Below are 72,089 nucleotides of genomic sequence, written 5' to 3'. Positions count from 1 at the left end.
TGGGCCAGGATCCCATGGGTGGTACTCCTGAGGTGGTCTTTGCTCCCCCCTTCTATTTGGTGGGGTATCTGGTCTCCTACTAGGGAAACTCTTTGGCACGTCTCCTCTGACTATGTCAGCGTAGGTCTTTTTCTGGGTTTCAACATGTACTGATTTAGGAGATACATGAATTTCATTCACAAATTTATTTGAGGGCTCAGGCCCCCCTTTGTTTTCATCAGTCTGTTGGAAAGAATACAAATTGTTACTCTCTTTTACCAACAACTCCGGTGAACACCCCCCTTTGTAATCTTTTGCTAAACTCACTTTTATGTAGTTAGGTAGGGCCTTGAAAGATGTGGATTTAAACTCATGGTGGTTGTGATCGGGCTCCTTTTCTGCTACGTGGGAAGCACTTTTGAGCACAGCCAGATTTTCGAGGCCTAAAACTGATAGGGTATTTTCATAGGTCTCGATGTGGTAAATAACGCACATGGATCCCTCTTCCTTAAAGTCTGGGACAGCATAATTTACAAATTTTATTATTTCTGAGGTGTCTTGTTTAGGGGTGTCTGGTTTTTTCTCTGATCCCAAAGAAAATTGATTAGATCCCCTTTCATGTGGTGGTTCACTTTTTACCCCCGTTTGCTCCACAGATGGCTTGGAGTAGGATATTGGTTCTTTTTCTGATTTCTCCCCATTGTCTGACTCCCAACTTTCATATTCAGATTCAGAGTCAGATTTTGAAGTACTGTCAGACTCGTCACTAAAGACTGGGACAGCATCATTTACAAATTTTATTATTTCTGAGGTATCTTGTTTATGGGGTGTCTAGCTTTTTCTTTGATCCCAAAGAAAATTGATTAGACCCCCTTTCATGTGGTGGTTCAATTTTTACCGTTTGCTCCACAGGTGGCTTGGAGTAGGATATTGGTTCTTTTTCTGATTTCTCCCCATTGTCTGACTCCCAACCTTCATATTCAGAATCAGATTCAGAGTCAGATTCTGAAGTACTGTCAGACTCGTCACTAAAGACTGGGACAGCATCATTTACAAATCTTATTATTTCTGAGGTATCTTGTTTAGGGGTGTCTGGCTTTTTCTCTGATCCCAAAGAAAATTGATTAGATCCCCTTTCATGTGGTACTTCACTTTTTATTCCCCTTTGCTCTACAGATGGCTTGGGGTAAGATATTGGTTCTTTTTCTGATTTCTCCCCATTGTCTGACTCCCAACCTTCATATTCAGAATCAGATTCAGAGTGAGATTCTGAAGTACTATCAAACTCGTCCCTTTCAGGGATGCGTATCTGAGTATTACCCTGGGGCATAAACTTCATTTGTTCTATTAATTTTTCTAATTGCTTAATTAGGGGTTCATGCCAACTTCCTGAATTTCCACTGCCTATTACTCGGCAACTTCCTAAATTTCCACTGCCTATTACTCGGCAATTTTCGTCAGGAGACTCGTTTTCCTGCAGAAAACTCTCCCTCTCCTCTATTAATTGTTCCCACTCTTTACTTATTTGGTGGAGTCCGTCCATAATTGTTTTAGCATCCCTTTTTGCTTGTTCAATTTTATCTAGAAAATCTGAGATATCATCTTTCTGTTGGGTACTTTGATATTTGAACTCAATCTGAAGATACAGCAGGATAATACTTAATTCCAAAAGAAGGTGATCAAGCCTTTTTATTCCCTTTGTTTTAGAGAAACTGTCTGTGAGTTCATCACTTTGACCTTCCGCGTTCCACATGTCTTTCATTAACTGACTGGCGCGGCTTTTACGGTCTTTAATGTATGCTTCTAGACCAGTCTCATTAGACAAACTTTTTCTGACATGATCCGTCATTTCAATTTTAGAAATTATTTCCAACATTTCCTGTACTTGTACCAATTTTCTCTGAGTACTCATACTAATACTAAGGGATGACTCTTGATCATCCCCCCCAACATGAAATTCACTTTGACCAGACATTTTTGGCATAAAAATAAAAATTTTCCAAAAATTAATAATTAAAATTTCATGCAAAGTATTATGTATGTCACCACCATAACTATGATTGATCTTGTACAAAACATCGACGTTATCTCAGCTCAGTGCCTCCATTATGTCGTGAATTTTCAGTCAGAATAAGTTGTGCCTTTTTAAGGACAGGTTTCCCGCACAATAATTATCCTTGAGTAATTTTTAACGAAGATATTTTTAAGATACAAAATCAATCTATGTGACACAGTCTATACTTGTGAAACTTATTCACGGAGACGTGTGGTCACACAAAATAGAAATTTTATTGGTAAACAAACACAAATAATCACATGAAATTAAGATACCGATTGCGTTACATGAACGTCTTGAAAATCAATAAAAACACTTGCAAAAATGGGCGTACCGTCCCTTTGACATAATACCACCATGATAACTTCTCGGGAGAATCAATAACCTTGTGAACTTGACAATTAAACATAACATCTGTATTTCACACGTACAACCGTTACTTTGCTGCAGGTAAGTAAGTGGTTAAAATTGTGAAATAAATTAGATGTTTGCTTCGTCAATAAATGTGGCAACTATGCAAAAAGAAAAATATAGTGAAAAATCTGAATCTTTAGAGAAAAATCTACAAGGCGGTTATTGATTCGGGAGAATGATTATCAACTGTATAATATTCAATACATCAATATTTGTGAGAACATATCAATATTTGAGAGAACATACAAAATAAAATCAACATGATATAATTACCCATTCCAGGATGGCTGCAGTTCCTATGGGCTAGTTACCAGAGTTAAGATGGCTGCCGTAGTTTCAAAATGGATACTCCTAAAGAGGATTTACTTCTTGTGACCTCCGAGTTCTAAGTATTAGGTGTTGAGGAATTTTCATGAATGTAAAGATATGTATTCATGCATGGTGCATGAGTGTCAGTCTGGGAGTGTGTGTGTCCCCCAGTGTCCCCCCTCAGGGTGGATCCCTGAGCTCTCCCCCTGAGCTCTCTCCTCCTTCCCTTCGTTCGTTCGTTGGATCCCTCCTGTCTCCCATCTTCCTTGCCTCTAAATACCATTTCAGATAATAAGACCATAAAAATTATAATGGCCCTGCCCAAAAGGAGGTGGCTCACTTCCCATTGGGTTAGGAGACTTATTAATTATTTTCCTCTGGAAACTTAGTGAGTTCAAATAATACCACCTTCAACCACCAGGTGTCTCACACATGTTTTGAGTCCATCCTTTTAAATTAATACGTCCTATTTTCATAAAGGTGTATAATGGTAAGGATAGGTATAAACTTTTAAATATTCTGGTACTCGGTCTAATGTAAAATACACTCAGTATAAGTTTGATTAATCATCATTGCATAACTTGGTTATATAACTGTATCTCTATAAATGTATATCTGTAAACCGCTCTATCTAGGAACACACACATTGTTATATATTTCATCAATACCACATAAAATGATTAACTATATGGATACCTGTATAACTTCTGGTATCTCCACTGAACATTTGTTTATCTTAAGTGTAGGCTACAACCTTATATGATTATAATTATGATTATATGTTTTTCCTAATACTAATTCGTTACCTAAAACTTCTACTTATAAAATCACACTTTCATATACATTTTCTTCATAGCAAAGTTGTTGGGTCCGCCGACGCCAACATTATAATGTCTCTGTGACCTACAATGTCAGAGATAGTTTAAAATGACTTATGATAACCTTATTGATACCTTATATTATTTTGACTAGCACAATATTCAACTTTCACTAATGTGTTGAGAGGGACCTTGAACATTCTCGCTGGGTGTTTAGAACTGACTTGTTTGTATAAACCATCCTAAAAAGTTCATACAATGGGTTCTCTTTGCCAAGGTGTTAGCTATTTAAACAGCTCTCCATTCGAACACAATGTGAGTCTATCTCTATGCTATAAAAATCTATGTCTCCTTGTGTCCTGTGGCCGTGTTTGTTTATTCACAATACCATGTAAGTATCTCCCTGTTTTGTGACAGGAATAGTCTTTGTTCCAACAGCTTCCTTTACAATACATGCTTGTAAAAGTCTTCAATATTTAAAGAAGTAGTAAAACTTGGAAAACATGAGAGCGTCTAATTTGTCCTTAAAGGTCGATGAAAGGGCAACAGTTCATCTGGTTTTTGAGGGCTAAGCATCTCTCATGTTTCTGCCAGGAAATATAAAATATATTTCTTCATGAATTCACAACAACTTACTCTTGACCCCTGCACTCTGCATTACTTACTACTGACCTCTGCAATACTACTGACCTCTGAACTCTGTATTACTTACTATTGACCTCTGCATTCTGCAATACTTACTACTGACCCCTGTACTTTGCATTACTTACTACTGACCTCTGAACTCTGTATTACTTACTCCTGACCCCTGCACTCTGCATTACTTACTACTGAACTCTGCATTACTTACTACTGACCTCTGAACTCTGCATTACTTACTACTGACCTCTGAACTCTGCATTAATTACTACTTATTCCTGCACTTTGCAATACTTACTACTGAATTCTAAACCCTGCATTACTTACTCCTGACCCTGCACTCTGCATTACTTACTACTGAACTCTGCATTACTTACTACTGACCCCTGCACTCTGCATTACTTACTAATGACCCCTGCATTCTGATTATATTACTACTGACCTCTGAACTCTGCAATATTTACTATTGAACTCTAAACCCTGCATTACTTTCTCCTGACCCCTTTACTCTGCATTACTTACTACTGACCTCTTCACTCTTCATTTCTTACTACTGAACTCTGAACTCTGCATTACTTACTACTGACCTCTGAACTCTGCATTACCTACTACTGACCTCTGGATTCTGAAATACTTACTACTGACCTCTGAATGCTGCACTACTTACTCCTGACCCCTGCACTCTGCATTACTTACTACTGAACTCTGCATTACTTACTACTGACCCCTGCACTCTGCATTACTTACTAATGACCCCTGCATTCTGAAATATTACTACTGACCTCTGAACTCTGCAATACTTACTATTGAACTCTAAACCCTGCATTACTTTCTCCTGACCCCTTCACTCTGCATTACTTACTACTGACCTCTTCCCTCTGCATTTCTTACTACTGACCTCTGAACTCTGCATTACTTACTACTGACCTCTGAACTCTGCATTACTTACTACTGACTCCTGCACTCTGCATTACCTACTATTGACCTCTGGATTCTATAATACTTACTACTGATCTCTGAACGCTGCACTACTTACTCTTGACCCTTGCACTCTGCATTACTTACTACTGACCGCTGCACTATGCATTACTTACTTACTAATGGGCCCTGTACTCTGCATTACCTACTACTGACCTCTGCACTCTGCATTACTTACTAATGACCTCTAAACTCTGCACTACTTACTCCTGACCCCTGCACTCTGCATTACTTACTACTGACCTCTGAACTCTGCATTACTTACTACTCACCGCTGCACTCTGCTTAATAAATGCAGTAAAGCTTTACTTTGCAAAGAATACCCAATCATGTGCAAAGAAAATTTTCGTTTGCACATGATTGGATGATGGAAGGCAGCAGAGCTTCTGCTCATTTACTAAGCTCTGGAGCAACTGCACTTTGCAAAGTGCAAAGTCTATTTGTGTTTAGTAAATCCATTCCAAAGACTAAAACTAAATCTAAATTTGATGTCAAAATGAACACTGGTCAATGAAAATGTCACATGGGTTTTATGAATTTGCCTCAAGGCTTCCAACTATCCACACCTCCAGAAATGTATCCCCATTTATTGAATTGCCCCCAGATTTCCCTCTGCTGCACTCTTCAGAGAGATCTCTGCAGGACATGGAAGGCTCCACCCTGCAGCCCACATTTTATGAATGGCATTTGGAATACCATTGCGGTGTACAGTGAGAGAGGACGGCGGTATCCGTTCCATGCTATAAATATCCCCATTAGTGAGAAATTCCATTCTCGTATTTCTTGTGGTTTATCATGCCGTCATTCAGAACAAAACACCGCAGACCGCAGATAAGAGTCTTTAATTTAATGTTTCCTGATAAAACCGTGTTTATTATGATGCCTCGGAACAAATGGTAAGACGAGATAAATATAATCAAGAGGCATGCATGCTTTGTATCAGCAAGATTCACAGAACTTTGTATTAGTATGAATAGGTTCACAGCACGGGAATATCAAACAATTTCATGAACCACTTCAGTCCCAGAGCTGACCCCCTTTATTTCTGACCTCAAAGCTTCAGTGGCGTAGTGTGGGTTGTCAGTGCCCCTAACCTGTGGACTTTTAGCACTCCCTGAGTCCCTTCCCTGTCTACAATAGTACTGACCAGCCTGATTCCTACACTGACCACTACACTGACCTACCTGGCCACTACACTAACCTACCTGACCATTACACTAACCTACCTACCTGATTCCTACACTGACCTACCTGACCACTGCACTAACATACCTGATTCCTACACTGACCTACCTGACCACTACACTAACCTACCTGCTTCCTATACTGGCCACTACACTGACCTACCGGTCAACTATCCTGACCACTACACTACCTGATTCCTACACTGTCCACTACACTACCTTACCACTACACTACGCTGTCCACCACATTGCCCACTACACTGACCACTACATTACACTGACCACTACACTACACTGTCCACTACACTACACTGATCACTACGCTACACTGACCACTACACTACACTGACCACTACACTACACTAACCACTACACTACACTGTCCACTACACTACACTAACCACTACACTACACTGACCACTACAATACACTAACCACTACACTACACTGTCCACTACACTGCACTGACCACAAAACTACACTGACCACTGCACTGACCACTGTCCTCTCCTCTGGTCCCCGCTGTGCCAAGCCTAGCCAGTTAATGTGCCTACTAGTGCGATCTCATCTGTGCCCACCAGTGCCGTCTCATCTGTGCCCAGCAGTGCTATCTCATCTGTGCCTACTAGTGCCGTCTCATCTGTGCCCACCAGTGCCATCCCATCTGTGGCCACCAGTGCCATCTCATCTGTGCCCAGCAGTGCCATATCATCTGTGCCCACCAATGCCATCTCATCTGTGCCCAGCAGTGCCATCTCATCTGTGCCTACTAGTGCCGTCTCATCTGTGCCCACCAGTGCCATCTCATCTGTGCCCAGCAGTGCCATTTCATATACAGCTATATATACCCCAGGCACAGGCAGGCATCATGCATGCATTGGCATTTGGAACTAGGAACCCTTACCAAGGACAGTCAGGGAGTCAGCGTGTGGCTGTGCGGAATGGAGGGGCGGGCAGCAAGGTCTCATGGCATTGTCACTAGGAACCTAGGACAGGGAGTCACTGTCAGCGTGTGGCTGGCTGTACGTAACGGAGGGGCGGGCAGCAAGGTCTCAGAGGGACCAAGAGGAGAGAGTGTCTGGGGTCTGCAGCACCAGGCCAGCACTTACCTTCAATGGCGCCACTCGTCTGAATCCACCGCGTGCACACCATTCGACTCCATCCCCACTGTGGCCGGGAAACTGGAAGTGATGAGTGTCCTCTCCTCCGGTCCCAGTCGACTCCACCCCCACATGTCAGTGACGAAAAAAAACACCGCCAACTGTCCTCTCCTCCGGTCCCGGCTGCGCCAATCCTAGCCAGTTAATATGGCATACTAACAAATCACAGTAGAGTGGGGGTGTTTGCGGGCGCATTGCGTGTGACCCGACCACACCCTAAACATGGGCAAATCAGCTTCCCAGCCTGCAATCAGCTGATTGCAGGCTGGGAAGCTTCCCATAGACCACCGTATTGTTGTAATATGTTGGCCAATTTATGTATAATATTGTATTGGAGTGCCATGCTGACCAGAAATTCAGTTGCATTGTCCAACTGAATTTTAACATAGCAAGGGAACAAGCTGAAGACTCTTTGATTTGTTAATCATATGCAAGTCTATTTGAACATTTCAAAGGGTATTCAGGTGGTATGTTAATCTAATCTAATTACATATATCTAAAGGGGACTTGTTGATGTTGATATGCGGGAGTGCAAATTGGGATGGTTTATGACTACAGCTGTTCACGGCTGGGGGTTGTTGTCTGTTTGAAAGACTAAAGCTAAATTGAAAGGTCAATCAAATTGCTCAGCCATTCAATATTTAGTGAATATAACACGGCATTCAGTCTATAAGTTTTAAGAGTGAGGCTAGTCTGTGTGTAGGGGAGGCTTGTCTGTGCATGGCTGGGAAGACTGAATAATATGGGTCTCTGAATTATATTTCCTCTGTCGGATTTCTTTGTCATCTGTGGACTTTGGACTTTGTTCTGTGTTGGAAGTCAATAAAGTGCATCTCTCTGGAAGAATTGGGTTGCTGCGGAAGAGTACTTACATCATCATCATCATCATTATAATCACCCAATATACATTAATAATATATTCGATCACTACATTTGGTGCCGTGACCCGGATTCGAACCGGGGTTGCTGCGGTTACAATTGGGGAAGCTTTAATTGAGAAATCTAAACGTTGTGATGAATTATCAGAGGAAAATGAGAGATTAAAATTAAGAATTATGGAATTAGAGAAGAGATCTCAGGAATGCAGATATGCATCAAATCTTGGATTCAGCAATCTGCAGCAAACAGAACCTCATATTAAATCTGATAATTCATTACCAGCTGCCCCCACTGTGACTACCACAGTTTATAACAATAATAATAATACAGGTGAAGTTCAGCTTATAATGAAGCCTTTGGAATCAAAATTATTAGACGCAATTCTTAAAGAAATAGGAATGGTTCCATACCATGATTTAAACAGATTTTTAAAATGGTTTTGTGACGTGCAGCAAGTCAGAGATATGTACAATCTCAACCCATCTGACTTAGAAAGAGTTTTGCAACATTCTGTAGGAAGTGGTATTTGGATGAGAATTAAACAAATCTGTATTCAGCCTCTGAGGACAAGGGACATATTACTGGAATTATTATGTGTTTTGTATGGTGTACGTTCTGATGTTACTATTCATGGAAAGATCCAACAAATGCAAAATGAATCTCCCTATGAATTGTCACACAGGATAGCAACTATTATGGAATTATTGGTCGGTAATAATCTTGCATTTGAGCGTGGTGGCTTGATACATATGAGTATGTTTCTAGATGCGTTGCATGAAGATATCAAACAAAATATTTTATTAGTTACCCCAAATCCTCATGATTTAAAAGACATATTGTTGAGAGCAGACCATTTATGGAGAAAGTCAAATGAGCAGGCTGTCAAAATTGATTTAGCCACATTGTTTAGGACAAATACTGAGCATAAAGATCAGAAGATAATATCCTATGATAACACCCAGAGAGGACACTCCGGGTCAAACATAGGTGATATTAATATGAAAAACAGAGCTGACCAAAATAATAATAAGAAAAGGTCCAAGACTTGGATACCGTTTTCTCATTTAAAACAGAAATATGACCACCTGAAAATTGAGTATGACAAGATGAGAGAGGAGCGTGATAAATTATTACAGCAGTTGAAGGGGGTACAGGGTGTCATGAATGTACAAGATGTATATTCTCCAGATATGTTTTTGAATGCAGATGACACTTCTCTAGCAGTGGGGGTGAATTAGCTCCAAACTGTAAACGTGTAAATAGTGTTTTGTTTTAACTTCAAACAATGTTTAAGGACCTTGCTAATTAGTTTTGTTGGAGAGTTTTTTTGTCTTTCAGATATTGACATTTAAATGACGGTGAATAGCAGAAGTCTGAAATTGCTGGCTGGTGAGGGAGAATTATGGGAGAAATGCTGAAAAGACAACAAGGAATTATAAAGCATTCATGGACTCTCTCGAAATTCATCAAGCAATGGACTTTTTTTCTTTTTTTCTTCAACGCCCTAATTTTTTATTTTTCTCCCTTTTCCTGATATATTTTGCTTTTCATTTTTTTTTAATTTTCTTTATGTTTTATTTCCTGAACTTTATCTTAAAACCAAAGAGAAGCATTTTAACCTAAAATAATTTTCATAACATCTGTACATATTACATAATGCGTATTGATCAATATATTTGACATCTAAGGTGAGATGCTGCACAATGGCTTGGCATAGCATAAATTTTAGTATGTTGGGTGGTTTTCCTAAATTTATAAGAGGGGTGAGTGAAATTCATCACTCTAGTCATGATTTGAAAATTTGTTGATTCAGTTGTTTATAATATGCTAAAGGCTATGACATATATGGATGAAAAAGACCTTTCTACCTTTCATGGTGGAGATACTGGCAAGAATTTCCACTGCCGCTTTGTCTGGATAGAAGATCTGATAAACACTGATGACTCTATCTGAACCATTGTGGGGGTATATCTATATGTATATGTTGGTATACCATTCAAGTGTAATTGTGGACTAAATGATCCAAGTAACTGCTTTATTGAAGACAATGAGGGGTCGGCCTACAGCAAATTACAAAAGCAAATTGTGGCTGGCAATCAACAAAGATGGACTCATGAATGTCAAGTGCAAGGAAATAGTTTTACTGCCATATCCAAACCTTTTTGACCTTGAAAGTGAGTGCTGGTACATTGATAGTTCTTCTTACTATAAAGATGAAAGTAGAGTGTTTGCGTAAAAGCATCTTTAAAAATGAAAAGCTTGAGCCTGGAGATGAGAGAATCCTGGACATGTGGATTGGAGTTCCCAGAGCATACCAAGTTTACGTTCAGTGAGATGGTGAGAGATGTGAGAAAGTCAGACCGAAGAATGGACTGTGACATCAGCTCATCTTTGCGCAATATTCAAGATCTTGATGTGATATAATAAGGCCTAACAGCTATATGGGCTACTGACGTTTACCAAATCCTTTTCTAGTCATGGTCTAAAAGTTATATTATCTAATAACTGTTTCATGGGGTATTTTAGAGGCTGGCGAAGAGAGATGTAACCAGTTTCAACTTCATATTTTATATGAGCCATTGTAAAGCATCCAGTACCTTAAATCGTACTGATATTTTTTGTTGTTTGATTTATGGGTCAGTTCTAGTAGTTAGAACCGACCCAAGTGGGGGTATATGTTGTAATATGTTGGCCAATTTATGTATAATATTGTATTGGAGTGCCATGCTGACCAGAAATTCAGTTGCATTGTCCAACTGAATTTTAACATAGCAAGGGAACAAGCTGAAGACTCTTTGATGTGTTAATCATATGCAAGTCTATTTGAACATTTCAAAGGGTATTCAGGTGGTATGTTAATCTAATCTAATTACATATATCTAAAGGGGACTTGTTGATGTTGATATGCGGGAGTGCAAATTGGGATGGTTTATGACTACAGCTGTTCACGGCTGGGGGTTGTTGTCTGTTTGAAAGACTAAAGCTAAATTGAAAGGCCAATCAAATTGCTCAGCCATTCAATATTTAGTGAATATAACACGGCATTCAGTCTATAAGTTTTAAGAGTGAGGCTAGTCTGTGTGTAGGGGAGGCTTGTCTGTGCATGGCTGGGAAGACTGAATAATATGGGTCTCTGAATTATATTTCCTCTGTCGGATTTCTTTGTCATCTGTGGACTTTGGACTTTGTTCTGTGTTGGAAGTCAATAAAGTGCATCTCTCTGGAAGAATTGGGTTGCTGCGGAAGAGTACTTACATCATCATCATCATCATTATAATCACCCAATATACATTAATAATATATTCGATCACTACACGTATGTCCGGCGCCTGGTCACTCTTAAAGCGACAATTTTTTTTTCTTAACAGCTTGGGGGGTGCTGCCCCCGAACGCCCCCTATGGATGGGCCGCCACTGTTAGTATCAGTGTCAGTGTCGGTGTGTTTTAGGTAGGGCAAAAAGCTAAATGCACACTATTGTTTCTAGGCTGTGGTATATGTGGTATCACTATGATCATCAGGAGCTGGAGAATTTATTTTGGGTTGTTCTTTGGTGGTAGGTTATGGTAGTAACAAGAAATATACAGCTAAATAAAAAAATAAAATTTTTTTTTTTTACTGTTTTGGGGCAGTTTCCCTTTGATAATTAAAAAAAGAAATCAGGAGCTATCCATTACCATTTAACACCAAATCAAAGCCCAATTTTTCATGAAAAAACCAAGGTATAATCCACCTGGATGCACAAGGTAGTAGATGATATGTATGCATTATCTGTTTTAGCTTTAGCCGTGAAGGGGTTACAGTAAGAAACCTAATACCTTTGGAACCACTTTAAAGAGGAAGTAAACCCTGATGGGTTTTACTTCCTCTTTATTTCCCTGCAAAGGTACAGCATAATGGGCTAGTATGCATCGCATACTAGCCCATTATGTGTCACACACCTGAAAACGAAGCCTGCAATGTCACCGGCTGTTTCCGCTGGCTGAAAGCGTCCATCTTCACCCCTCTTCCTTCTGGGGCCGCGGGCTCCGGCTCTGGGACTGGCCGGAGTCACGTGACGTCACTCCCCTGCCAGTCACAGCATGATCCCTTTAGAAAGGGCATGATCGTGCCCTTTCTAGAAGTGCGCATGTGCAGATATAGTCGGCGCACGCGTATATTGTAAATATCTCCTAAACAGTGCAGGTTTAGGAGATATTTCCAGCACCTACAGGTAAGCCTTAATATAGGCTTACCTGTAGGTAAAATTGGTTGTACAGAGTTTACAACCACTTTAATATACATATTATATAGACATATGGAATATATATGGAAACTGTTTTACCTGCAAAAGGATTTGTATTTCTGTCCAGCCTGTTCTGGGATCAACAGAACAGTGAGGGACTCTGCTCTCTACTCTTGTCAGCATTTAACTTTGTTAAACTAATTTTTAAGAAATACCCACATTGTAATGTGCACCGCTAGTGAATTAAGGTTTGGATATTGATATGATAACATTTCTGCAGAAAGTACTTTTTTTTAGTAATGTTCCCCCACAACTTTCAGTCGTTGCCGCCATCAGCCCGGCCCATTGATTTCTGGGATATCTATGTCATCAATCCCAGGAGTCTTCAGGCATGTAATGCAGGTGCAATGGCGAGATTTCCATAACAAAGAGATGGGGAGGTGCATGCTGGGTAGTGACAACTTGGGGGATGTTTCGCTCATTGGTAGTACTTTGCAGTGAGTTCAGTCCACACCAGATATGATACACCAAAATATACAGTGGGGACGGAAAGTATTCAGACCCCCTTAAATTTTTCACTCTTTGTTATATTTCAGTCATTTGCTAAAATCATTTAAGTTCATTTTTTTTCCTCATTAATGTACACACAGCACCCCGTATTGACAGAAAAACACAGAATTGTTGACATTTTTGCAGATTTATTAAAAAAGAAAAACTGAAATTTCACATGGTCCTAAGTATTCAGACCCTTTGCTGTGACACTCATATATTTAACTCAGGTGCTGTCAATTTCTTCTGATCATCCTTGAGATGGTTCTACACCTTCATTTGAGTCCAGCTATGTTTGATTATAACAATTGGACTTGATTAGGAAAGCCACACACCTGTCTATATAAGACCTTACAGCTCACAGTGCATGTCAGAGTAAATGAGAATCATGAGGTCAAAGGAACTGCCTGAAGAGCTCAGAGACAGAATTGTGGCAAGGCACAGATCTGGCCAAGGTTACAAAAAGATTTCTGCTGCACTTAAGGTTCCTTAAGAGCACAGTGGCCTCCATAATCCTTTAATGGAAGACATTTGGGATGACCAGAACCTTTCCTAGAGCTGGCTGTCCGGCCAAACTGAGCTATCGGGGGAGAAGAGCCTTGGTGAGAGAGGTAAAGAAGAACCCAAAGATCACTGTGGCTGAGCTCCAGAGATGCAGTCGGGAGATGGGAGAAAGTTGTAGAAAGTCAACCATCACTGCAGCCCTCCACCAATCGGGGCTGTATGGCAGAGTGGCCCGACAGAAGCCTCTCCTCAGTGCAAGACACATGAAAGCCCGCATGGAGTTTGCTAAAAAAAAAACACCTGAAGGACTCCAAGATGGTGAGAAATAAGATTCTCTGGTCTGATGAGACCAAGGTAGAACTTTTTGGCCTTAATTCTAAGTGGTATGTGTGTGTGAAAACCAGGCACTGCTCATCACCTGTCCAATACAGTCCCAACAGTGAAGCATGGTGGTGGCAGCATCATGCTGGGGGCGTGTTTTTCAGCTGCAGGGACAGGACGACTGGTTGCAATCGAGGGAAAGATGAATGCGGCCAAGTACAGGGATATCCTGGACGAAAACCTTCTCCAGAGTGCTCAGGACCTCAGACTGGGCCGAAGTTTTATATTCTTTATTTAAAATTTAGGTTTTTTTCCTGAAACTTCCCTCTTAAAGTGAAGGTGCGTGTTATATGCCAATAAATACGGTATATCCAAATAACATGCCTGAGCTCATCTCTTTACTCACACACAGCCACAAACTCAAGAGAATTCTTGTTGGGCAGTATATTAGTCATGGCTTTTTTTCTCAGAGAATAGGTGCTGGAACTTCCGCTTTTTGACTTACCCCTTGTCTCTGCCCATACCCACCTCCGAGCACCATTGCTTGGTTCCATCCCCTACCCACCTTCCAGTACTGCCCTTTTAGAGAATACAGAACAAAGTATAATTTTGTGGTTATGGAATTTGTTAATGTTAATAAGAAAAGCAGTAAAATCGATCCCCTGCAGCAGCAACAATAGACCCCTGCCCCACAAAAATGGACCACCCGCAACAAAATACCCAGTCAGCAACAATAGACCCCCGGCAGCAACAACAGATCTCTCTGCAGACAGCATCAATAGATCCTCCAGCAGCCAGCAACAGCGAACCCCCTTCCCAACAGTACATTCCTCCCAGTAACAATTTACCCCCCAGCAACATAAGACCCACCTTTAGCAACAATAGATCCCCACAACAGCAACAATAGACCGTCTTGATAAATATATCACCTCCAATGACAACTGATCCCCCCGCAGCCAGCTTCTATAGACTTTCCAGCACACCCCAGCACCCCTTGCCATTACATACAGTGTTGGAGGTGCCGGAACTGCGTTCCCCCGCGTTCCTGCTGAAAAAAGCCCTGGTATTAGTGCTCGAACTAACACACAGACTGAATTTTAACGGTTCAAAGAATGTCAGGCAAAATGGTCGGCCCTCACGCATGTTCACTTCATCAAATCTGGCCCTCTTTGAAAAAAGTTTGGACACCCTTGGCCTAGGCCTTTGTCTTGTTTTGTCTGTGGTACACAAGATTCCCCAATCTCGAGAGGGCAGCATCGGGAGAACATTCACGCCTTGGTAGAGAGCTTCTGGTCATCATCCACCATAATTCCTTTGGTCTCTCAAGAACGTTACGATGTCAGAATTTTGTTTGGGTTGTTTGGTCCATGCACCTAGGAGACTCTTTATTCTGTCTGACATAATGCCTGGGCACTCTGTTCCCTTTCTGAAGCTTGGAGTTAAAAAGCTTTGTGTAACGTTAGTGTTAGAGCTTTTTACAGGGTAATGACTTCCTCCCTCTCACATCTGACCATGTTTGGGCTTGGCAGTTGACCACTCCGGTGTTAAGCACTGAATTGGGGGAAACGAAATAAATAAAGCCCACATGTTCCTCCATTCTCTGAAGTTCCAATTTACAAATAATTCCAGAGACTCTGGCAGCTGAATGGGGGAGGTAAGTATTAGAAGAAAAAGGAGGTGCATTAATAACCACTTCACACCTGTACACCCCCTATAGACAAGAACAATTATTATATTTCTACTATGGACCTGTTTACTCAGCAATAACTTTGTCATTACTTAGTAACACATATATTGTTTTAAGGATAAGTGAGGCTTTCTTTTTGTGTTGCAAAAACAATTTTGTTTTTTTACTGTAACTCTTAGACAGAAAAGTAACAAAAAATAAATAAATAACCAAACTTGTTTTGAACTAAAATTGTTTATTAGTCTTACTATAGATAAAAAGTATACATTGTATTCTATATTTTGTCTTGATTAAAATACATCAACATCATGACTCTGGTACAAAGCATTGCAAAGTTATTTAAATAAGTTTAAGTTAAGTTAAAGCGGAGTTCCGGCCGAAATATGACTTTTAAGATAAAAATACCCCTAGAATACTCATGCCTCGTGCAATGTAACAAAGGTATGCTGTAAACTATGCCCAGTTTTCTATTTGTGCAGCATCGTTTTCTTACTTTGTAAAGTTCCTGCACAGCGCGGCCATCTCCAGTGTGGGCATCTGAAGCCACAGCGTCCTCCTTCCTGGATTCCGTGCATGCTAGCTACCCAGCATGCACCTGCCGATCTCGCGCTTGTGCAGTGTGGTGCAATTTTTACAGAGTATGAACAGCGATCTATCTCTTCCCCTACACCAGGGGTGTCAAACTCAATTTCATCGTGGGCTGCATCAGCATTATGATTGTCCTCAAAAGGGCCGGTTGCATCTGTAAGATTAAATGTCCAGCGCATCCCCTCCCCTTACATTAGATGTCAAGAGCCACCCCACCATCAGAAGTTGAATCCCCTACTCTCCCTAACATCACAGTGCACCCCCTTTCCTTATGCCGCTGCTGGGAGGAAGCTGGATGCATTGCTTGAGAGCAGAAAGTAGGGGTCTGGAGGAGGACCAGAGGAGGGCTGGAGCTCTCCTGCAGCTACAGGAGAGGTGCAAGGGCCACATGAAATGGCCTGGAGGGCCGGATTCGGCCCGTGGGCCTTGTGTTTGACACCTGTGCCCTACACAGTCCCCTCCCCCCTTCAGTTAGAACACACAATAGGGAATACATTAACCCCTTGATCACCCCCTGGTGTTAAAGTGGTGTTCCGGCCGAAATTATACTTTTTAAATAAAAATACCCCTATAATACACAAGCTTAATGTATTCTAGTAAAATTAGTCTGTAAACTAAGGTCTGTTTTGTTAGTTTATAGCAGTAGTTTGTTATTTTATAAGCTTACAGCAGGCCGTGGCCATCTTAAGTCTGGGCATCTGAAGCCAGACTGTATTTCTTCCTGGATCTCATCCTTGCAGATCTCGCACATGCTCAGTGCAGCACAAGCAGTGTAATAGGTTTCAGGTCAGGTTTCCATAGCAACGGCAGTGTCAGAGGAAGTTGCCGCCCCTTCCCAGAAGGCATTGCAAACAGGAAATGATGCGATGGGCCACGGCCAGGGAGGAGGAAGTGAAAAATGAATACAGCAGATATACAGTAAGTGTTGAGAAAAAAAAATTAAATATCCAATTTGTTTACAGTGCACAGTTTAGTGAGGGATGCTGAAGAGTTGTAAAAGTGAGTGGAACTCCACTTTAACCCCTTCCCTGCCAGCGACAGCACTGATCACTGTGTAAATGCCAATGGTCCCAAAAATGGGTCAAAATTGGCCGACGTGTCCGCCATAATGTCGCAGTTCCGACATGCCATAAAACTATCCCCTATTTTGTAAATGCTATAACTTTTGCACAAACCAATCAATATACAATTATTGCAATTTTTTTTACCAAAAATATGTAGAAGAATACATATCGGCCTAAACTAAGGAAAAAATTTGTTTTTTTATATATATTTTTGGGGGATATTTATTATAGCAAAAAGTAAAAAATATTGCGTTTTCTTCCAAACTGAAGCTCTTTTTTTGTTTATAGCGCAAAAAATAAAAACCGCAGAGGTGATCAAATACCACCAAAAGAAAGCTCTATTTGTGGGAAAAAAAGGACGTCAATTTTGTTTGGGTGCAACGTTGCACAACCGCGCAATTGTCAGTTAAATCGACGCAGTGCCGAATCACAAAACGTGCTCTGGTCAGCACTGGTCTGGTCAGGAAGAGGGTAAAAATCTTCCGGGGCGGTTAAGCACAACACTTGCAAAATTAATTTTGCAATTGGAATTGTATATATGCCATTTTGCACATTTATTTGAACTTTCATTAGCTACATGCTTGTTTATGAATTTCATAATTTTGTTGAATTTTTTTTGCCACATTTAGTTTAAGCCTAGCATTTGCTAAAGCAATTTCATAATTGGAATTGTATATACGCATTTTTGCACATTTTGAATTTTCGCTGGCTACATGCTTGTTTCTGAAATTTTATTTATTTATTGGGGTTTTTTTTGCACAATGGGAGAATTTATTTACCGGCAGCGGAGCTTGATGGTGCCTTCTCATGCCACAGCGTAGGGCAAGTGCTCTGCAAGTTGGGGGAGCAGTGTGGCGGTGCTAGCATCCCCACCAATAGCGAATATTTATTCGCTAGTTATCACAAGTGGATGGGTTCAGGGCACAGTGCTCTGTGCCCCGAGCCCAACCTTTTTCAAGCCAATTAGAGCCTTAGGCTTTAATCATGTGCTTGGGAAAAAAAAAACTCATAGAAAGCTATGAGTCCGGCGCCCTGCATGCATCCCCGCATGCAAACTAGGGGGGAGGCACCCCTGCACCCCTTATGGACCGGACACCACTGAATGTGACACGAAAAATAAATAAGGAACAAAACAAATAAAAAGGAAAAAAAGTTTAAATATTAATGGTTAATAAAACAGAAATAAACAGCAGGAAAATAATGGTTGAAGGGAGAGTAGAAAGAAGGAGTTAATTAGGGCAGATTTTGGTAAACTAAGGGTTATTACATTTGTGCTTATTTAATGTGACACAAAAAAAAATGAACAAAACAAATAAAAAGGAAAAAAAAAGTTGAAATATTAACTGGTAATAAAATAGAAATGAACAGCAGGGAAATAATGGTTGAATAGAGAAGAGAAAGAAGGAGTTAATTAAAACAGATTATGGTAAACTAAGAGTAAATAAAGGGTTCAATAGAAACAAATTTTAAAAAAAGCAGACCAAAGGTAATGCATTTTAGCAAAGATAAACAGGAAGTTTAGATTATAATAATTCCCTCGGTGTCATGGAACATAAAGAACATTTACCCGCTCTGTCCAAAGAAGAAGTGTGGACCCCATTTAACTTTATTACTGAATTTTCTCTTATATATATAATTCAATTCAATTATTTTATTATTATTTGTTTCCTAAGCTAAAGAAAATTTCCATCACTAAAGAGCTAGTTTAAACTAAACTATCATTTCTCTCTATTACACTATATTTACTTAGCAATACTCAGATGTGATGCATGACTGGACAACATTATTTGGTGTCTACTGAGCTTGTTTTTAGCAAAACCTTGACAAAGACTAAATTTTGTTTTCAATCCTGTTATTGGGTTTATTATTTAAAAGTAGATTTTATCTTTACTCTCTTTGTTATATTGATATATCTATGTCATCATGTTATTCATCCCCCCCCCCCCAGAAATTTCAACCATATCTATGTGTAGCACCCTTCTAGTGTAGTGTAGGCTATTAGGTAAAGTTAGCTAACTCCTCTGTAATCAGTGGAGCAAGGGTGGATTGTTTAGGGCTGCTCAGTGTCTCGCAGGCTGCTACTTTGATTACTTCCCCCTGTATTCTAAAGGATCCTAGAATTATAATGGGAGGAAGAACAGTAAGTAGCCTGAATATTTATGAGGCCCCAGCCAATTGCTGGGGTGGTGTGTCCAGTAGGTGGTTGGGGAGTCCATAAATAGTCTGAGGCCTGAGGCAGCAGGAGGGAGATCCTGGGTCCCCTCCTGCTGGAGGAGACTCCTGTGCAGGGGGATCTGCCCCTGGAGCAAGAATTCTAGAGAGAGCCACTAGAAATACACAGAGGTACCAGCTAAATCTTAGCTGGTGGGCTTATTTGCAAGCTTAATTTGTGGACTCAAGTTGCGTCTGGAGAAGCTAACTGGAGAGAGCCAAGAAGAAGTTGGTGGGCAAAGTATCAAACTGTCCTATGGTGATGTGAGTCTGCATCTCCCTCACTGAAAATCGTCTGGTGGATGTCGGAAGGAGGCAACCGATGATCCTGTGGATGTGTGAATAAATGACCCCAGTCCTGGAAAGTCAGAGACTGTGTGTAGCTTTTGGTCCCTAGGAGGAGTTATAGTTACCATCAGCATATTGCGTCTGTGGGAAATTCTTTCTGTGCAGTTCAGCAAGATAGCTAAGAAGTCCTCACATTGTCCAGTTTTTCAGTTTTGTGGAGAATCCCATACTCCCCTCATCATTTAAGTTCAACGTTCCCAATAAAACCCTAAAATGTTGTTGGTTGAACTTGATGGACGTGTGTCTTTTTTCAACCTAACTATGTAACCCCTATACTAAATCTTTGAGCCAGTGGAAGAGTGAAGAAAATGCTGTGTGTCTGGCTGTGTGTGTTTTATCTAGGAGAATAGGACTAAATTAATCAGTTGCTGTTCAGGGGGTGAACTACATATGAAGAGTAACAAGCCTGTCTGCAAGTAACATTGGAATAAAAAGGTAAGGATGCAAACATTTATTCCTAGCTTATTGTCTATGGGGTTTGGTTGAAGATGTAGGCTAAGCTGTCCAAAACATTTTCTTTTGTGATATCCTTCCAGCCATCAGGCAGGTTGGCTGGTTGTGCGTTATATTTTTCTGCAAACTGCTCATTAAACATCACGAAAATATATTTCCAATAATCTGAGCACTCAATGCTGGGATCTGGTTGGATGGCCCAATCTGGATAAATTGTACGATAGTCTTTGAATGGGTGCCCAAAGAGACTTGTTTGTTGATTCACAAACTTTACATCGGATACAACAGATGTTGTGCATATATCAGTGGACATGTTTCTACCAACTGATAATCTATATTTCTTTAATCCATGGGGTCTGTGTATGGTAGCAAAGTGCTCCTTGTGGCCAACACCTCCGGCCTCACAGGGGACACCACAGAATGGACATTGCTCCCCACAGCCAACAACCTTCCTGAACAATTCATCATGAGGCTTCACCGTCACCCTGGAGAGTACAGACTTTAAATCCATAGATTGCAGCTCTGATAAGACTTTTGTTTCTGTATCTAGGAGGAAGAGCTGAATGTCAGATGAAAACTGGCCAACATCAGCCGTATTCTGAAACATTATCATATTCATCCTATCGTGCGGAATCACCAATTCATTTCTTAGCAACACTCTGTCCAGAAAGTCTGAAATAGATGAACTTGTGAGACTTTGGTCTTCTTCAAGAGCTGCTTGTACTCTTCCATTCAGGGAGGAGAGAATGTTTTCTTCTAAGGGTTTCAGTGTACGTGAATCTGTGTATTCCGTTATAATGTAGTTCTGTATCCAATCTTTCGTATATTTCTCATATGAGATAATGTAAGTTACATATTTCTGGAAGGACGTTTCTTCCAGCAGCTCTTGCAGCAAAAAATGTTGAAAGAAGGTTCTACTGCTGAATTTCTTGTTCTCTGTACTGTATACTATGTCGTTTACAATTTCATTTCCAAGATGCTGGAAGACATGTTCCATCATGGCTGGTTTTAGGCATTGCTCACAAAATTCTTTAGCCTTAGCCTGACATGTATCTTTTTCTTGAAATGTATTGATAAATGTTTCTAGATATCCAGGTTTTAGTTTCTCCAGAGAAAGTTTTGGATCATTACTCTCTATGAACTTGTCATGCATTGCCTGGAATTCTTGGGATGCTCTTCCAAGAATGTGACACTTGATATCCAATTCAAAATGTGAGGAAAATGGAAGATCTTTTACCTGTTTATTAACCTCTGTATTGATCCTGCGGAGTAATTCTTGGCAGTAGTTGTTATCATAATCCCCTCCAGTTTCCACCTTTTTTGTGATATATGAATCACACGTACCTATTAGAACATTAGCAAATTTTTTTATGTTATCATACAGTTCATTTTCTACTAGGAGGTACCTATTCTCCACTTTATCTCCATACTCAATATGTTTTTCATCTATTTTGAAATTAGTTTGTATGTGCTCGTCTAATTTTTTGACACGTAGTAAGGCTTCATTTATATCTGGTCCTTTATGACTTATGTCATTCCTCAGTTGCTGTAACATATCTCTACTAACTATGTGCCTTGTTAGTTTCTCTATCTGTAGATCGTTCAGTGTCTTCTCCCACGACTCCTCAAATCTTTCCTGTAACTCTGGTGTTTTTAGTGTCTGGTTCGTCTCTCTGCACTTTCCAAGCATTTCAGTGATAATGTGTTCTGTTCGTTTCTGGGAACTGCTTTTGATTTGCTGAATCTTGAACTTACCTTTCTGGATAGAAACGGCCTCATCAAACTTACTTAGAACATTTCTTTCCAGTTCTCTCATCAGGGACTTTGTGCTTAAAACAAAATCCTCTTTGTATCGTTCTATCAGGTGAACATGTGCATATTTTTTATCAAAATAGTTTTCTAGCAATTTCAACATTTTTGTCTTTTCTTTGAATAGCAAACTGCTGAGCTCATTCTTAATTTTGGAGCAAAGTTCATCATTTAGACTCTCTACATGCTGATTCCTAATGTTTGTCTCTGTACGGATCAGCCAATTATGGACAGCTTTTTGGAAATCCCATTCCCATTGCGAATATTCTATAGACAGTTTATTATAAGCTTCTGCCACCAGGCAATTTCTGAAACTGAAGATAAATTTTTCATGTTTGACAGCATTCCATAAACTTCCCATCCATGCACTAAATTCAGAAATAGTCATAGGCTTGTGCAGTGATTCATTGGATTTCAGGAACTTTAATAAATGCTTTTTTAATTCAGACACATGTTCACTGTACCCATAATTTACTGGAGCCATTGGTGGGACCCCAAGCCAGAGCCCAGGAATGTACCAGTTGTCTTTCTCCAGATTGTAGTTCATAATATCATTAAAAGTTTTGATTTCACATTTATTTTCCATCTCAGCAGCTACTTTTGTCATTTCATTCAACTGTTCCAAAAGTTTCTTCCTGTCTCTAATGTTCATTTCATGAGCGTTCATATCGCTCACATTCTGATGTACAAACTGGCAGTTGGGTCTCTTTCCTATTTCTTTCATTCTAAGAAAAGCATGGACCACAATCTGTAAAATATCCTTCATTTCTGATGTGTTTTCCATGGCCATATTGATGATGGTGATATCACTCAACCCAACCACTAGTGTGGCCAGTTCATTGTCGTGTTCATAACTACCCTTCAAGGAAGCCAACTCCAGAGCTTTTAATCCTTCAGTGTCAATCACCAGGATGAAGTTACAGCCCAGCTCCTCCTGGAAGTTTTCCTTCACATTAAGAAGAGTCATGAAGGCTCCTCGTGTGCATCGTCCACTGGCCACCGGGAACTGCAGACCAAACATAGTGTTGAGAAGAGTGGATTTCCCTGTACTCTGCACTCCCAGCACAGATATTACTCTCATTCTGCATGTTCCCCCTGTTTTGGTGTCCAGCTCACTTAGAACATCAGTTATCCACTGTAGGGGAATGTTTGACGCATCTCCATCTATCAGCTCCAATGAGAAACCATCCAACAAGAGATCAGCAGCAATTCCTGGCAGTCTAATAAATTGTCTTTGTCTTTTAGCGATTTTGTTTTCTTTAAACATGGAACATTCAGCTTCATAAAACTGTCCCATCTCACGTAGGAAATGTTCAATTCCTAAAGAACTGTCAGAGATTTTCTGGTCTATCTGTCTGAGCTCTTCCTTATAACTTGAGATATTGTTAAATTTTTCTTTGTATTCAGCTTGTAGATTAGAAAGATTATCTCTAGCAACTGAATCAAGTTTAAATTGCATCCATTTCAGAAAATATTGTTTCTCATTCTCAGACACATCAGTGATTGCATCAATAAAGAGCTTTAAACCATTGGGCAGATCATGTTTATATTGTTCCTCATGTAGTGAAATGCGTTTTTTTCTCAGTTCATCTTGATATTGCTGTGTGTCTTTACCACCTTGCTTTGTCATTCTGCAAAGTTCCATTTCCACTTCAGATAGCTGTCTCCAGAGATTTCCCTGTAACTTCATAGTGTTCTTTTTGTACTCCGACACATTTATTATTTCTTCTGTAATTTTCCTGGTATGTTCCCTGGCCTTCTGACATTCAGGAACTCTCTCATCCACTTGGATGTCCAATCCATGAATTTCTTTCTTAAGATCTCTTATATTATTTACTTTTGGATTATTATTTAGGAAATGAACAATACTTCTTTGTAATTTTTTTACAAATGCTGCCTCATTTGCTGTGCCTGCATGTGTTATCACATTTGATGTGTTCAACTTTAGCACTGGCTTTAAGTCTTGAAGGGTCTTCAATGTCTGCATACTCAAAGTTTTGCCAGGACCGGGAGTAACAATGAAGTAATACTGGGTGTCAGTGGTTGGGCAGGATGATAAAAGTCTGAATTCCCTCTCAGAAACATCCTCAATGAAGATAAACACAGCTGATGAAATTCTTGTCAGAAACTTGAACTGTTGCCAGTTGGCCTCCAGATCTCCTCGTAGGTTGGTCACTGCAATGGGTTCTGGGAAAACATCAGACTTACCACAGGGAAAATACCAGAACATTTCTACCAGTCCGTTAGATATTTTTCTTTTAATGTTTCCTCCATTCATATCATGGTGAATGAAGAAGTTATTATGTTGCTGAGATGGATTAAGAATTTGGTTCAGGATTTTAGATTTGGATAATTTGTTTTTTCCCAATCTAACATAAGAGAAGATTGGCATGGAAGTATTCACCACATTTTCTTCTCTGAACCCTTTACTGTCTGCTAATGACTGAGGTCTCCACTTCTTCACTATGCCTCTCATTGCCCAAAGCATGAGGGTGCAGTGTGATCCATCACCAGAAGGGAGCAGCAGAGGGACGGCAAACTGACACATGGACAATTTGGTTACAATCTCTTGTTGGAGAAAACTGTCTGAGCAATGCAGGAGGGAACACAAGACATCCAGGGGGTGAATAGAGGCAGATGAATTATTACCTTGAACCAGTTCATTAACATCATCACCGTTATCATATACATCAAGAAAGTCTCTTGCAGTCCCGTTTAAAGCCATGAGATTCCTCAACATGAGTTTCCTTAAGTAATCCCAGGGAGGTTCCTCTACAATTATTGGTGGTTTGTTATGCACATTCTCTAAGCCAATACTCAAAATATCCCCCAGAGTCAGGTGAGGTTCCATGCTCATTCTTCTTGCAAGCTGATGAAAAGTCGTTTTTCTGATGTATAGTTCTGCAAGAAAATACATGTTTAATTTTATAATATGTTTCTACATTGAAACTGAACACATGCAAGAGAGGAAAGAGAGTGAAGGCAGAGCAGGAACTGAACACATACTGGAGAGGAAAGAGAGAAGAGACAGAGCAGGAACTGAACACATAACAGAGAGGAAAGAGAGAAGAGGCAGAGCAGGAACTGAACACATAACAGAGAGGAAAGAGAGAGGAGGCAGAGCAGGAACTGGACACATACTGGAGAGGAAAGAGAGAGGAGGCAGAGCAGGAACTGAACACATACTGGAGAGGAAATAGAGAAGAGGCAGAGCAGCAACTGAATGGAAAGAAAGAAGAGGCAGAGCAGGAAATGAACACATACCAGAGAGGAAAGAGAGGAGAGGCAGAGCAGAAACTGAACAGAAAGAGAGAAGAGGCAGAGCAGGAACTGAACACATACTGGAGAGGAAAGAAAGAGGAGGCAGAGCAGGAACTGAACACATACCGAAGAGGAAAGAGAGGAGAAGCAGAGCAGAAATTGAACAGAAAGAGAGAAGAGGCAGAGCAGGAACTGAACACATACCGGAGAGGAAAGAGAGAAGAGGCAGAGCAGGAACCGAACACATACTGGAGAGGAAAGAGAGAAGAGGCAGAGCAGGAACTGAACACATACTGGAGAGGGAAGAGAGAGGAGGCAGAGCAGGAACTGAACACATACTGGAGAGGAAAGAGGGAAGAGGCAGAGCAGGAACTGAACACATACTGGAGAGGAAAGAGAGGAGACAGAGCAGGAACTGAACACATACTGGAGAGGAAAGAGAGGAGAAAGAGAGGAGAGGCAGAGCAGGAACTGAACACATACTGGAGAGGAAAGAAAGAAGAGGCAGAGCAGGAAATGAACACATACTGGAGAGGAAAGAGAGAAAAGGCAGAGCAGTAACTGAACACATACTGGAGAGGAAAGAGAGAGGAAATAGAGCAGTAACTGAACGGAAAGAAAGAAAGAGGCAGAGCAGGAACTGAACACATACTGGAGAGGAAAGAGAGGAGAGGCAGAGCAGGAACTGAACACATACTAGAGAGGAAAGAGAGAAGAGGAAGAGCAGGAACTGAACACATACCAGAGAGGAAAGAGAGAGGAGGCAGAGCAGAAACTGAACACATACTGGAGAGGAAAGAGAGAAAAGGCAGAGCAGGAACTGAACACATACTGGAGAGGAAAGAGAGGAGAAAGAGAGGAGAGGCAGAGCAGGAACTGAACACATACTGGAGAGGAAAGAAAGAAGAGGCAGAGCACGAACTGAACACATACTGGAGAGGAAAGAGAGAGGAAATAGAGCAGTAACTGAACGGAAGGAAAGAAAGAAAGAGGCAGAGCAGGAACTGAACAAATACTGGAGAGGAAAGAGAGGAGAGGCAGAGCAGGAACTGAACACATACTGGAGAGGAAAGAGAGGAGAAAGAGAGGAGAGGCAGAGCAGGAATTGAACACATACTGGAGAGGAAAGAAAGAAGAGGCAGAGCAGGAACTGAACACATACTGGAGATGAAAGAGAAAAGAGGCAGAGCAGGAATTGAACACATACCGGAGAGAAAAGAGAGAAGAGGAAGTGCAGGAACTGAACACATACTGGAGAGGAAAGAGAGAAAAGGCAGAGCAGGAACTGAACACATACTGGAGAGGAAAGAGAGAGGAGGCAGAGCAGGAACTGAACACATACTGGAGAGGAAAGAGAGAAGAGGCAGAGCAGGAACTGAACACATACTGGAGAGGAAAGAGAGAAGAGGCAGAGCAGGAACTGAACACATACTGGAGAGGAAAGAGAGAAGAGGAAGTGCAGGAACTGAACACATACCGGAGAGAAAAGAGAGAAGAGGAAGTGCAGGAACTGAACACATACCGGAGAGGAAAGAGAGAGGAGGCAGAGCAGGAACTGAACACATACTGGAGAGGAAAGGGAGAAGAGGCAGAGCAGGAACTGAACACATACTGGAGAGGAAAGAGAGAAGAGACAGAGCAGGAACTGAACACATACTGGAGAGGAAAGAAAGAAGAGGCAGAGCAGGAACTGAACACATACCGGAGAGGAAAGAGAGAAGAGGCAGAGCAGGAACTGAACACATACTGGAGAAGAAAGAGAGAAAAGGCAGAGCAGGAACTGAACACATACCGGAGAGGAAAGAGAGAAGAGGCAGAGCAGGAACTGGACACATACTGGAGAAGAAAGAGAGAAAAGGCAGAGCAGGAACTGAACAAATACTGGAGAGGAAAGAGAGAAGAGGAAGAGCAGGAACTGAACACATACTGGAGAGGGAAGAGAGAGGAGGCAGAGCAGGAACTGAACACATACTGGAGAGGAAAGAGAGAAGAGGCAGAGCAGGAACTGAACACATACTGGAGAGGAAAGAGAGAGGAGGCAGAGCAGGAACTGAACACATAGTGGAGAAGAAAGAGGAGGCAGAGCAGGAACTGAACACATACCGGAGAGGAAAGAGAGAAGAGTCAGAGTAGGAACTGAACACATAGTGGAGAAGAAAGAGGAGACAGAGCAGGAACTGAACACATACTGGAGAGGGAAGAGAGAAGAGGCAGAGCAGGAACTGAACACATTTTGGAGAGCAAAGAGAGAAGAGTCAGAGTAGGAACTGATCACATACTGGAGAGGAAAGAGACCAAAGCCAAAGCAGTAACTAAGCACATACTGACAAGGAGAAAGAAAAGAAGCCAGAGCAGAAATTGAACACATACCATAGAGCAGAGAGAAATAAGCTGGAGCGGTATCTGAAGACATACCGGGGAGGGAAGAGAGGGTAGAGTACCTATTACTTCCTATTATTTTCACCTGGTAATCCTACAAATAACACACTTCCTGCCCCTACATTTCCATGCCTTTTCTCCATCGTATCTATGGGGACAGCTAAGGGAGTCAGACGGGAAGGACTTCAAACATGTCTGCCTTTGTTCATCTTTATAAAAGACGGGAGCTATTCCTGCGCTACCAAATTGGAAAAAAGTGTAGTAATCGTACAAAATTCAAACTAAAATTCAGAGGCTGTATAAAACATATGCAACTGGACAGCTGCATGCACCAAAGCAAGGGCCCAGACAAAAGCCCGAAACGAATTAAATAAAAAAGAGGGGGGGGGGGGTGCTGCGCTAACCAGCGGGTTTGTACTCATTAATAGTATCTTGTAGTTGTAAAACAAGAGGCCTCAGTGAAATGGAATACATATACATAAAAAATCGCATGAGCAGAAGTGTTTAAAACGCATGAGTTGGTATGATAACTAAAAATAGGGGCAAGTGGTTTGAATATATGTTGATCCAGAAAGGTGATAAATATAAATATAAGCAATAAATATATGTTGATCCGAAAAAGTGATAAATATAAATATAAGCAATAAAACATATGTCTAAAATCATAAAAATATATCAAAGTGCTAGTGCTCTCGTGCCTTAAATAAAATAAAATAATACAGACTGATAAGTATAATAAAGTGCATGGATGGATCAATAGTATTACCAGAAATCAATACATCAAGTGAAGAAACAAGAAAGGCATAATCGCCAAATCCTGGTGTTGCAGCAAGTGCAAAGTGTAAACTCAGTGTGGGTGATCAAGTAAATAAATAAATATAATTGCTAGTGTCCAAAGGATAATATAGTGTCCAAAAAATATGTGCAACCAAAGACAAATCTTATCAATGGTGCACAGAAGAAAGTGCTCAAATACAGCAATAAAATGACAGTGGGGTGGTGATATGCAGACAAAACACTCTGTGTCCTCTTCGTGCAGCATGCGCTAGTGTAGGTAATGGCCCCTTACCTAGTGGTGCTAGGTCAACCGCATGTAAGTTGTTTTAATCACAAGGTCCTGGGTCTCTACTGCGTCTCTGTATCCACGCTTGTCGACTCTGCAGGATCCTATTGGAGGCTGGATGTATCTAGCTATGGTCCTAGTTGGGGTCCTGGGACAGTGCGGCTCCTAGCTCCTCCTCCACATCTCATCTCAAATGTATATAAAATATAGGACAAGGTACCCAGATAGTGAAGTATGTTTTCATGGGGGTCACTTTATTCATATACACATATATACAGAGTACTCACATTAAGCAGTTTGTAAACACAGCGTTGTATCCTACGAGCAGCGAGCTCGTAATGCTTTCAGCAGAGAAAGAAACAAGCCTATTCCGTCCCTACGCGTGACGTCACCGATCACGTGACTTCTTCAGTCACGTGATCGGTGATGTCACGCGTAGGGACGGAATAGGCTTGTTTCTTTCTCTGCTGAAAGCATTACGAGCTCGCTGCTCGTAGGATACAACGCTATGTTTACAAACTGCTTAATGTGAGTACTCTGTATATATGTGTATATGAATAAAGTGACCCCCATGAAAACATACTTCACTATCTGGGTACCTTGTCCTATATTTTATATACATTTGAGATGAGATGTGGAGGAGGAGCTAGGAGCCGCACTGTCCCAGGACCCCAACTAGGACCATAGCTAGATACATCCAGCCTCCAATAGGATCCTGCAGAGTCGACAAGCGTGGATACAGAGACGCAGTAGAGACCCAGGACCTTGTGATTAAAACAACTTACATGCTGTTGACCTAGCACCACTAGGTAAGGGGCCATTACCTACACTAGCGCATGCTGCACGAAGAGGACACAGAGTGTTTTGTCTGCATATCACCACCCCACTGTCATTTTATTGCTGTATTTGAGCACTTTCTTCTGTGCACCATTGATAAGATTTGTCTTTGGTTGCACATATTTTTTGGACACTATATTATCCTTTGGACACTAGCAATTATATTTATTTATTTACTTGATCACCCACACTGAGTTTACACTTTGCACTTGCTGCAACACCAGGATTTGGCGATTATGCCTTTGTTCATCTTTATTACATGGTGGTTTGGTGGGATTAGTAGTTTACACATGAAAAATAAATATTTTTTGTGCTTTTTTTTTTCTCATATAAAGTTACAAGGATACAACATTTCTAGCACAAACGATAGGTATTTTCTGTACTTCCTGAAAAGTGAAAACTATGAAAACTACCACATTTATAAAATGAGTTGCTCTATAAGACATTTTTGTTTTTGCTTTAGATACACTTTTCAAAAACTATTGAGCATCTTGCACTAGTCTACAAATAGCAGGAAAATGTTAGCAGGAATTATTTTAAATACGTATGTACATATGAAATGTAGCGCCCCCCTCGGGTCTTCTAGGGGCAGGATAACACCTCCAGAGGTAGGGGGCAAGCTAGCATTTATCCCATGGCTAGAATGGGGAGTTTTGAATAGAAATTGGGCGCCAATCACTTTTGATCTTTTCAAAGCTTTATTGTTGAACTTGAAACAAGGTAGTAGGAGAGAGGATTAGGAGTCTCGGATACCTGTAGCAGATCACTTACAGACTCCTTGGTTCCAGAAAAAGTACAGCTTCACAGTACCAGAACCTACTGCAAACACATTTCAGATTGTAGAACAGGATCCAACTTTACAGTGTCAGAAACTTTAAGCTGACCCGGCAACACTGTAAGCAGGTTTTAGATGTAGGTGCATCCTCCAAATGAGTCAACAGATGCTCCTGAGAGACCAGCCTTCATCCTGGTTCTCTCCAGCAAGGATCCCCCTGGATCTTCTCTATTTGGCTTGGCTACTTTCACGCCGGACAAGACAGCCTAAGGACCACCTCCGGATTATCACTTCAGCAGCACATCCTCAAGCCGGGAGGGCCTGAGGTAAGAGAGAGCGAGCACATGGCCCCACCCAAATATATATCCTTTCCCAGGATGCAGCACTGGCCAAGAACCTCCTACTGGGCTGGCTGGGACAGGAATAAATATTCATAACTCAGCCTAGTTGTTCTATCTCATCCTGACCTGTGGTACCAGTCACACCTACTGGCGACAGTGAGAAATGCACAACCCAATGTACAATCAGTCTGAGCTGTCTACAGCCCAGCCAAAAACTAAATTTACATTATAGCCACAGTTTAGTACCAGGGGGCTACAAAAATATGTATAAATTAAATACATATCCTTTAGTCGCTTTTGCATATTTTTCTAGGGTATGGGGATGTCTCTTGAGGCATCTTATATAGTCTCAAAATGAATGGTATTTTGCATAGCTTGAGACAGCACAAGGAAAGGGTTGTTGTCTTTGATATCTATGCTCACAAAATCTTCTAATTAGTCCTATAGAAGTGGAGCAGCACAAGGAAAGGGTTGTTGTCTTTGATATCTATGCTCACAAAATCTTCTAATTAGTCCTATAGAAGTGGAGTTAAGAGGAACTTGAGCAGGGAATGGGAAAATCAAACATCAGCACCTACAAATACTAATACTAATAAGAAACAGATACGAAACAGATACTTATCAGCCCCTGGAATTCAGCACTGTTTTCTATGCAGCTGATTTGCCCAGGGCCTCTGCTCCTTTGTGCCACCATCTTGGATTTGGGAGCAGACATGAAAGCAGGTAAGGTTAATTTTAGTGTGAAGGTCCACTTTAACTACACAAAGTAAAGGACATGCTTTGGAAAATTCCCATAACAATGTTTGAGCTAAGGGGAAGCTATTCATTCTAAAACAGAGGATATTGCTCATCTCTCAATTGTAAAATGTATAGAGGTTTGCTTTCGATATAGTCACTTGGGCCATCGTGTGCATTATAGTGGACTTTCACCAAAAAATTACCCTTACCTGCTTTCATTTCTGCTCCCAAATCCAAGATGGTGGCACAAAGAGGCCCTGGGCAAAGCATGGAAAACAGTGCTGAATTTCAGTTGCTGGTAAGTATCTGTTTCTTAAAAGTCAGCAGCTATAATATTTGTAGGTGTTGATTTTTGATTGAGCATTCCCTGCTAAAGTTCCTCTTTAATAGATTTTGATAATGCATGCTTACATCAGATGCAGTCCATCTCATTGAGCTATAGCCCACCACAGGTGTAATTTCGGCAGGAACCAGCCTGTAACCAGCATGTTGTAAACTGCAGTGTAGCTTTAAAGAGAGCTGTACCACTTTGCTGCCAGTAGGTGCGGCTAGAGTGGGATTATTTTACCAGTTTGGAACACAAAACGCTGCAGAAGCAAAATGCAAAAGCAAAAAGACTTTACAGATTAGGCAGGGCATTACAGGCCATGGGGGCATCTTATAATTACATATTTATTTTCTAAAGGGGGGGCTTCCCACAAATGTAAATGTTATGAACGGTACACATTTGAATCTTGTGGTTGGCTGTACAAATATCTTGATGACAACAGAAGTACTTAAAGTGGAACTTCCGTTTATCTGTCTCCCCCCCCTCCAGTGCCACATTTGGCACCTTTCAGGGGGAGGTCAAAAACAGGTACCCGTTTCCCACTTCCGGGAAATAGCGCCACGGTGCCGTCCCTCGGAAGCTCGGCCCCCACCTCCTTCCTCCACCGCCGGGCCAGTTAGAAAGTGCAGGGTGCTTCGTGTATGTGCAGTAGGGGCTTCACAGCCGGTTTACCTTACCAGGAATCATGGCGGCAGCACCCAACAGCCGATCCGAAAATCAGCTGGGGTGCCGACATCGCTGGAACCCTGGATAGGTAAGTGTCCTATTATTAAAAGTCAGCAGCTACAGTATTTGTAGGTGCTGACTTTTAATTTTTGGAGGGGGGGGGGGGGGGGGGCAGAACACCTCTTTAACCAATTTGTATATTTCCAGAGCTAGTGAAAGGGTTTGAGAAGTGAGAGACAAACGTAACAGCCACGGCTGTCAGGACAACACAAAAGCAAGTAAACCTTTAAGTCTTTCAGTTTTTAAATACTTGATTCCCATTTTAACTAGTTAATTTACCTACTTTTTAACTGAAATTCCTTATAGATTAGGGAAAATATTATTATGACAATTTTAATTACAGTCAGAGCAGAAAGGCAACTTACCATCCAAGTCCTAAAATGTATCATAGGCTGAAGGCTTGGTTTGATCATCAAGAATCTTCCTACAGTTTGGTTCTCTCATTTGGAGAAAGACATTAAGATTATCTTCAGTTTCTTTACGCTCCTTAGGGGCCATAAAAATGGGAGGTTCCAGCTCAATCTCATACATACGGTCAACATTCTCTTCCAAATCTTTACAATCCTGAGATGTTATAAAGCTGGAATGCTCCAGTTCATACATGTGGTCTTTATTCTCTTTATTATCCACAGGAGATACAAAGCTGGCAGATATCAGTTCACACTCTATCAAAAAGCCAGTGGCGTGCAAAACACACCTCAAAAACTTCCACCCGGTGCCAAAAAAAAAGTGCCCACACATAGAGAGTGAAACACAAAAACGTGCAACGGGTGTACAGAGTCCTCCACTAGGGAAGGACCTTACCCTGATCCCCCGGGGCGTTAGGCTCCAGACAGGGACTGAGGTACTCAGACAAAGGGTCCATCTGGCCGAAACCAGGCGGACCCCCACAACTGGAAGGACTGCCGAAGCAGACCAACCCAAGTACAGTGGGGCTCTCCCGAAGAGAGACCCCTCAAAGGAGAGGGCGAACCAAGCCAAAAGGCCTATGTCCACCTCCTCCCAAGACTTTCAGAGTAGGCCCGAGGACCCACACCCTACTCGCCACACAGTGACAAACGTGTATACAAGACAACCAAAAAAATACAAAAAGGTGACAAACAGGGGTAAAAGAAAGAGTGGGGAAGATAGTGAGATGGGAGAGTGAAAGTGGCCATTGTGCTATACAATGGCCGGCCCTCCGGCCAGGCATAAAAATTTCCCCTGGTCCTGGCCAAAAGGCCCGGCCCAAGAGGCAGGTGCGAAAAACATGTGTTGTGGTGAAGTGACCATGGTGCCATAAAATCAAGTGCTTACACACCGTGACTATACGGCACCCCTGAACTGCCACTTCAGGGGCACATTCACCACTGGCTTTTCGAAAAAGCCCTGACCCCCCCACAGCCCAGACCACAGCAGACCCAACCACAGGCAGAAAGGATATGGAGATCAGGAAGCCGGAAAGAGTCCTTTATCAGGCTCTGCCGTCGCTCCCATCACTCCCTCCTAATTACGTTCGGGAAGTACTAACCACTACCCTCCGCCTTAAGAGGGAAGTAAGCGTTCTCTCCTGAATAACTGTCCGGAGCTAGATCTGCCCCAATTCAGGCCAGAAGGCCAGGGTCCCGACCCTCCGGATCGGACCCCGTGGTTCTCCATCCCCATCAGAAGGCTTCCCTTTCGGCTACAAACCGCTCCAGGTCACCTTCACTCCAGCAGGCTTTGCATAGCAACCGCAATCCCGTCTCTATTTCGCCATAGATCAGGGACGGAAGCAAGCGCCACCTCCTGGAAACTGATAAGAACAGATACTACACTTGATCTTAGCCAAAAGGCCGAGAAGCAATTAGCAATAATCACGTCTCAGTTGAACCTCATTGGCTAGTTCACATACATGATCAAGCTTATCTTCAGTTTCTTTATGATCCTTAGGAGTTACAAGGCTGGAAGACTTCAGGTCACACAAGCTGTCCACATTCTCTTTATCATAGTGAGGGTATACAGGTTTAGGAGTAATTTGTTTACACATGCCATCACGATGATCTTTGGTTTCTTTATTGTCCTCAAGGGCTATAAGACTGGAAGAGTCTGGGGCGTACAAGTTGTCCACAATCTCCTTAATATCCTGGGGAGTTACAAGGTTGAGAAATGCCTGATCACACACACATTTAAGAATATCTTTATTAACTTCATGCTCCTTGAGGCCCACTAGGCTGGAAATTTCCATTTCAAACAAGCTGTCCAGATTCATATTATTATCCTGAGGGGATGTGAGACTCAGGAATGCCAATTCACTCACGACATCAAGATTATCTTCAGTTTCTTTTTGCTCTTCAGGGGCCAAAAGATTGGAGGATACCAGTTTACAAAAACTGTCAACATTCTCTTTACAATCCTGAGATGTTACAAGACGGGAATAATCTGGTTCACACAAGTTGTCCACATCCTCTTTTATATCCTGAGTACTTATAAGCTTGAGAGATGCCAGATCACACACACCATCAAGATTATCTTCTGTTTCTTTTTGCTTTTTAGTGGCCACGAGACTGGAAGGTACCAGATGATACAAGTTGTCCACATCCCCTTTTTTCTCCTGAGGGTTTAGGAGGTCAGGAGTAGTCTGAAGATCATTGTGATGACATGTGTAAACAGTTTCTTTATTGTCCTCAGGGGCTTCAAGACTGGAAGACTCCAGCGCACACAAGTTGTCCACATTCTCCTTAATATCCTGAGGAGTTACAAGGTTGAGAATTGCTAGATCACACATACTTTCAAGAGTATCGTTTTTCATTTTATGCTCCTTGAAGCCCATGAGGCTGTAAGTATCCATTTCACACAAGTTGCCCAGATTTATATTATTATTCTGAGGAGATGTGAGGCTCAAAAATGTCAATTCACTCACGCCATCAAGATTATCTTCAGTTTCTTTTTGCTCTTCGGTGGCCAAAAGAGTGGAAGATACCAGGTCACACAAGGTGTCCACATGCACATTTTCATCCTGAGAGTATAAAAAGCTTGGGGAAGTTGGTTTATACGTGCCATCAGGATGATCTTCAGTTTCTTTATTCTCTAAAGGGGTAGAAGGCTCCAGTTCACATAAGCTGTCAACATTTTCTTGCAACTCTTTACAATCCTGAGATGTAACAAAACTGGAAGAATCCGGTTTAGACAAGTTGTCCGCATCCTTTTTAATATTCTGAGTACTTATAAGGTTGAGAGATGCCAGATCACACACACCATCGAGATTATTTTCAGTTTCTTTTTTCTTTTTAGCGGCCACAAGGCTGGAAAGTTCCAGGTCACACAAGTTTTCCATATTCCCTTTTTCATCTTGTGGGTATATGAGGCTGGGGAAATTTGGTTTACACACACCATCAAGGTGATCTTGAGTTTCTTTATTCTCTACAGGGTTGGAAGAATCTGGTTTGCACAAGGTGTCAACATTTGATTTACTATCCTGAGGAGATACAAGGTTGAGAGGTGCCAGATTACACACACCATCAAGATGATCTTTATTCACTTCATTTTTCTTGGGGCCCATTAGGCTGGAAGTATCTATTTCACACAAACTGTCCACATTTATTTTATTATCCTGAAAGGATGTGAGGCTGAGAGATGACAATTTGCACATACCATCAAGATTATCTTCAGATTCTATTTGCTCTTTAGGGGCCACAGGGCTGGGAGGTACCAGGTCACTCAAGTTGTCCACGTTCTTTTTTTTATCTTGGGGGTACATGAGACTATGGTAAGGCAATGCACATGCGCCATCAAGATGATCTTCAGTTCCTTTGTTCTCCTTAGAAGCTGTGGGCTTGGAGTGCTCCAGTTTACACAGGCTGTCAACATTCTCTTCCAACTCTTTACAATCCTGAAGCATTACAGCACTGGAAAACTCAATTTCACTGTCAGAACCTTTGTGAAGAAATAAATATGTTTTCATCATTTCAATTTTGGAAAAATGGATGTTTAAGACTGTATAGGCCCCAGAGATAAAGGGTCAACTTCAGGCTGCAAGTCATGACAAGTTTTTCAAACTAAGACACTCTGTATTTGCAAAGGAAGTGTTTGCAGAACTGGTTATTAAAACATTGTGTGTGTACTTTCTTTCCCGTCTGGAGCCTAGAAAAATCTGTTTATATTATTTCCAAATAAGACTTGTGTAATAAGCCTTGAAACCAATAAACATCAACTAACCTTCCAAGGCAGAATACATAGTGTCCAAACAGAATAAAATGATGAACTTTGGTCTATGCTTACAAAACTGAAGGACCTCCAACATAGACGTAAAGAAAAGTCAACATACTCTGGCCAGTTTAATACCTGAAATTCTATCTAGAATATCTCCCTAGCTGAAAGACAGCAGGAGAAAGTTGTATATAAAAGAGACATATATAAATCAAGACATCATTTCAAATTTGTGGACACTCTACAACGTAGCATGTTTATCGGTATGCAACCTCTATAGTTCATAATATGCTAAGATGGAACTATGGAGTTTTTTCAAGTATTGATGAGAATATTCTAATAGGAACCGCACCATTTCCACATACATAAGAGTATATTATGTGACTATGACCTCAAATATCATATCTTCCAAAATTTAGTCAAAACCTTATCGTCTGCTGGTGTAGTAATAATCTCATTATGCAGTGATGTATTAATCTGATTAGAATTATCCTACATGTAGAAAAAGTTTAAAGGGATTGTGAAGTCTCCAGGTTTTTCACCTTAATGCATTCTATGCATTAAAGTGAAAAACTTTCTGTGCTGCAGCTGCCCCCAGAGCCCCCCTTTTTCTTACCTGAGCTGATCCGTTCCAGCGATGTGCATAAGCCCAGTGGCTCCAACCGCTGTCTCCGTTCTCATTGGATAGATTGATAGCAGCAGGAGCCATTGGCTCTCGCTGCTGTCAATCAAATCCAGTAACACGGTGTCAGAAACCATGAAATCAGACCGAGACAGAAGTACAGTTAAATCGCACTTGTTTAATATTAAAAGAACAAACATAGTCAAAACATAGTCAAAGTTCAGTAACACGAACAGATAGTCAGCCAAGCCAGAAGTCAGGGATCAAAGTAGTGGAACAGCAAGCAGAGAAGGAAGGGCTGAGCCCAGCTCTGACAGTACCCCCTCCTCAACGACCCCTCCCCCTTAGAGGACCACCAGGCTTGAGGGGAAAACGTCTATGGAAATCACGGAGGAGGACAGGAGCATGTACATCTAAGGACGAGACCCAAGAGCGTTCCACCGGACCGTACCCTTTCCAATGCACCAGGTACTGTATGCGCCCACGGAACCTACGGGAGTCAACAATAGCCTGTACCTCATAGTCCTCATGGTTCTCAACCTGTACAGGGTGAGGATGTGGCACCGAGGTGGTAAAGCGGTTGCAGACCAAAGGTTTTAATAAGGAGGCATGAAATACATTCGAAATACGCATAGTAGAAGGAAGGTCTAATGCGTAAGCCACTGGGTTAATCCTGCAAAGAATACGGAAAGGCCCAATAAACTGAGGTGCGTACTTCAGTGAGGGAACACGACATCGGAGATTGCGAGATGACAGCCAGACCCTGTCCCCAACCTGGTAGGAAGGCACAGGCGTCTGTGGTCAACATGGAGTCTGTATCTATCATTAGCATGACGCAAAGCCTCCTGGACTTGTGCCCAAGTGGAACGAAGACCACGGAGATGCTCCTCTAACGAAGGAATACTCGGAACAAATGACTCAGTCAACATGGAGGGTTGGAAACCATAATTCGCCATAAATGGGGACAATCGGGAAGCAGAATTCAAGGCACTGTTGTGAGCAAACTCTGCCCACGGTAATAGGTCTGACCAGTTGTTATGATGGTCAGAAATATAACAACGTAGGAATTGCTCCAAGGGCTGATTGTCTCGTTCAGCGGCCCCATTAGACTGCGGATGATACGCAGAGGAAAAAGCAAGCTGAATTCTCAACTGTACACAAAAGGCTCGCCAGAACCGGGACACAAACTGACTACCCCTGTTCGAGGCAATCACCTTGGGTAGTCCATATAAGCGAAAGATCTCCAGAGTAAAAATGGAAGCCAGTTCCTTAGAAGTGGACAACTTCTTAAGTGGAATACAATGACACATCTTTGAGAACCGGTCAACCACCATAGGGATAACTGTGTTGCCCTGGGAGTTGGGTAACTCCACAATGAAATCCATAGACAGGTGGGTCCAGGGCCTCTCTCTATTGGGTATGGGTTGTAGGAGGCCCACTGGAAGGTGTCGTGCAGTCTTACTATGAGCACACACAGAACAGGCAACTATGAAGGCAGTTACATCAGCACGTAGACTAGGCCACCAGAATTGTTGGGAAATGGCCCAAACAAGTTGATTCTTCCCAGGGTGGCCAGCTGCCTTGGGAAAATGGTAAGTCTGGAGCACGGCAGTATGGAGACTCTCTGGGACAAAGCAGCGGTCACAAGGTTTCTCAGGAGGAGCATGGACCTGAGCAGCAAGAATTTTGTCACCCAAAGGAGAAGTGAGACTGGTGCGAACCGTAGCCAGAATACGATCAGAAGGAATCACAGGAACCGGAACCGACTCCAACTTGGAAGTGGAGGAAAATTGTCGTGATAAGGCGTCAGCCCTTACATTCTTAGTACTGGGTAAGAATAAGACAATGTAATTGAAACTTAACAAGTGCCCATCGCTCCCTTCTAGGAGAGAGGTGTTTAGCCTCAGACAGGAATGTGAGATTCTTTTGGTCAGTAAGAATGAGAACCGGCACAGTGGTATCTTCGAGGAGATGTCTCCATTCTTTCAGGGATAAAATGATCGCTAACAGCTCTCTGTCACCAATCTCGTAATTGCACTCCGCAGGTGACAGTTTCTTGGTAAAGTAGCCACAAGGATGCATAGCGTTCTCAGAGGTAGGACGTTGAGACAGAAGGGCGCCAACACCAGTCTCAGAAGCATCAACCTCAAGGATAAAGAGTAATGTAGGATCAGGATGTGCCAACACAGGAGCAGAAACAAAGGCAGCCTTGGGACTCTCAAAGGCCTTAATGGACTCCGGAGACCAACTCTGTGGGTTACCGTCCTTTCTGGTCATATCAGTCAGGGGCTTGACCAGAGACGAGAAGTTACGAATAAACTTCCAATAATAGTTGGCAAAGCCCAGGAAACGCTGGAGAGGACGTAAACCCACGGGTCAGGGCCACTGTAGGACTGCCGAAAGTTTCTCTGGGTCCATCGAAAAACCAGCAGTGGAAATGACAGGAATTTAACCTGTTCACGATGGAACTCGCACTTCCCCAGTTAACAATAGAGATTGTTCTTTCATAGTTTCTGAAGCACATGACAGATATCTGTGTGGTGGCTCTCCAGGGACTTGGAAAATATGAGGATATCATCGAGATAAATCATCACACATACCTACAGCAAATCTCAGAGGACATTAATGAATTCCTGAAAAACTGCCGGGGCATTACAAAGGCCAAAAGGCATTAGGAGGTACTCATAATGGCCTATTATGGCATTAAACGCAGTTTTCCACTTGTCGCCCTCCTTCATCCTCACAAGATTGTATGCCCCTCTCAAATCAAGCTTCGTGAAAAACGTTGCTCCCTTGAGGCAGTCAAATAACTCAACGGAATCGCATAGGCATTCTTAATCGTGAAACTTTGAGACCCCTATAATCAATACAAGGTCTCAGTTCACCACTCTTCTTCTTCACAAAGAAGAAACCAGCACCAGCAGGAGATGAGGATTTGCACATCAAACCTTGAGAAAGTGTGTCTGCAACATACTCCTCCATGGCCTTATTCTCCAAGACCGACAAAGGGTAAACCCGGCCATGTGGGGGTATGGCACCAGGTTGAAGGTTAATTGTGCAATCATACGGCCGGTGTGGAGGCAAACTACCGGCTTGACCTTTGTCAAAGATATCGCTAAAATAGCAGTAGTCCTCCGGTAGGGAGGTGAGTGAAGAGGTACACAGAACCTTGGCTACCTTCTGGAAGCATGTCTCACTGCATTGTGGTGACTAGGAGAGAACCTCAGCACGGAGCCAATCAAGAGAGGGGTTGTGCCTCTGTAACAAAGGATAACCAATAACCAGCGGAAACTTAGGTGAGGAGATAACTTGGAATTGGATTATTTCATGGTGAAGAGCCCCTACGGCCATGGACAACGGAACTGTCTCATGAGTCACATGGGCAGGCTGTAGAGATCTCCTGTCAAGAGCCTCAATGGCAAGTGGAGTGTCACGCAGCTGCAGCGGAATCGAGTGCTTTGATACAAAGGCAGCATCAATGAACAGGCCTGCAGCCCCAGAGTCGATTAGAGCCTGTATCTCGACGGACGACTCAGTCCAAGACAGGGTGACAGAAACCAGGGGCTTATCCTTCTGGATAACTGGGGATGAAACAACGCCACCTAAGGTCTGTCCGTGACAGGACCTCAAGGTTCGGGCGTTCCCTGGACGGGTAGGACAAGACTTCAAAAAGTGACCTGCCTGGCCACAATAAAGGCACAATCTCTCCCTCCTCCTAAAGGTTCTCTCATCCGCAGAGAGACACGTGAAGCCCAAGTGCATGGGTTCACTGTTCACTGTTCACCTTCACTGCCCGACTCGTTATCAGGAGGTATGGGAGGTGAGGGCGGCACGAGTGGGACTGCAAAGCTCGGAGACAAGCGTACAGAAGGCTTCCGCAAGCGCTCCTTAAAAGAGAGTATCTCTCTGAGTCTGGAGTCAATGAGGATGGCAAACTTGATCAACTTCTCCAGCTCAGTGGGTATATCCGGGGCTGCTATCTCATCCTTGATGGTATCCGAGAGACCATGAGAAAAAGCAGCCACAAGGGCCTTTTTGTTCCACGCAACCTCTGCTGCCAGAGTACGGAATTCAATGGCGTAGTCGGCAACAGTTCTCGTACTCTGTACGATGGACATGAGGCACTTGGCAGCAGATGCAGAGCATGCGGGAACGTCAAATACCCTTTTAAACGAAGCCACAAACTCAGGGTAACTCAAGACAACGGGTTTTTGCGTCTCCCATAGAGGGTTTTCCCAGGCCAAGGCTCTCTCAGAAAGCAAGATATCACGAAACCTACTTTGCTTCTGTCCATGGAAAACGCCTGGGGCAGCATCTCAAAGTATATTTCAACCTGGTGGAGAAACCCAAACCCTCTGCATTGGACTGGATCACCCCCAAATTGCTGGAGAAGCGGAGTGGAACCAGACATACCCCTTATAGAGGTAATACTCGAGGCGGGTGCCTGCACAGAGACTGGAGCAGCAGTAGGGTGGGCCTGCAACATAGGTTGTATCGGGGCGGCCACAGTGGTAGATTCCAGGTGAGCCGTGCGACTCAGGAGCATTTGTAATGCCATGGCGAACTGATCCATGTGGTGATCCAGTTCATCCAATCTGGAAAAAATATTACCAACAAGTGGATTAACTGCATCTTCTGAATTCATGGCCTTCGCTTACTGTCAGAAACCATGAAAGCAGACCGAGACAGAAGTACAGTTAAATCACACCTGTTTAATAATAAAAGTAAAAAGAACAAACGTAGTCAAAACATAGCCAAAGTTCAGTAACCGGAACGGATAGTCAGCCAAGCCAAAAGCCAGGGATCAAAGTAGTGGAACAGCAAGCAGAATTCCGGAGCTAGAAGGGATATCAGCAAAGCCAGTCTTTAAACAGGAACGCAGGAGATGTTTCTTGTGATGTTGACCAATGCAAAGGCAGAGCTCCTCTGAACTGGACGACTTAAGTAGGCAGGACTGACGAGCAGGATATCAACAACAGCTGAGTAACCGTGGAGAGAGATGGGAGCAGGCAATTAGCCGACAGCTGAGTGGCCAGCTAAGCGAAGGAAGGGCTGAGCCCAGCCCTAACACAGGGGAGCGGGGGACAGGGGCTGAGCGGGACTCATGAGCAAGCCCGAACGGGTGTCCGCAGGGAAAAGTGAAAGCAGCTCTCCGTGGGGGCACCCGGTGAAGGTGAGGAGCCAGGAGCGCCATCGGGGCATCCCAGAAGAGGAGGATCGGGGCTGCTCTGGTGCAAAACCCTTGCACAGAGCAGTTAAGTATAATATGTTTGTTATTAAAAAAAAAAAACCTTTACAATCACTTTAAGTATACAAATTATTGTGTTTGGATATATATATCTATAGATATAGATATATGTATAGATATATCTATATAGATATATCTATATATATATAGTAGAAAAATCACACGGCTACGCTTGTGATGATGGGAAAGTGAACACACTCATAACAGATTATTTTTTTAACATTAAATTAGAACAGACATTCCTGGTCTTAGAATGACACCTGGTGGCTCAGAGAGGCAATGCCTAAACAAACAACGAGTCAATGTTTAACCGGATGACCCAATGAAAAAGATAACCGGATGACCCAATGAAAAAGAAGTTTCACATTCTGGGCCAGGCTTATTAAAATTTTTATGAGTTTATTGTTCAGAACTGAATACAGGACAAGTGTAGGGATCCATTGAGACAGAGATCACACAGGACACACATACATCCAACCACAACATCAGGACATCAACAAAGACATCCATCAGAGATACACCCACCATCACGTTTCATCATCTGACACCTCAGGGATGCCAAGACGCAGCTCCAACCTAATGAGACACCATTTTGGAAAGGCGGACAACTATGGTAATGACCATTGTAAGCCAGCAGCCGTTTTACAAGGGTAAATATAATCCATTGACATTTTACTGATTCGTTGCTTAGCTTGATAAGCCTATTGATTTATTTCTTATGATACCTAGATTGCTCTCCCCCAATATAATAACCATTTACATTTTTCTTTAATTCTAATTTTGTTTCTGCAATTTTAATTATTTTCTGCTTTTGCGCTATAGTAGCGTACCATTTTTATGTAGTTTAACGCTTATTCCTTCTGCAGGGGAATAACTGTTGGACTTCGTCAAACACAGACTATTGTCTGATAGTTAGTTATATGTGGTTATTTTGTCCACGGGGAATATTTAATCATTTTGTTTTTTTCAATACATAGTGATATACATATATTATAATGTGTTATTAATATTTTGTTATTTTTATGTAGAATTATTGTGTCTATGTCTATCCACTAATCTAACTATTTATTGTGAATACGTGTCTTATTGAATACATGTAAATGTATTGTCATAAACCAGTCCGTAGTCATCATTGTGTTATTCCAAAGAATTCTACTGGTCTAAAATTACTTAATAATAATAATTATTCAGGAAATTCCTGACACAAACGCACAACATAACATAATATCATACAAGTTGTCCACATTCTCTTTATTATCCTGAGTAAATAAAGGGTTGGGTGATGCCAGGTCACACATACCGTCAAGATTATTTTTATTCTCTTCCTGCTCCTTAGGGCTTATATTGCTGGTAGACTTCCGCTCACACAAGCTTTCCAAAAGCTCTTTGTTTTCCAGAGTAGATAAAAGGCCAGGAGATAAGTATTGAGATTTATCATAGGCTGAAGACTTGGTCTGATTATCAGGAATCGTCTTACAGTCTAGATCTTTTTGTAGGAAGACATCTTGTAGCTCATCTGTTCTCTCTCCAATTTCCTTAACCTGAAGCAGATCTTTATGCACCTGAGGAGTGACAATGCTGTGAGATTCCGTTTTATGGGAACCACAAGCTGTCCCCTTTTTTTTTATTATTCTGAAGAGATACAAGACTGAAAGAAGCCAGTTCACACACACCATCAAGATTATGTTCCATTTCTTTAGGCTTCTTATGGGCCATGAGGTTGGGAGATTGGGAGGCTTGGGACTGTTCTCATTCTCTTCATTAACCTCAGGGTATATAAAGGTGGGATTTATAGGCTCACACATGCCATCAAGACTATCATCAGATTCTTCTTTTTCCTCAGGGCCTAGAGAGTTGGAGGGCTCCAGTTGATATATGCCATCAACATTCTCCTCCAGGTTACACAAGTTGTCCATATCCACATTCTCTTCCAACTGTTTACTACTCTGAGCTATTTTGAGGCTGGGTAGCACTAGTTTGTCTAAGGCATCAACATGCACCTTACAATTGGTATCATTCTGTAGAGTTTCGAGTCTGAGAGGCTCCACTTTACACAGCTTTTCACCATTCTCTTGGGGTTGCATGGCTGGGAGATGTCAGTTCACACAAGCTGTCGATATTCTCTTCAATTTTCTTCTCTCCTTGAGAAATTACAAGGTTGGACTTCAGATCACACTGGCTACTATATTCTCTTCAGTCCTTCTATACATTTATAGCCTCAACCTCATACAGATTTTCTGAACTTAATTCCAGCTCTACTGTTTGGCTCCATTTCTGAAGTTTAGTGGTCTGAGGTTTCTTATTACGGGAATCCATGATGCCTGATTGTCTGATCATCTGAAAATAAATACTATATTAGGTGTCAGCCATTGGTAACCTTGTTCTTTACTTCAGACTGTCTATAAAACATGCACAAATATACTATACATATGCCTTCTATTTATGCAAAATATACTATAGATAGGATATCCATAAAATCAGAGCTGTAGCTTGAAGCTTGTGAACCCTGATAAAAAAGTTGACCTGGAGCCCCCCCCCCCTCCACTCCACAAACGGTGGGCTTATATGTGTAAGAGGTAATTCAGAGTGCTCGGACCCTGACTTCCAGATTTACTTTTGGAAAAAGAGAGAGGAATTGAGGACACAGATTCTTAATTTCCTTTCAGCGGCACTGAAGATGAATAAATAGGAAGCTCTATACAGGGGCTCCTGTTCATTCATAAACGGAAGCACTGTTTACTATGCTTCAGTTATGAATTAACAGAGTGAGTAATCAGTACCAGCAGCACTGGGGGAAAGGGAGTACACAGGGGGGCCGTGCAGCGGGGGGTCTGATAGCATACAGGAGGGGGTATTTGGTGCAGAGGGGGCATTTACAAGTACTGATTCCCTGAATGGCTCTGTATGCAGCAGCTAAAAGCTGCGGAAGGGAGAGGAGAAGAAGGGCCTTTACCTGCTGCATAGAGAGCATATCAGGGCATCAGACCTTGTAAATGCCCTCCCCACCAGACTGATCACGCCCTCCTGTCCACGGATTCCCCCTGCTGCAGGTGTTCAAATTCAGAGCGGTGCAGGAAAAATGCAACATGCCTGCAGTTTTCTGCACCGCTCCAAAACCTAATGGGAAAGGGAGGCCTCAGGGGGCCCCCGGAGCATGGGCTGAGTCGCAATTGTGACCCCTGACAGTTCGCCAGTGTATAAAATAACATTGAATAGAACTGAGTTTATGGTGTCAGTTTAGCAAACTAACTCAAATAATGATTACTAGGGATGAGCCGAACAACCCCCGTTTCGGTTCGCACCAGAATTTGCGAACAGGCAAAAATAAGTTGGAACACGCGAACACCATTCATGCCGCGTACACACGATCGTACATTCCGACAACAAAATTGATGTTTTTTTTCAGACGGATGTTGGCTCAAACTTGTCTTGCATACACACGGTCACACAAATCTTTCGGAATTTCCGAACGTCAAGAACGCGGTGATGTACAACACGTACGACGAGCCGAGAAAAATTAAGTTCAATAGCCAGTGATGCTCTTCTGCTTGATTCTGAGCATGCGTGGAATTTTGTGTGTCGGAATTGTGTACACACGATCGGAATTTCTGACAACGGATTTTGTTGTCGGAAAATTTGAGATCCAGATCTCAAATTTTGTTTGTTGGAAATTCTGATGGAAAATGTCCGATGGAGCCTACACACGGTCGGAATTTCCGACAACAAGCTCCCATCGAACATTTGTTGTCGGAAAATCCGATCGTGTGTACGCGGCATTAAAGTCTATGGGACACGAACGTGAAAAACCAAAAGTGCTCATTTAGGCTTACAGTGCCTGCAAAAGTATTCACCCCGCTTGGCATTTTTCGTTTGAGGATTTGCATCATTTAATTTACAGAACATGCCCACAACTTTGAAGATGTTTTTTTTTTTTTTTTAAATTGTGAAGCAAACAACAAATAGGACAAAATAACAGAAAAAGTCAATGTGCATAACTATTCACCCCCCCAAAGTCAATACTTTGTAGAGCCACCTTTTGTGGCTATCACAGCTTCAAGTAGCTTTGGATAAGTCTCTATGAGCTTGCCACATCTTACCACTGGGATTTTTGCCCATTCCTGCTTGCAAAACTGCTCCAGCTCCTTCAAGTTGGATGGTTTGTGCTTGTGAACAGCAATCTTTAAGTCTGGCCACAGATTTTCTATTGGATTGAGGTCTTGGCTTTGACTAGGCCATTCCAACACATTTACATGTTTCCCCTTAAACCACTCAAGTGTTGCTTTAGCGGTGTGTTTGGGGTCATTGTCCTGCTGGAAGGTGAACCTCCATCCTAGCCTAAAATCACACAGAGTGCTACAGGTTTTGCTCAAGAATATCCCTGTATTTAGCACCATCCATCTTTCCCTCAACTCTGACCAGTTTCCCAGTCGCGACTGCTGAAAAAAATTCCCCACAGCATGATGCTGCCACCACCATGTTTCACTGTGGGGATGGTGTTCTTTGGGCGATGTGATGTGTTGGTTTTGCGCCAGACATAACGTTTTCTTTGATGGCCAAAAAGTATAATTTTAGTCTCATCAGACCAGAGCACCTTCCTCCATACATTTTGGGAGTCTCCCACATGTCTTTTGCAAACTCAAAACATGCCATTTTGTTTTTTGCTGAAAGTAATGGCTTTCTTGTGGCCACTCTGCCATAAAGCCCAACTCTGTGGAGTGTACGGATTATTGTGGTCCTATGTACAGATACTCCAGTCTCTGCTGTGGAACTCTGCAGCTCCTCCAGGGTTACCTTAGGTCTCTGTGCTGCCTCTCTGATTAATGCCCTCCTTGCCCAGTCCGTGAGTTTTGGTGTGCGGCCGTCTCTTGGCAGGTTTGCTGTTGTGCCATGTTCTTTCCATTTGGTTATGATAGATTTGATGGTGCTCCTAGGGATCATCAAAGATTTGGATATTTTTTTATAACCTAACCCTGACTTGTACTTCTCAACAACATTGTCCCTTACTTGTTTGAAGAATTCCTTGGTCTTCATGGCAGTGTTTGGTTAGTGGTGCCTCTTGCTTAGGTGTTGCAGCCTCTGGGGCCTTTCAAAAAGGTGTGTATATGTAATGACAGATCATGTGACACTTAGGTTGCACACAGGTGGACATCATTTCACTAATTATGTGACTTCTGAAGGTAATTGGTTGCACCAGAGCTTTTTATGGGCTTCATAACAAAGGAGGTGAATACATACGCACATGCCAATTATCATTTTTTTATTTCTGAAAAATAGTTTTATGTATATATTTTTCTAATTTTACTTCACCAAGTTAGACTATTGTGTTCTGATCCATCACATATAATTCAGATTAAAAAAACATTGAACTAAAGGCTGTAATGTAAGAAAATATGTAAAAAGCTAAGGGGGGTGAATACTTTTGCAAGGCACTGTATATACAAGTTATTGCCATAAAAAGTGTTTGGGAACCCGGGTCCTGCCCCAGGGGACATGTATCAATGCAAAAAAAAGTTTGAAAAACATCCCTTTTTTCAGGAGCAGTGATTTTAATAATGCTTAAAGTTAAACAATAAAAATGAAATATTCCTTTAAATATCGTGCCTGAGGGTGTCCTTAGTCTGCCTGTAAAGTAGCGCATCTTTCCCATGTTCCCATAACAGCAAAATGACATTTCCAAACAAAATAATGTCATTTAAAACTGCTTGCGGCTGTAATGTATTGTCGGATCCCGGCAATATAGATAAAAATTATTGAAAAAAATGGCATGCCCCCCCCCCCAGTCCATAACAGGCCATTTGGGTCTGGTATAAATATTAAGGGGAACCCCATGCCAATTTTTTTTTTAAATGGCATGGGGGATTTTAAGGGAAACTCCCGCACCAAAATTTAAACAAATATGGCGTGGGGGTCCCCCTCAAAATCCATACCAGACCCTTATCCGAGCACGCAACCTGGCAGGCCGAGGAAAAGAGTGCACCCCCTCCTGAACCCACATTCTCACAACCCTTGCCCGGTGGTTGTGGGGGTCTGTGGGCGGGGGGCTTATCGGAATCTGGAAGCCCCCAGATCCCGGTCCCCCTATGTGAATGGGTATCGGGTACATTGTTCCCTTACCCATTCACCAAAAAAAGTGTCAAAAAAAGTATAAATTTCAGGAGACAGTTTTTGACAATTCCTATTAAAAAATAAAAAGTGTCCCACATGTAAATCCATCTTCAATCACAGCGCCGACGGACCGAAAAAAAAAAAGTGAAGACTCTGCCTCTATAGGAGGCGTCCCGCCGACTGCAGCCTTTTCACGATGACAGCTCTTGTAGATCCAAGGGCGGGGTCACCTGTTTACATCACCAGGTGGCCCCGCCCTTGGATACATAAGATACATAAGAGCTGTCATCACGAAAAGGCTTCAGTCTGCGGGTCTGGGGGAGGTGGAGTTTTACCTTACATAGTGTGGGGCGTGAACTTAGTCACCTAAGCCATGATTGCCCAAAGGCACCCTGGCCAATCATGGGGTTCTCACAGCAGAGCAGTCAATCAGCAGCCATCAAGGCACTGTGATCTCGCAGTGCATTATGGGCCATGCCACGGGCGCTCAAATTTCCCACGAACGCCCCATATTGTTTGGAATTCGGCGAATGGGCGAACACCCGACGTTCGACTCGAACCACAGGCTCATCCCTAATGATTAGACAAAAGTACACTTGTTTAAACAGCAGCAGCATAAGTAATGCATACAATTAAGAATACAACTATAATAAAATAAAACTATTGGCTTGAGAAATGAACCCAAAATTTTGCTGAACCAATTTCCATTTCACCCTATTCAAGAAAAGGATTCCAACTCACTCTCACTCAGGTGTACGACACCTCACCTTGTTTAAATGTCCCCATATGAGATCCTCAAGATCTAAAATAAATGTGCAATGTTCACTGTCTGACACCGTACTTGCACAGACCTTCTCCCTCCATCTCAGAAGACCCCAGGTCTTCTGAAACTTATAGCCTTCCAATATGTAGATTGTAGTAGATTGAGCTTATTCTTTTGCAGGTTCTATCCCTTCATGTTAGCCAGTGAGATCACCAATTGTAGATATGAAGGAATAGTGAGGCACCAGAGTTGAGACAAGGGGTGGAGGTGAGACCAGAAGTGGAGGTGAGACCAGAGCTCCAACTTTGGGATCTGAAGGCTTTGCGTCACAGAGTGCTTCGGGTTTTATCAAGTACAATCCCATCCACCGCACATCAATGACATATATCAATCTGTTTTATTAACCCCCCTGGCGGTATTCCCGAGTCTGGCTCGGGTTGGATTTTTCATACCAAAAGCGGTAACCCCGAGCCAGACTCGGGCTTGCATCGCAGGATCCAGGAAGAGCATACTTACCTTGTCCCCTGGATCCTGCGATGTCTCCCCGCTGTGATCGGCGAGCCGCTGTGTCTCGCTCGATTCACAGTGCCGAGCTCCGTTCCCTGCGAGCGTTGCAACGCACGGGGACGGAGTTCGGCGGGAAACACACAGTATAGATACAGCATACTGTAATCTTACAGATTACAGTACTGTATCAAATAACTACACATCCCCTTTGTCCCTAGTGGTCTGTCCAGTGTCCTGCATGCAGTTTTATATATATAAAACTGTTCTTTCTGCCAGGAAACTGGAGATTGTCCATAGCAACCAAAACTGTCTCTTTACATCAAAAGTGGTTTTAGAGCAGCTAGAAAAAAGCGATAATAAATTAGAATCACTCGCAGAATTGAGCGATAGTGATTTGTGAGGAGATCCGTCATCAAACACTAAAAGTAACAAAAGCTAAAATTCTGCAACTGAGCAAATTTCAGTGTTTTTGATTTGATTACATTATTGAATAATTTTTATTATTATTATTATATTATTATTTGTTATAATTATTTATAGTTATTTATTATATTATAATTTTTTATTTCGTTTTTCAAACTTTATCATACCCGGGATGTCTACTAGACTCTTGTTTGGACAGATTCAAGTGAACTATTCCTAAGAATTACAGGCCTACAATATAAAACGCCAAATTTCTGTGCAAAATAATTGTACCGCTTTCAGCACCTAAAATCAGAAATAATCATACCGCCAGGGAGGTTAAGAGATGATCAAGCAACTCTCCCCAATTGGGTCCATGGCTTTGACGTGTTTCAACCTCAGGGTGTGACACATCAGATCCATGGACCCAGGCTGGGAATGTTACTTGATCATCTACCTAAAAATGAATTTTTTAAACTAGCATTAGTGTATAGTGACTGTGTTTGTGCGCAATGCTATTCAAGAGCAGAGATGGGATCATTGGCCAAAACCAGCAGTTGAAGCTGTGTGCAAGAGTCAGAGGGGGTTTGGGCAGTGCTTTGTGTGCTTTGGGTTTTACTCAAAAGACCCGTCTACTGTCTGTAAACCAGAAGAAAAATGCACCCTGCCAAAGAACTTTAAGGCTGGGTTCACACTGAGGGACGGATCAGCTCCCAGCAGGGGTCCGGTGCGTCCCCATTCACTGTTTCAGGTCCGATTTCAGCCTGAATTTTTGGCTGAATTTGGACCTGAAATGAACCAAAAGATGCACAGGACTCCTGTGTAAATCACACCGGAGCCGCTCCGGAGATGTGTGAAACCAGCTCCATAGAGAGACGGTCGCAATCTCCTGACATGCAAATTGGATGCGGAGAAACCCACATCCAATTCTCAACAGTGTAAACCCAGCCTTAAATCTAGAAGTCTAGTAGGCAGTGACTTTGACCTTCATTCTTTTGCAGAGTGATGGGGGGCAAGAATTTTTAGTATCTGATGCACTTCAGGGTGTATCTGATGTTTGTGTTCCCTTCTGCACACTATAGTTTTACCCATCCACATCTACCACTGTGTTCCCCAAGGGCGTTGCTAGACCCTGGTACACAGGACACATGCCCCTGGTCTTCTGCTACGTGCTCCAGGTCTCCTGTGCACTGATTGTTGCTGTTACCCCACGAATGGTCCTTAAGACAAAAACGTCAAACTTTGCTGAATTTTATTCCCTGCATTCTTATTGTTTTAAACAATGTTGCATTTATTTTTTATTTAGTCATGTCATCATATTTATTAAATTACAGATATTAACAACTTTTGCAATGAAATAAATTATATTGGACCAGAATGGAAGAAGATTTGCTAACACCAATGGTAGACAACCTCAAGTTTTATTTCAATATTTCTTTATAAAATCTTCACATTTGAAGAGACAAAGATATAAAGTATACAAACTTTATAGCAAGTCAGATGTTCCGACTAAAGCACATTAAACCAGTAGTATAACTATAATACAGGTCAATTATTAGTTTAACTAACAAGAGCTAAAGAGTAATGAACAGGACATGCTCAATTTGTGGGTCCTGACTGCTAACTCGAGATGGGGGGGGGGGGGGGGGGGCTGGTAGGGAAGAGTAGGGGTTGGGGTATATAAACCTAAAATTTTAACTTACTTATCTGCAACTTTCAATAATCCCCCTCTCCTAACTATGGCACTCAGACCCATGAACACACTCTAGATTAAATGCAATAAATTGTGAAAAATATAAAAAAAAATGTGATTAACCGCTTGCTGATTGCCCTATAGCACTTTTACTGCTACAGGGTGGCAGCTGTGCGCAGGATCACGTATATACACAGTATCTCACAAAAGTAAGTACACCCTTCACATTTTTGTAAATATTTTATTCTATCTTTTCATGTGACAACACTGAAGAAATGACACATTGCTACAATGTAAAGTAGTGAGTGTACAGCTTGTATAACAGTGTAAATTTGCTGTCCCCTCCAAAATAACTCAACACACAGCCATTAATATGTAAACCACTGGCAACAAATGTGAGTACACCCCTAAGTGAAAATGTCCACTTTGGGCCCAATTAGCCATTTTCCCTCCCCCGGTTTCATTTGACTTGTTAGTATTACAAGGTTCTCAGGTGTGAATGGAGAGCAGGTGTGTTAAATTTGGTGTTATCGCTCTCACTCTCTCATACTGGTCACTGGGAGTTCAACATGGCACCTCATGGCAAAGAACTCTCTGAGGATCTGAAAAAAAGAATTGTTGCTCTACATAAAGATGGCCTAGGCTATAAGAAGATTGCCAAGACCCTGAAACTGAGCTGCAGCACGGTGGCCAAGACCATACAGAGGTTTAACAGGACAGGTTCCACCCAGAACAGGCGTCGCCATGGTCGATCAAAGAAGTTGAGTGCACGTGCTCAGCATCATATCCAGAGGTTGTCTTTGGGAAATAGACCTATGAGTGCTGCCAGCATTGCTGCAGAGGTTGAAGGGGTGGGGGGTCAGCCTGTCAGTGCTCAGACCATACGCCGCACACTGCATCAAATTGGTCTGCATGGCTGTCATCCCAGAAGGAAGCCTCTTCTAAATATGATGCACAAGTAAGCCTGTAAACAGTTTGCTGAAGACAAGCAGACTAAGGACATGGATTACTGGAACCATGTCCTGTGGTCTGATGAGAACAAGATAAACTTATTTGGTTCAGATGGTGACAAGCGTGTGTGGCGGCAACCAGGTGAGGAGTACAAAGACAAGTGTGTCTTGTCTACAGTCAAGCATGGTGGTGGGAGTGTCATGGTCAGCCAATGACAGCTGATCACGTGATGTAAACAGAGGATCGGTAATCTTTTTTTTTTTCTTCTCACGCTGACAGCGTGAGAAGAAAAAAAGCGGATCGCTGGCTTCTGTTTGAAGGGACATCATTCCCGAAGAGGAAGAGGCAAAGCTGCCTCATATGTGCCCACAAGTACCGCCTGCCAGTGCCACAAATCAGTGCCCACAGTAGTAAGTGCCAGCAATCAGTGCCACCTAGCAGTGCCCACAAGTGCCACCTATCAATGCCCACCAGCGGTGCCAATCAGTGCCTCATTAGTGCCACCTAGCAGTGCTGCCTATCAGTGTCACCTACCAGTGCCAATCAGTGCCCATCACTGCCACCCATCAGTGCCAGCTATCAATGCCACCTATTAGTGCCCTTCAGTGCCACCTATCAATGCCCTTCAGTGCCACCAATCAGTGCCCACCATTGCCACCAGTGCCGCCTTATCAGTGCCCATCAGTGCCCATCAGTGCAGCCTTATCAGCGTACATCAATGAAGGAGAAAAATTACCTGTTTAGTTAATTTGTAGACGCTATAACGTTCACATAAACCAATCAATATACACTTATTGGGATTTTTTTTTTTTTTTACCAAAAACATGTAGCAGAATACATATTGGTCTAGATTTATGAAGAAATTAGATTTTTTTTTTGTTTTTATTGAATGTATTTTATAGCAGAAAGTAAACATTTTTTTTTTTCAAAATTACCAGTCTTTATTTGTTTATAGCGCAAAAAATAAAAACGCAGAGGTGATCCAATACCACCAAAAGAAAGCTCTATTTGTGGGAAAAAAAGGACATTGATTTTATTTGGGTACAACGTCGCACGACCGCGCAATTGTCAGTTAAAGTAACAAAGTGCCGTATCACAAAAAATGGCCTGGTCAGGAAAGGGGGGTAAATCTTCCGGAGGTCAAGTGGTTAAACACAAAAAGGCAAAAATAGAAATGAGAACAGTGTATATAAAATATTCTGCAGCTGTGCTTAAATGATTCCCCAAAAAAATCAAAAAAATCATTAGATGTGGTGTCGGCAATGGCGGAGGCGATCGGGTTATTCTCCCTGTTAGGCATGGAGACAAGTGAGGGGAAGATGGCCCCCACCCGTCTTCATATCATTGAAGGGGCAGAAGCGACGTCAAAACATCACTTCCGCCCATAGCTCTTAAAGGGACATTTTTTTTTTTTTTTTTTTCAAATGACATTTAATTTTTTAATTTTTTTGTTGCATTTTAGTGTAAATATGAGATCCGAGGTCTTTTTTGACCCCACATCTCATATTTAAGAGGTCCTGTCATGCTTTTTTTCTATTACAAGGAATGTTTACATTCCTTATTTTATTATTTTTTATTTATTTTACCTTTTATCTTTTATTTTTACACTGTTCTTTAAAAAAAAAAAAAAAAAGTGTCACGTTTATTCCTATTACAAGGAATGTAAACATTCCTTGTAATAGGAATAAAAGTGACACTTTTTTTTTTTTTTTTTTTTAAAGAACAGTGTAAAAATAAAAGATAAAAGGTAAAATAAATAAAAAATAATAAAATAATAAAATAAAATAAAATAAATAAATGAAATAATTTAAAAAAAAAAATTTTTGAAACATGCTCCGTCCTGCTAAGCTCGCATGCAGAAGCGAACGCATACGTTATTAGCGCCTGCATATGAAATCAGTGTTCAAACCACACATGTGAGGTATCACCGCGATCGGTAGAGTGAGAGCAATAATTCTAGCCCTAGACCTCCTCTGTAACTCAAAACATGCAACCTGTAGAATTTTTTTAAAACATCACCTGGGGAGATTTTTAAGGGTAAAAGTTTGTCGCCATTCCACGAGCGGGCGCAACTTTGAAGCGTGACATGTTGGGTATCAATTTACTCGGCGTAACATTATCTTTCACAATATAAAAAAAAAAAAAAATTGGGCTGACTTTACTGTTGTCTTATCTTTTAATTCAAAAAAAGTGTATTTTTACCAAAAAAAAGTGCGCTTGTAAGACCGCTGCGCAAATACGGTGTGACAGAAAGTATTGCAAGGACCGCCATTTTATTCTCTAGGGTGTTAGAACCCCAAAACATCATATATATATTTTTTCTAAGTAATTTTCTAGCAAAAAAAATCAGTTTTTAACTTGTAAACACCAAATCTCAGAAAGAGACTCGGTTCTTAAGTGGTTAATCAACGTGCCTAGAGGTGCCCTGGGTCTATAAGGAACCTAACAACGCCCCTTGGGTCCCTGCAGAGCTGCGATTATGTAGCGGGCAGCTGGTGGAACAACAGACAAAGACAGCAGTGCAAGGGATGATGAGGGTTCTTCTGATGTCATAACTCTTGAACAGAGTAGATTGTCACCTCCTGGACTAATAAGAATAAATAATAAAAAAAACGATATGAAATACAAAGAATCTGCTACTTACACTTGTGGGATTGAGCATCATTTCTTTTGAACTATTTTTTTTGATACACTTGTTCACCAACAATAAAATTATATTTTTTTAGCACTGATACTTTGAGACTTTCATAGACTTTTGTTCCTGCTCTTTGGTTATATATAGACACATATACTGTAAAACCTTGGAAATTCGATTCCAGAAACATGCTTGTAATACAAAACACTTGTATAGCAAAGCAAATTTCCCCATAAGAAATAATGGGAACTCAAATGATTTGTTCCACAACCATTTATTCATAGGTCCTTCAGTTTATAGTCCACATAAAAAGACAATAGCAATGTGATAGGTTGTGTAACCATAAAATGTCCATCCACAAATTGAAGCTTCCACAAGGGGATTAGAAGCAAAATCCAGCAGGAGCTCCAGAGTATAAAAGAGAAGAGATCCGCCTCTCAAGCCTCGTACACACGATCGGACTTCCCAACAACAAAACCGTGGAATTTTGTCCAAAGGGCGTTGGCTCAAACTTGTCTTGAATATACACGGTCACATAAATGTTGGCCAACAATTACGAACGTAGTGACGTACTACGTGGTTTTTCAGCTCTTTAGCGCCACCCTTTGGGCTCCTTCTGCTATTTTCGTGTTAGTAGAAGTTTGGCGAGTGTTGATTCGCGCTTTTCTTTTTGCGTTTTTCATTTAGTGCCTTTCATTTCGTGCTTTTAAGTTCGTTTCTGAACGGCCGTTCGTCAACCAGCCATGTTGTGGAATCGGAGGAGATAACGTGTTATTTATTATTGGCCTTGGAGTTATTGCTTTGACATTATTTCTTTGGTTGAATAATAATGATTTGATTTGGTACATTTTCTATATATTTGGATGCATAGAATGCACTTTTTGGTTAAGTTCTATTGGCAGATAGCATGTCTATTTTTTTTTTAATGCACAATAAAAAAAATTGTGGAGAATAATACTTGGCTATGTGTTTTACTTCAAATGACAGTTAGGGAGTCGGCAGTTACATTTAAAAAAATACAATTGACAAGGGATACCAACATAGTTGTATCTTTGATCTTAAAAACTACAGGATAATGGTGTTGTGGTAACTTGCCCAAAACAATAAAAATAAAAAAACATAATAATATTATTCTTGATATCACTAGAAAAAAAAGCCTTTGAAAATGTGTTTGCAATAACTCCATCAGTATCACCAGCAAAGCAGCTTCATTATTATCCCATTGAAGAAGAAGAGAATTGTGCGCTGCATTTCCAGATTTCATAATTTCGTTAAAAAAAACGAATGTTAATTCTCCATTACGAACGCTAGTGTACAAGACCGACCGCTTCTGCTTCCGAGCATGCATATTTGTACTCTGGACTTTTGTCCGACGGACTTGTGTACACAGGATCGGAAAGTCCGACAACAAACATTTGTTGGCGGAAAATTTGAGAACCTGCCAGCCAACATTTGTTGGTGGAAAGTCCGACAACAAATGTTCGATGGAGCGTACATACGATCGGACTTTCCGCCAACAAGCTCACTGCCAACATTTGCCGTCGGAAAGTCCGATCGTGTGTACGAGGCTTAAGTGTAGCAATATGTTGCTAAATGTTGTACCTTCATTAAATGTAACCATATTGCTACACTTAGAGGCGCCTCTCTTCTCTTTTATACTCAGGTCTGACATGACGCTACTTGTATATCAAGACATCGCTTGTATATCAAGTCAAATTTTATTTAAAAATGTTGCTTGTCTTGCAAAACGCTCTCAGACCAAAGTTTTACTGTAGATTGAAGTGGATGTTTTACGTGGGTTTGGTTACCAATTTTTTTTTATCACTCATTGGTGTGGTCACACATCATACAGGCATACCCCACTTTTAAGTACGCAATGGGGTTTATTTACTAAAGCTGGAAAGTGCAAAATCAGGCTCACTTCTTCATAGAAACCAATCAGCTTCTAACCACAGATTGTTCAATTAAACGTTGGTAATAAAACCTGGAAGCTCATTGGTTTCTATGAAGAAGTGAGCCTGATTTTGCACTTTCCAGCTTTAGTAAATAAACCCCATTGTGTGCTTAAAAGTGGGGTATGCCTGTATTATATTAATTATTTAGTTGAAATATCATTATCACCAATTTGAGATTATATTACCACTACTAGTTTGATAGAGATAATAGAATTGTGTTGGGTCGCTTTATATGGTTACATAGTTTCATAATAGGTGAGGTTGAAAAAAGACACAAGTCCATCAAGTCCAACCTATGTGTGTGATTATGTGTCAGTATTACATTACATATCCCTGTATGTTGCGGTCATTCAGGTGATTATCTAATATTTTCTTGAAGCTATCAATGCTCCCCGCTGAGACCACCGCCTGTGGAAGGGAATTCCACATCCTTGCCGCTCTTACAGTAAAGAACCCTCTACGCAGTTTAAGGTTAAACCTCTTTTCTTCTAATTTTAATGAGTGGCCACGAGTCTTATTAAACTCTCTTCTGCGAAAAAGTTTTATCCCTATTGTGGGGTCACCAGTACAGTATTTGTAAATTGAAATCATATCCCCTCTCAAGCGTCTCTTCTCCAGAGAGAATAAGTTCAGTGCTCGCAACCTTTCCTCATAACTAAGATCCTCCAGACCCTTTATTAGCTTTGTTGCCCTTCTTTGTACTCGCTCCATTTCCAGTACATCCCTCCTGAGGACTGGTGCCCAGAACTGGACAGCATACTCCAGGTGCGGCCGGACCAGAGTCATGTAGAGTGGGAGAATTATCGTTTTATCTCTGGAGTTGATCCCCTTTTTAATGCCAATATTCTGTTTGCTTTGTTAGCAGCAGCTTGGCATTGCATGCCATTGCTGAGCCTATCATCTACTAGGCTTGTAATTCTAGAGCTTGTAATTCTCCCACTCTACAAGACTCTGGTCCAGCCGCACCTGGAGTACGTTCTGTCCAGTTCTGGGCACCAGTTCTCAGGTAGAATGTACTGGAACTGGAGAGAGTCCTAGATTCATCCATCCTAGATTCCCCCAGAGGTTCTCCCCCCAGTGTATAGATTGCATTCATATTTTTGCCACCCAAATGCATTATTTTACATTTTTCTACATTGAACCTCATTTGCCATGTAGTCGCCCACCCCATTAATGTTCAGGTCTTTTTGCAAGGTTTCCACATCCTGCGGAGAAGTTATTGCCCTGCTTAGCTTAGTATCGTCTGCAAATACAGAGATGGAACTGTTTATCCCATCCTGCAGATCGTTTATGAACAAATTAAATAGGATTGGTCCCAGCACAGAACCCTGGGGAACCCCACTACCCACCCCTGACCATTCTGAGTACTCCCCATTTATCACCACCCTCTGAACACGCCCTTGTAGCCAGTTTTCATTTCATGTACTCACCCTATGTTCCATGCCAACGCACCTTATTTAGTACAGTAAACGTATTGTTATATATACACTTTTTTAGGACAGATTACCTTGATGCACATTTGGTTAAGCGTTATCTTTCTTTCTTTATTCCTAATAAAAATAAATACTTTTGTTTTTTAGAGTGTGTTTTTTTTACTGGTGACAGGGTCCCTAATGTACAGCTGTCCATGACAACAAGAAAAAAGGACTAAGGGTTCATTTACATGTGGGGCTAGGGGGTGGTAAACCAGTTGCCGACCGCCGCACGCCGATATACGTCGGCAAAATGGCAGCGGTGGGCAAATGGGCGTACCTGTACGTCCCCTTTAAGAGCCGGGGATAGCAAGCCCATGCGTGCGCCTGCCACATACAGCGTGACTGTGCCCGCGGGACCGGCGGATTTGATGTCCTCCAGTCTCCCAGCGATCGTGTCACGGAGCCTCAGAACGGGGAAGTGCAACAAGGCATTTCCCCGTTCTGGCTTGTGCCATGACAGCGATCACTGCTCTCTGTGATCGCTGTCATGTGAGTGGGAGCCCATCCCCCCACAGTTAGAATCACTCCCCAGGACACACTTAACCCCTTTTATCGCCCCTCTAGTGGTTAACCCCTTCCCTGCCAGTGTCATTTACACAGTAATCATTGCATTTTTATAGCACTGATCGCTGTATAAATGACAATGGTCCCAAAAATGTGTCAAAAATGTCTGATGTGTCCGCCATAATGTCGCAATCACGATAAAAATCGCAGATTGCCGCCATTACTAATTAAAAAAAATAATTAATAATAAAAATACCATAAATCTATCCCCTATTTTGTAGACGCTATAACTTTTGCGCAAACCAATCAATAAACGCTTATTGCAATTTTTTTTACCAAAAATATGTAGAAGAATACGTATCGGCCTAAACTGAGGAAAAAAATAGTTTTTTTATATATTTTTGGGGGATATTTATTATAGCAAAAAGTAAAAAAATAATGCGTTTTTTTTTTTACCAAAATTGTCACTCTTTTTTTGTTTATAGCGCGAAAAATAAAAACCGCAGAGGTGATCAAATACCACCAAAAGAAAGCGCTATTTGTGGGGAACAAAGGACGTCAATTTTGTTTGGGTGCAACGTCGCACGACTGCGCAATTGTCAGTTAAAGCGACGCAGTGCAGAATCCCAAAAAGTGCTCTGGTCAGGAAGGGGGTAAAATCTTCCGGGGCTGAAGCGGTTAAGCAAAGCAGTTGAGCTACGGTTTTACAACCCCCCTGAAGCACCAGGACATACCTCTACTCAGGGCTCTACACATGCTGCAAAATTACACAGCATGTTGCATTCTGTGGACATTACCACCCATGCAAGCCTATGAGGCCCCGTCGCAACGCACTGACTGCAATTGTTCGGCGTCTTAGTGCAGCACTGACTGGTGGTGAGGAAGAGATATATGGGGGTTGATTTACTAAAGCCAAATAGACTGTGCACTTTGCATGCTCCAGAGCTTAATAAATGAGGGGAAGCTCTGCTGACTTCCATCATCCAATCATGTGCAAGCAAAAAATGTTTTTTTTTTTCTTTCCTTATATGTGATTGGATACTCTTTGCAAAGTGAAGCTTTACCTCATTTACTAAGCTCTGGAGCGACTGCACTTTGCAAAGTACACAGTCTATTTGACTTTAGTAAATCCACCCCATAGCCTCCTCGCTGCTGCCAGATTCTGCTGACCATGCATAATCCTAACCAAAAACTTGCAGGACAGTGAATGAGCCCTCATGTGGCGCACCACCAATCCAAGGTGGTGCTTTTCAGGGGGGGGTGGCAAGGGACTCCGCACGTGTCATTGCGCCCTGAGGGCTCATTCGCTGTCCTGCAAGTTTTTGGTTAGGCTTATGCGTGGTCAGCAGAGTATTCGTCAGACGGAGTCTAATGCCGCGTACACACGATCGGAATTTCGGCCCGCAAAAGACCGCTGAGAGTTTTTCTCAGTGGTCTTGCAGTTCCAGTGTGTTCCAGTTCCAGAAAAAACGTAGAACATGCTGCATTTTTCCTGCACTGGACTGTACTGGAACACTGTAAAACGAATCAAAAATGCACTGGAATGCACCGGAACACACCTAAATGCACCAAAAAGGCACTGGAACACCCATGTTCTTATTCAAGGTTAAGGAAAAAAAAAGGGGGGGGGGATGCACTGAACTGCATCAAAAACGCACCAAACAAACAAGATATTTGGGGGGCACACCCTAAAAGATGCATTAAAGATGGTGCAGCCATAAGACCGTACAATAGAAGAAAAATATTACAGCGCACACATGCAAAAAAGACATTTACCTCCAGCAAGGCTAATTTAAAACACCTAGACATTTTCAAAAAACATTATCAAAAAATATGGGGATTTGGTCACACCATATTGCTATATGGTGCTAAGCCCACTTACTGCGTCAAAGTACCCCATAATCAGTGGGTCCTACACTATCTATGGACTGGGAGATCCTACTTCTCTGAACCATGAAAGCAAAAAACGCACCAAAAACGCACCGGAACACACCTAAATGCACCAAAAGCGCACTGCAACACACTTGTCCTTATTCAGGGCCAGTTCACACCACATGCAGTCCAGTGCAATTTTTTTTCTGCATCAAAAACATATAGAAAGCAGGTTATATGGTTTTCAATGACACAGTTCACACCAGAGCTTGCCTTCCTGTTCAATCACAGACCGAAGCCTATAAATGTATAGCATACTTTACTATGATTCTGTCCATTATTAACTGAAGGGGCAAGTAAATATGTCATTTACCGACCCCTTCCCGTTCATTTAGAAAAGGAAGGGGCCGGTAAATGACATATTTACTTGCCCCTTCCCCCCCCACTCTCCATCCATTGCTTCATTCCCAGAGTTTTATTGCAGTAAAAGTTTTGTCCCCTAAATAATAAAAATAAGAATACAAATATAAAAATATACAGTATATTATCAGAGCCCCTCTGTGATCTCAGTTTAGTGGCACCCCTGGATCATCTTACCTTTATTATAGCAGTGCCGAGGTTCAGTCACTCTATACTGTCGGTGTGCAGCGCTCTGCTCCTTCTGGTGACTATCAGCTCCTTTCCTCACTGCTTGCTTTATATATATAGAGCATCACAAATAAGACAACAACTTTTATTTTTACTTGTTTCATTTAACCCTTCCTTCCCTACCTTGTACTCAATGTGCACTAACGTGTAGAAGGTCATACAACTTAAAGGTGAACTCCGGTTAAATACACAGGTGAAGTACATATAAGGGAGCTGTTTTACCTGCCAAAGGATTGGGATTTCTGTCCACCCAGTCCTGAGATTTACACAGCTCTGTCACACAGCACAGTCCTGTCTGGCAGGGCAGGTGACCCGATTCTTCTCTTCTGCAGTTAACGTGATACTAAAGTCTTGGGGGTTTTTTTGTTTAAAAATAGCAGACATGTTATACTTACCTGCTCTGTGTAATGGTTTTGCACAGAGCAGCCCCGATCCACCCATTCACGGGGCCCCTCCCTCCTGCCGAGTGTGCCCATAGTAAGTATTCATGAAGACGTGGAGTGATGGCCCGGCCCCGCCCCCCACCCCTCCTCATTGGCTCACTGACATTGATTGACTGCTGTCTCAGCCAATGAGGAGGGAGAGTCCTGGATAGCCAAGGCTCTTGTGAAACATTGCTGGATTGGGGGGGGGGGCTTAAGTAAGTATTAGTGGGGCTGAGGAGGGCTGCTGCACACAGAAGGCTTTCTATCCTAATGCATAAAATTCATTAAGATAAAGAAAAACTTCTGCCTTTACAACCCCTTTAAGTAACACTTACCCGTCTTGTCCTTCCCCAGCCTGTGAATGGACAGTGAAAGGAAAAGCAGCAGACTGATGAGCTGGTCACACTGTCACGTTGTTCTCTCCACCTATCAGCATGCTCATTAATAGAACATGAGCTCTGCAGCATAACTGATTGACTCCTTGTCCCAGCCCTAAGGCCCTGACTTAAGGGGGTGCTGAATTTAGGATTCACACACAAAGATAACTATAATTCACAGTCCCTTCTTATTGCCATCCTCCTACAGGACAGCCATGTACCTGTTGACGGCCAGCGTTGGGGCCCAAGACTATGTTGGAGCGCTCATAAACTGAGTATTTGCAATTCCAAAGGATTAAAAGGGAAATAATCCTCAAAGATTATACTCTTTTTTTCTAACACCATAGAGAATAAAATGGCGGTCCTTGCAATACTTTCTTTCACAACATTTTTGCACAGCAGTCTTACAAGCGCACTTTTCTTTGGAAAAAATACACTTTTTTTAATTAAAAAAATAAGACAACAGTAAAGTTTGCCCAATTTTTTTTGTGAAAGATAATGTTATGCCGAGTAAATTGATACCCAACATATTGCGCTTCAAAGTTGCGCCCGCTCGTGGAATGGCGACAAATCTCCATAGGCGACGTTTAAAAAATTCTACAGGTAACATGTTTAAAGTTACAGAGGGGGTCTAGAGCTAGAATTATTGCTCTCACTCTACTGATCGCGGCGATACCTCACATGTGTGTGTGGTTTGAACATCGTTTTCATATGCGGGCGCTACTCACGTATGCGTTCGCTTCTGCACGCGAGCTAGGCGGGACGGGACGCGTTTAAAAAAAAAAAAAAACATTTTCTTATTTATTTTACCTATTTTTTTATTTACTACTTTATTTACTTTATTTTTCATTTTTACACATTTTTTTTTTTTTTTTATATTGTGTCACTTTTATTCCTATTAGAAGGAATGTAAACATCCCTCGTAATAGAAAAAAGCATGACAGGACCTCTTAAATATGAGATCTCAAAAAGGTCAAAAAGACCTCAGATCTCATATTTACACTTGCAATAAAAAAAATTGTCTTTAAAAAAAAAATTTTTTTTTAAATTGCCCTTTAAGAGCTATGGGCGGAAGTCATGTTTTGATGTCATTTCCGCCCTGCCTTGTTATGGAGATGGGTGGGGGGCCATCTTCCCCTCACTCGTCTCCATACCCAGCCAGGGTGAAGATCCGACCGACGGATATGGTAAGGGGCGGAGGGCACCGGAGTGCCGATAAAAGTGATCTTGCGGCGAATCCGCCGCAGAGACCACTCTTATCAGAAACCGTACCGCCGGCCGAACACAAGGATACCGGGGGTTATGGCAGCTAGCAGCTGCCATAACAACGATATCCCCCGTCAAAGTAAGGACGTATGTCGGCGTGCAGCCGTCCGGAAGTGGTTAACAACAGCACAGCATCACTTATTATACACACAATCCTCAGTCCTGCATCCAATCACTCCTCTCTTCTCCCCGTTGGATGGCTCCCACCGGCGACATCGTTCTTTCTCCTTCCACACCTGGTGATGCCGTTCTGATTGCCAGCAGGTCTGCAGGAGGGTTTCTTGCAGGAGGTCTGTCGTTGCTGGGGAGATCTATTGTCACCGGTGGGGTCTATTGTCACCGGTGGGGTCTATTGTCACCGGTGGGGTCTATTGTCACTGGCGGGGTCTATTGTCACCGGTGGGGTCTATTGTCACCGGTGGGGTCTATTGTCACTGGTGGGGTCTATTGTCACCGGTGGGGTCTATTGTCACTGGTGGGGTCTATTGTCACCGGTGGGGTCTATTGTCACCGATGGGGTCTATTGTCACTGGTGGGGTCTATTGTCACCGGTGGGGTCTATTGTCACCGGTGGGGTCCATTGTCACCGGTGGGGTCTATTCTATTGTCACCGGTGGGGTCTATTGTCACCGGTGGGGTCTATTGTCACTAGCGGGGATATTGTCACCGGTGGGGTCTATTGTCACCGGTGGGGTCTATTGTCACTGGTGGGGTCTATTTCACCGGTGGGGTCTATTGGCACCGGTGGGGTCTATTGTCACTGGTGGGGTCTATTGTCACCGGTGGGGTCTATTGTCACTGGCGGGGATATTGTCACCGGTGGGGTCTACTGTCACTGGTGGGGCCTGTGGTAACCGATGAGGTCTATTGTCACTGGCGGGGTCTATTGTCACTGGTGGGGTCTATTGTCACCGGTGGGGTCTATTGTCACTGGTGGGGTCTATTGTCACCGGTGGGGTCTATGGTCACTGGTGGGGTCTATTTCACCGGTGGGGTCTATTGTCACTGGTGGGGTCTATTGTCACCGGTGGGGTCTATTGTCACCGGTGGAGTCTACTGTCACTGGTGGGGTCTGTGGTCACCGATGGGGTCTATTGTCACTGGTGGGGTCTATTGTCACCGGTGGAGTCTATTGTCACCGGTGGGGTCTATTCTATTGTCACCGGTGGGGTCTATTGTCACCGGTGGGGTCTATTGTCACTGGCGGGGATATTGTCACCGGTGGGGTCTATTGTCACTGGTGGGGTCTATTTCACCGGTGGGGTCTATTTCACCGGTGGGGTCTATTGTCACCGGTGGGGTCTATTGTCACTGGTGGGGTCTATTGTCACCGGTGGGGTCTATTGTCACCGGTGGGGTCTATTGTCACTGGCGGGGATATTGTCACCGGTGGGGTCTACTGTCACTGGTGGGGTCTATTGTCACCGGTGGGGTCTATTGTCACCGGTGGGGTCTATTGTCACTGGTGGGGTCTATTTCACCGGTGGGGTCTATTGTCACTGGTGGGGTCTATTGTCACTGGTGGGGTCTATTGTCCCCGGTGGGGTCTATTGTCACCGGTGGGGTCTATTGTCACTGGTGGGTTCTATTGTCCCCGGTGGGGTCTATTGTCACCGGTGGGGTCTATTGTCACTGGTGGGGTCTATTGTCACCGGTGGGGTCTATTGTCACTGGTGGGGTCTATTGTCACCGGTGGGGTCTATTGTCAAAGGTGGGGTCTATTGTCACTGGTGGGGTCTATTGTCACCGGTGGGGTCTATTGTCACTGGTAGGGTCTATTGTCACCGGTGGGGTCTATTGTCACCGGTGGGGTCTATTGTCACCGGTGGGGTCTATTGTCACTGGTGGGGTCTATTGGGGGGGTTTGCTGGCTGCAGGGGGGAATCTATTTTACTGCTTTTCTTCTTATCATTAATATATTCCATACAATTACTTAGCATCACAAAAGGATGCCTGGTCCTGTTTCCGCTAATAGGCAGGGTACTGGGAGGTGACTAGGGGGTGGAACCAAGGGGCGGTGCTTGGAGGTGGGTGGGGGGGCAGGGGCAAGGAGTGACTGGGAACAGGGGGAGTACCTGCACCTAATAATGATTATATTCAGGGCTTTTTTTTTCTCTAAAAAAATAGGTGCAGGTACTCCCCCCCCCCCGTTCCCAGTCAATTGTAATGAGTGGCCGCGAGTCTTGTTAAACTCTCTTCTGTGAAAAAGTTTTCTCCCTATTGTGGGGTCACCAGTACGGTATTTGTACATTGAAATCATATCCCCTCTCAAGCGTCTCTTCTCCAGAGAGAATAAGTTCAGTGCTGTTGAGTTGCCGGCTTGCCCTTGTTATGGATTCAGTGTGAAGTCAATTAGCCAGAGCACCGATCACTCTGCACACAACTACATTATACACAGGTAGAGCTTGGGTGAGTTTTCTCTTGCAGCCAGCAACAGTAGATCCCTCCCAGACCCCCACCTCCCCTCCCCCAACAACAGATTCCCCCCAGCGACAATAAATTTCCCCAGCAGCCAGCATCAATAGACCCTCCATCACACCCCACCACCCCTTGTCATTACATACATTTAATGCTGGAGGAGCCGGAAATGCGTTCTCCCACACTCCCACTGGAAAAAAGCCCCGATTATATGACAACTATTCCAAATGATTCATTCGGTAATCATTTTAAAATCACATTTAATCACAATCACTTCTACAAGGTAATAATGAATTTGCAGGTAAGTAAATACCTGTATGCATAGCTCCCAACTGTCCCGGATTTCCAGGGACTGTCCCAGATTTGGAGCAATGGTCCCTCTGTCCCTCTTTCCTCCTCATTTGTCCCTCATTTTGGTCTGATCTATATAGTTATAGTATATAAAATGCACTTTTTATCTATCAAAAAGTGTTTTCCAGCACTAAACCTTTCATCTGATTTCTAAATTGCTGCATTTGTCAATTCCAAAAGCCAATATAAAGGAATAGTAGTGGTTAAAAAAAAGCACTTGTGGGTTTAACCAATCTTGTTTTTTGTACAATTCTCCTTTAAGGGGGCGTGGCAGGGGGAGTGTCTTATACCTGCATACTTTTGCTAATAGGTGTCCCTCATTCCCATCTCAAAAAGTTGGGAGGTGTGACTGTATGTGTGCTGCACATCACATTCAGACAATCCATTCCTTCTGTTATCTCTATTGTACTGATACTAATGATCCCGGCTACACTTGTGCATGTGCACCCCTAAGGACCCTGGCCACGCCATGCTTGCGCCCCCTACGCCCCACACCCAAGCTTGCCACACTGTGTACATGAATGCTGTCCGAGCAAGAAAAGGATAGGAAAGACCCATCTGGGTGTGTTAGGGTGTCCACCGCAGGACCCGGCGAGCCAAGGTGTCCCCCTTACAAAGGAAATGGGAGAGTGATCAGATGACCATATAAAATAGGAGGACGGGTCAGAAGAGCCATCAGCAGAATAGGCTCATATGGTCAGCTCTAAAATCATCATCATATACAGACAATAAGGTTTACAATCGCTTTCATTTTTTTTTTTAATGTGACCCAGTCTTTAGTGTTTTATTATCTGTGAACAATAAAGTGATAAAAATGGTAAAGCACTATACACAATAACTAGACAGCTTGCAATATAAACTCAGACTGTAATTTAGTAAAATGACCACTGGGTGGTGCTGTGAGATAAGGAAAAGCAGATTGAGGCCATTATAATCAGTTACAGTGTTATGATTCATCCACTCTGCAGAGGTTGGAGGTGTTCTATAGTACAGTCCACAGGTACATTGTAGGGGGAAAAACGAAAGAAGAAAGGAGGAAAGGAAGAAGGAAGGACGGAAAGAACGAAGGAAGGAAAGAAGGAAGGACAGAAAGAAGGAAAGAAGGAAGGAAGGAAGCAAGGAAAGAAGGAAGGAAGGAAGCAAGGAAAGAAGGAAGGAAAGAAGGGAAAGAAAGGAGAAAGGAAAGAAAGAAAGAGAGAGAGAGAGAAAGAAAGAAAGAAAGAAAGAAAGAAAGAAAGAAAGAAAGAAAGAAAGAAAGAAAGAAAGAAAGAAAGAAAGAAAGAAAGAAAGAAAGAAAGAAAGAAAAGAAAGGAGGAAGGAAGGAAAGGAAAGAAAGGAGGAGAGAAAGGAGGAAGAAAGGAAAGGAAAGAAAGGAGGAAAGAAAGGAGGAAGGAAAAAAGGAAGGAGAGAAAGAAAGAAGGAAGGAAGGAGAGAGAGAGGGAAGGAAGGGAATAAGGAAGGAAAGCAAAGAAGGAAAGAAAGAAAAGGAAGGAAAGGAGGAAAGGAAGGAGGAAGGAAGTAAAGGAAGGAAAGGAGGAAAGGAAGGAGGAAGGAAGTAAAGGAAGGAAAGGAGGAAAGAAAGGAGGAAGAAGTGAAAGGAAAAAAGGAGGAAAGAAAGAAGGAAGAAAAGAAGGAAGGGAAGAAGGAAATAAGGAAGGAGAGAAAGAAAGAAGGAAGGAAGGAGAGAGAGAAGGAAAGGAATAAGGAAGGAAAGCAGGAACGGAGGAAAGAAAGAGGGAACGGAGGGAGGAAGGAAAGAAAGAAGGAAGCAAAGAAAGGAGGAAAGAAAAAAGGAGGAAAGAAAAAAGGAAGGAAAAAAAGGAAGAATAAGAAAAGAAAGAAAGAAAGAAAGAAAGAAAGAAAGAAAGAAAGAAAGAAAGAAAGAAAGAAAGAAAGAAAGAGAAAAAAAAGAAAGACATGAAGAAGTAGATTTTCCTGGTGATAACAGTTACCAGGTAAATGAGAGGAATTACCCTGATGGAGACAAATCAGCTATAAACACTCAGCGTAGTCTGTTATGCCGCGTACACAGCGGACTTTTCGACGGACTAGGTCCGACTAGACCGGACTCTGTCGGACAATTAGTTCCTGTGTGGGCTCCAGCTGACTTTTTTTCCCCAAAAGTCCAACGGACCTTGAAATAAAACATGTTTCAAATCTTTCCAATGGACTTGAGTCCGGTGGAAAAGTCCCCTCGTCTGTATTCTAGTCCAACGGACAAAAACTGACGCTAGGGCAGCTATTGGCTACTGGCTATGAACTTCCTTGTTTTAGTCCGGTCGTATGTCATCACGTACAAATCCATCGGACTTTGGTTGATCGTGTGTAGGCAAGTCCGTTCATTCGAAAGTCCGTCGGAAAGTCCGTCAAAGTCCGCCGGACAAAGTCCGTCGAAAAGTCCGCCCGTGTGTACGCGGCATTACCCTTCAATACTCCACCCAGAACAAGGAAAAGGTTTCAGCTGGAGTGCTACTTTAATGCCATTTAAAGTAGATTTAAACGCTAACTAGAAGATATCTAGTTTTCTCTCTGCACATTGTATGACAGATCATTGTCATATATCCCATAAAATACTGTTTTCCCACTTTATTTTCCATTTTAGTGCTGCTGATCTCCTCCAGCCTCTTCCATCCACTTCCTGTACTCCCTCCAGCATCAGCCGCACATCATTACTCTGGACCGCTTTCCTAATAGTGACAACAGAGGACCATGCCTGTGCAATGTGTGTCTGCAAGGCCGATGGTAGTGTCCACCAGTGGGCGCAAGTGATGTAAGAGCGCAGCCGTGAGACAGTTGTCACCTTATAACAGGAAGTGCCTGAACAACTTTTATGGTGGGGTCAACAGAGATTTCCTTTTTCCACATTATTAATAATTATATAAAGGAATGAGTAAAATTGAGTGTTTTCATTTCCCTAAAATGACTGATTTGGACAAAATTTCCCAATTTTGGAGATATTAAATGGAGTCCACAGGGAAAGTAAAATTATGGAATTTTAATGCTTTTTAAGGGATGAATAGAGTTAAAAAAATAAATAAATACATTGAATAAGTTATATACCCTAAATGCACCAAAACACAGCATGCAAGACAAAACAAAGAAATACTTTTTTTCTTTTTTTCCCAATTTTGGAGAAAATAAATTTCCACAGGAAAAGTGAAATTTTGAAAGTTGTCGCTTTTTAAGGGGTTAATAGGCTTTAAATGGCGTATGAGGGTAAGAAGCTTCCTTCACCAGTAATTAGCCTCAATATTTTACTTTTTTTCTGCAAAAATATAAAATAAATACTAAAAATAAAGCCTAAAAAATAAAATAAAAAAAAATGTAGTACACAAATAATGAATAAATAATAATGCAAAAAAAGCTACTAAATGTATTAGGTTATATACCCTAAATGCATCAAAACACAGCATACAAGACATGACAAATATGCTTTTTTTAATTTTTTTCCCAAATTTGGGAAAATTTCCACAGGAAAAGTGAAATTTTGGAAGTTGTCGCTTTTTAAAGGGTTAACAGGCTTTAAATGGCGTATGAGGGTAAGAAGCTTCCTTCACCAGTAATTAACCTCAATATTTTACTTTTTTTTTCTGCAAAAATATAAAATATATACTAAAAATAAAGCCTAAAAAATAAATTAAAAAAGTGTAGTACACAAATAATCAATAAATAAAAATTTTTAAAAAAGCTACTAAATGTTTTAGGTGATATACCCTAAATTCACCAAAACACAGCATACAAGACATGACAAAGAGATGCTTTTTTAAATTTTTCTTCCCAAATTTGGGAAAATTTCCACAAGGAAAGTGAAATTTTGAAAGTTGTCACTTTTTAAGGGGTTAATAGGCTTTAAATGGCATATGAGGGTAAGAAGCTTCCCTCACCAGTAATTAGCCTCAATATTTTACTTTTTTCTGCAAAAATGTAAAATAAATACTAAAAATAAAGCCTAAAAATAAAATTAAAAAATGTAGTATACAAATAATGAATAAATTAAAATGCAAAAAAAAATACGTTACGTTATATACCCTAAATGCACCAAAACACAGCGTACAAGACATGACAAAAAGATGTTTTTTTTTTTCTTTTTTTAGGCATTTTTGGGAATTTTCCACAGCAAAACCAGTCATTTTTTTAGCAAAATCAGTTTTTCCCTGCAGTCACTCCACCCAGGCCTATTTATATGGAAAAGCTGATTTCTAATATCATGCTACAAATTGTCCCCAAATGTCACCTCTGGGCTGCCTGTAACGGTCACAGATACACATGTTTTACCTCTGCTGCCCTCTAGTGGATAGTGTTATATATAACAACCATTGTAGGACATCCTTATAAGAACATTGCACTATGTGCCATGGCAATAGGCCAAGTGGAGCCGTTCCACTCTTGGAAGTATTCCTTAGAGTGTGGGGAAATGACGGTGCCGGAGTCAAGTGCACATATTCAGAATCACCCTGCATTTCATCATCAGGATCCCTTGTGGCATCTGCAGAACAAACAGAATGATTTCAAAAAGTTAGCGGATATTGCAGCTGGTGTGCAATTCTCATACAACCACGGTTAGAAATTTCATGGAACTGATATATGAGACAGGTTGCATAATACTTATTCCTGACTTATGATTTCATCTCTCTGATATGGTGTAGGGTGGTCTTTCTCATCCTTTTTACCCCAGAGGAACCTTTTAACCACTTGATGACCCAGGCTTTTTCTGATACTCTTTGTTTACACGGTTAAATCAGTATTTTTTTGCTAGAAAATTACTTAGAACCTCCAAACATTATAACTTTTGTAAATAAATAAAGCGGCGCTGCCCTCCAGCTGAAAACTGACCCTTATTATACCTTTTATTTTTAGCAGAGACCCTAGGGAATAAAATGGTGATCATTGCAATTTTTTTTTTAGGTCACACGGTATTTGCACAGCGGTTTTTTCAAACGCAATTTATTTGGGAAAAAAAAATACATTTTAATTAATTAAATTTAAAAAAAAACAACATATACCCCCCATGTTTTTGTAAAATGTGAAAGATGATGTTACGCCGAATAAATAGATACTTAACATGTCACGCTTTAAAATTGCGC

At 42.0% G+C, this 72,089-nt stretch overlaps 1 protein-coding gene and 1 pseudogene across 1 annotated transcript; both read right to left on the bottom strand.

The window, feature by feature from the left end:
• Positions 1–20,380: 20,380 nt before the first annotated feature.
• Positions 20,381–44,742, bottom strand: LOC141147951 (interferon-induced very large GTPase 1-like). Its single transcript, XM_073635110.1, has 5 exons — positions 43,959–44,742; positions 34,495–36,515; positions 33,050–33,284; positions 31,777–31,824; positions 20,381–25,074 (listed from the first exon to the last, which is right to left on the bottom strand). The coding sequence occupies exons 1-5, from the start codon at positions 44,740–44,742 to the stop codon at positions 20,381–20,383; spliced, it is 7,782 nt and encodes a 2,593-aa protein (XP_073491211.1).
• Positions 34,316–34,447, bottom strand: LOC141101848 (U2 spliceosomal RNA; annotated as a pseudogene).
• Positions 44,743–72,089: the final 27,347 nt, after the last annotated feature.

Source organism: Aquarana catesbeiana, linkage group LG06, assembly GCF_042186555.1.
Source record: "Aquarana catesbeiana isolate 2022-GZ linkage group LG06, ASM4218655v1, whole genome shotgun sequence".
In the NCBI taxonomy this organism is placed as follows: Eukaryota; Metazoa; Chordata; class Amphibia; order Anura; family Ranidae; genus Aquarana; species Aquarana catesbeiana.
This window is presented reverse-complemented; position numbering and strand designations above follow the sequence as displayed.

Excerpts from the sequence above, each read along its gene's own strand:
- LOC141147951 (XM_073635110.1), bottom strand. The coding sequence starts at position 44,742 with ATGCAACCCCAAGAGAATGGTGAAAAGCTGTGTAAAGTGGAGCCTCTC. Across the intron at positions 33,285-34,494 it reads CTGAAGATAAGCTTGATCAT|TGTGAACTGATATCTGCCAG; the intron begins GTATGTGAACTA and ends TTTTTGATAGAG. Across the intron at positions 31,825-33,049 it reads CCAAATGAGAGAACCAAACT|GGCCTCTTTGTGCCACCATC; the intron begins GTAGGAAGATTC and ends TGCTTTGCCCAG.